This window comes from Ipomoea nil, unplaced genomic scaffold (genome assembly GCF_001879475.1).
Source record: "Ipomoea nil cultivar Tokyo-kokei standard unplaced genomic scaffold, Asagao_1.1 scaffold3170, whole genome shotgun sequence".
Lineage (NCBI taxonomy): Eukaryota > Viridiplantae > Streptophyta > Magnoliopsida > Solanales > Convolvulaceae > Ipomoea > Ipomoea nil.
In genome coordinates this window covers 1,304,521-1,376,609 of record NW_017619598.1, presented here as the reverse complement: position 1 = coordinate 1,376,609, position 72,089 = coordinate 1,304,521, and the positions used below count along the sequence as shown (strand labels likewise).

At 38.3% G+C, this 72,089-nt stretch overlaps 2 protein-coding genes and 2 long non-coding RNA genes across 4 annotated transcripts; 3 read left to right on the top strand and 1 right to left on the bottom strand.

Annotated features, from left to right (window-relative positions):
- Positions 1 to 14,479: 14,479 nt before the first annotated feature.
- LOC109167851 lies at positions 14,480 to 15,115 on the top strand. Its single transcript, XM_019316922.1, has one exon. The coding sequence runs from the start codon at positions 14,480 to 14,482 to the stop codon at positions 15,113 to 15,115; it is 636 nt and encodes a 211-aa protein (XP_019172467.1).
- A 7,501-nt stretch (positions 15,116 to 22,616) lies between these two features.
- On the bottom strand, positions 22,617 to 26,328 carry LOC109167850. The gene is made up of 6 exons (XM_019316921.1): positions 26,085 to 26,328; positions 25,675 to 25,953; positions 25,098 to 25,606; positions 24,542 to 25,003; positions 23,254 to 24,313; positions 22,617 to 23,020 (listed from the first exon to the last, which is right to left on the bottom strand). Exons 1-6 carry the CDS (start codon positions 26,326 to 26,328, stop codon positions 22,617 to 22,619), a joined length of 2,958 nt encoding a protein of 985 aa, XP_019172466.1.
- Positions 26,329 to 35,573: 9,245 nt separating this feature from the next.
- Positions 35,574 to 39,675, top strand: LOC109167826. The gene is made up of 3 exons (XR_002051922.1): positions 35,574 to 35,584; positions 37,460 to 37,465; positions 39,434 to 39,675. It is a non-coding gene; the product is annotated as an uncharacterized LOC109167826 (long non-coding RNA).
- Positions 39,676 to 53,371: 13,696 nt separating this feature from the next.
- Positions 53,372 to 54,055, top strand: LOC109167901. Its single transcript, XR_002051932.1, has 2 exons — positions 53,372 to 53,451; positions 53,537 to 54,055. It is a non-coding gene; the product is annotated as an uncharacterized LOC109167901 (long non-coding RNA).
- The last annotated feature ends 18,034 nt before the right edge of the window (positions 54,056 to 72,089 follow it).

Genomic DNA, 72,089 nt, shown 5'->3' with positions numbered 1-72,089 from the left:
CCATATCTTCCGACCATAGCGCCTTATATCTTGATGTGAAAGGCAGAACGCAGCATAGAGTTGGACGTAAATTTAAATTCGAATCTGCTTGGTTACTGTTAACTGTAAGCAAGTGGTGGAGAGTCTTGGTGGCAGTCGTAGGCTCTAGGCTTTCAGCAGAGGATACAATTTTATGGTAATGATTTGTGGAAATGGGGTGGGGACGATTTTCGAAAGTTTGGTCGCAATGTTAAGAAACTGAGAGATTGGCTAGATTTTCTACGTAGCAGCTGTGACCCAAATGATATGGTTTACTACAGTAGAGTGGCAGAGGAATTAAGATTGATTTTGGCTCAGGAGGAATTATATTGGCGTCAAAGATCAAAACAACTTTGGCTCATAGAAGGCGATCTTAACACCAAGTTTTTTCACCATTTTGTGAGTTTCAGAAGGAAGACGAATGCATTGCATCGTCTTCGTAATCAAACGAGTGAACGGGTTAAAGGGGAGGCCAAACATGCAGAAATCTGTAATTACTTTAATGCCATCTTCCAATCTTCTACCGTTAATTCATCTGTTTTGGATATCATCCCACGTCGTATCACAGACGAGTTGAATGAATAGCTTCTGCGCCCTATCAATTCGGAGGAATTAAAAATAGTGATATTCTTCATGGCTCCAGACAAGGCGCCGGGCTTGGATGGTATGACGCCATCATTTTATCAGTCATTTTTGTCTGTTGTGGGGAGCGATCTTACTCATTTTGTTATTGAGTCTTTGTGAACTGGTCTCTACCCGCAGGTTTAAATGCCACAAATATTGTTTTGATCCCAAAAAAGAAGAATCCTAAAAGAGTTATGGACTTACGACAGATAACACTTTGTAATGTAGCTTATAAGGTGTTTGCTAAGGTTATTGCGAATTGTATGAAAGCTGCACTGGATATTGTTATTCCCCCCTCGTAAAGTGCATTCATGCCTAACTGGTTGATCTCGGATAATATTATAGTGGCAGGGGAAGTTGGTCAATATCTTCGCAGTACATGCTCGGGGGCTATAGGCTGGGCAGCACTTAAACTGGACATGGCCAAGGCCTACGACTGAATGGAGTGGGCTTTTTTGAAAGGGATGTTGACAGCTTTGGGATTTGCCCGTGGGTGGGTCAATCTCATAATGTTGTGTGTTACTTCTGTCAACTATGATGTATTGGTTAACGGAGGGTGTGTGGGTACAGTGGTTTTGTCTAGAGTATTCGACATGGGGATCCTTTGCCGCCATGCCTTTTTATTGTGTGCGCTAAAGGTTTATCTATGTTACTTCGGAGACGGGAGACCATGGGTGATATTCATGGGGTGAAGATTGCTAGAGGAGCACCCTCCGTTTCACATTTATTTTTTGCAGACGACAGTCTATTATTCTTCTGAGCAAATGATAACGAGGCTCAAGCGATGAAACAATGTTTGACACATTATTGCGATACATCCAGTGTAACACCCCGTGTTACGGCCTTCAATCCCGGGTTAATTATTTAATTAATCCCGTTAATAATAATTAAATATGATTTAATTATGTTAGGTTTACCTTTAATTAATTAGTAAGGTCCACCCTGAACCGTGGACCCTTGCCCGAATAAGAGTCTTAAGCCTGTTAGGAATAAAGGAAGTAGGCCTTTTACTATTCAGATTATGATTAGGATCCTCTTTAATTAATATGGCCCACTATGGACCATGGACCCTTATCCCTAAAGTAAGCCCTAGCCCTATAAGGAATAGAATTAGTAAACCCATACCATTCAGGCCCTAACTAGGAGTCTTAAATATATAAATAGGGAACTTAGGAGGCACCCAGAATCCCCACCACAATAATCTCTCACCACCCAAAGAGTTCCAAGAATCCCCTTAGGAGAAATCAAGAAATCAAGAAAGCTTAAAGAAAGATCCTTCATAGCCAAGGAATTAATTAAGGCTAAGAGGTAACCCATGTCTCAACAAAACCTATTTTCATAGCTATGATTTCCCCTTAGGGTTTCCCCCATATTACTGTGAATGGCGAGATCTGATGATTATTATTGATGCTTGATGTGATGATCCCATGAGGGATCTTGATAATCTTGATATTGGGAGATTCTTGATAATTATGGTGTTCTTGATGATTATATGGAATTCTTGATGATTAGGTATTGTTCTTGATAATTGTGTGATGCTCTTGATGTTTATGTGTTATTCTTACCGAATCTTGCAATTAGAAGACGAATCGTATCCTTGTTGATATAAAAGTGATTAGAACCCTAGGTTGTATTGTATGATCTTATTCTTGGATTATCGGGTGGGGAAACCGCATGTTTGGGTGTTGATTATATTTAGAAAAGCATGATAGGTTATGTGCCGTTCGTTTCTTGTATTTGATTCGTTAATTGTCTACGTGTTGTCGTTAATTGCGTTGTAAAGTGTCTAACCATGGTTTCGGGTTCCACAACGGTTCCCGGGGCGTAAAGTGTGTGAAAAGAGTCAGTGGGGGGTAGGTGGGGGGTAGGGGACCCGCCACCTACCCACAGCCGTGAAACACCGCCCGGCAGCGGGTGGCCGGCGGGCGGGCAGCTGCCCGCCGGCGACCCGCTGCCTGGAATAGTAAAGTCCGGCGGGCAGCCGGCGGGTGGCCCCCACCCACCGGCTACCCGCGGGAAATTATCCCACCTTGGGATCCTGGCTTCCCCGTTTGATGTTCCCCCGTTCCCCGTGGTGTCCCAACGGACTCCGTTCATCGTGCCTATGTCTAGTTTGATGTTTCGGGTGCCGTTCGTAGGTTTATGAGTCGATTATATTGCATGCTAGTTGGATTGGTATCCCGTTGACCTAGGTGGAAGGAGTATGAACCCCTTAGGTCTATACTTAGTATGTGATGGATCACGCATAGGTTTTGTTATGCGCTTTCTCCCCCTTCCCAACGTGTAATATGGGTTGCATGTGCTTGCTATGTGTTATGTGTGTGTGTTACCCCAATTCGGTTGCGATCGGATTGGTTATCCTGAGCTGCGATTCAGAAGCTGGCTGCGGTCAGATTGATACTCTTGGGCTGCGGTCCACCGTTTGGTTGCGATCAAACGTTTCTATACGAGCTGCGGTTCGTCCTTTTTCCTGGCTGCGGTCAGATGACATTCTCTTGGGCTGCGGTCCACTGTTTGGTTGCGATCAAACACTATGATGAGCTGCGGTTCATCGGTCGGTTGCGATCGACCCCTCCGTGTTGCGATACGGGGCAGGGTGCTACGGGGCCGTGTCAGAGCTATATGCGCTGACCCTCATGTATGGGCATGCGATTGGTCCTGTGGCGCCAACAAAGTGTGCTATGTGTTGTGATATGGATGAGTCGTGATTATGAGTGTCTTGGGGGATGTGACTGTGGGGTTTATGTTGGGGATCGTTTATGTTGGGATCATGATGATTGTTTATGCCTTGCCTTATCTGCCTTGCCTGTTATGAACTATGTATGCTTGTTATAACTATTGCTTGTGTCTAGCCTTATCTGTCGAGTCATCCCCGGTTTTAAAGCAAGAGTTCGTAGGATATATCTTCATGCTCAAAATGGTTTTCGTATACCTATATATATCTCTATATGTATTGTATTTCAACGCGTTGGAGTGGGTTACCAGCATCTCTCGCTGAACAGATATATTTGGCTTTCAGGCACAGAAGATTAAGTCACTGGAGCGCGCTAGAACTTGGAGTGTAGAAGTAGATAGTTTCCCTTTCGGCCTGCGTGCCACGTTTATGAAATCACACTTTGAGGATATTAGTTAGTTAGCCTGTGCACTTGGGTTCTCTAGCCCAGGTGTGGCATAGCACCCCGAACGCTTGTATTATATCTTGGGATTTAATAAGATTCTACCTTTATTATAAGTTTTAAAAAGTCTTGAAAATCTGGGGTGTTACAGTTGGTATCAGAGCCTAAGTTTGACCCTAGGATAAGACTCTTAAGACCGGACTTTAGGACACTAGGCTTGAACTCTAGGTACTTAGGAACATAGGATTCAGGAATCTTAGGACGCGCAGTGAGATTGTGAAACCTACACATAACGTCCCCTCACTTCATCCCTCTCTAACTTAAAGGAACCTCCCCCTTCGCTTACCACACCAGGTAAGGGTGTGAATAGATAAGTTTACTTCCACAACTGGGTAACATACACTTACCCGATAAATCGCCTCGTCCTAACTCCCGTCAAAAGACTTGACAAGGACCATGACCAAAGAAAAGGAAGATTTGGAAGAGGCGGTGAAAAGACGTTGCATCAAGACGTCAGGACTGCTAAAAGGAACGGACTGCAATACTCACCAACCCAGGGTTAACCACGATAACCCCCGATTCAGACAAATGGCATGCACCTTCCGACAAGTTGCTTTATCTCGGCAAACCCGGGTTGCGGCTACAACAAACAGGAAGGAGAACTAGGACACCGATTAAAGTAGTGAATGAACGACACCATTAGTCGAATCCTTGGGCGCAAGGTAAGTATATCGCGACACCTTGCGACCCCACCACCCCAGTTTAAAATATCATCCGCCCTGAAATCCCAGCATCTTGATACCCCTATTTGTTGAAAACTCCCACCCCGAATCCTTAATTACCTTAAGAGCAAATTCACAACCATCATGACCTTGCTCACCCTTTGTTGCGCCTAACCCAAACCCTCGGAAACCCTAAATTGTTATGAGCTTTGGAATCATCGCCCTTACTCTAAGTTCATATCCCCACTCCGTTTGGAAACCCTATTAAAAACCGTAGAGCAGCATAAAGCCCTTACCCTGCCCAGGGGCTTGAAGAACCAACATTCATCGATTTAATATTAAAATAAGTTGTTAGATAGGAATCGGCGAAGTAGGTGGAAGTTACGAATACGTATCATCCCACCCTTGCACGAAAACCGTGAAGGCTTTACGAGAAACCATAGCCGGTACGTACGCCACCGAAGAACGCCATGCGTTGACAAGAGCGGGCAAACAAATACGTTCAATGTGTCAGGGACCCTCGCTACAGAAAACATCGTCAAATAGGTGCAACAGGCCGAACCTCAAGGAGGACATAAAGCCTTACTAAGAATTTCATCCACCAAGGAAGGGATGAAACCCAATAGAACAAGAAAGACTAACCCAAAACCCCCCTTGACCCTTAAGAACCCTCGGCAAGGATTAGGAGTCAAGACCTAGGGATTTGACCCACTAACCGACTGGGTCCAGACTTCTGGACCTCCGAGGGGAACGTGCACGGAAACCATCACGAGAATTCCCCTGGAAGCCATAGAGACGAAGGGGACTTCGACACGGGAAGAGAAGATCAAATGAAAATCTTAGAATCAAACGAAACCAAGGAAAAGGGATCACCAGTTCGACTGTACGCCACAACCAAGCCCCAAACAAGCATAATCACTCGAAACCAAGAGTCCTTAGCCTCTTTCCCTCCCCTTGCCAATCAAGTACCATTTCGTTAAAGAATCCATCCTATCACTCCAAACCTCGCTCTTGATCCCTCATTACAAACAAACCCGTACAAGGTAGCAACCTCCCTTCCTGTATTACGACCTTGGAGACATCGACCCTATCCGCCCCTCGACTTTGAAACATAGCCCTTGCACTTCTTACACCCCTTTAACCCAGACCAAGAACACATAGATACATATATATATATATATATATATATATATATATATATATATATATATATATATATATATATATATGTATATCTACCTCTAGAACTCGTGCTTAAGGATCAATGAACATTGTACGATGAGTCATCCTATGTATCCAAGTCCCTTTTATTGTGCACAAGGGCATGGGACTTGTCAGGACATGAATCTGTGCATTTTTGGGGTCTTTCCCGAAGGAATTGACTCTTCCTAGTCACTTTCCCGCGGGTCCCCAACGGGTCCTTGACGGGACCTTGGCGGGTCCTTGGCAGGAGCTTGGCAGGCGGACGACCGCCCACCTCGCGCCCACTGGTACAATGTGCTAATTTCTTAACCCCTCATTTTATTGATTTGTGGCGCACTTGTGTGCCTTGATTGATGAATGTGAGTCTTGGGTAAGGAACCATGGACCACCCAAACATAGTGTCCTACGTAAAAGACCTTGACGCACGAGACACCATCGGGAAATCACAATCAATTACATTGCACGAGTAATTGAAGTTGGATCCTACGATACAACCGACTAGGCGTAAAGGATTGCGCAAACCAAGGAGGTGAGTTGGGAACTCGTGCTAAGAACCCACGAAAACCTTGAAAGTCAAAATGCTAAGGATGGACCGGGACTCCTCCAAACCATGGACATCGTTCGAGCAAATCAAAGGACTCCTTACAAGTTGTATGGAATCAAGAACTACGTAGTCCATGGTGCTAAGAAAAAGGGTGAAGAGCACATTCGCGCCAAGATTTCAAGGGTCATTAAGGACCCACAAGGAAATGAGGTGACTCGTAAAGTCGCCGAGTCATCCCACAACGAGATTTGGTAACCGACTGCGCTTTAAGAAGAAAAAGGGCACGCAAGGACACCTTCATCATTAAAAATAACACAAAAAGGGCACAACAATGCCGAACCTCGGGTAAGACATGAAGTCTTACTAAGAATTTCATCCACTAAAGAGGAGATGAAATTCAATAAGAAGAGAAATTCAACCCAAAGTCCATCGACTCCCAAGAGACCTTGGGAAGAATTTGGGAAGTGCGCCCTAAGAGATTGGCTTGGTTGACCCAACTTGGTCAAGACCTTGGGCGCATTAAAGAAGTAATTGTTGAATCACCACGGGAAATTCCCTCGAGAAAGAAGAGAAGGATGAAACCTTAGCCTAGGAAGCAAGGTCTAACAAGGATCTTAAAGTCAAGCAAGTACCAACACCAAGGAAGGAGGATCATCAGCTCGTCGACGCATCGTGATCAAAGCATCTAACCAGATTATTCACTTGGGATCGAGAAACCTTAACCCATCCTAGCCGAATTCCTTTCCCTCCCTCGGAAAATCGGCCCCCTCCTTATTGCAAAACCCTTCTACCCTTCAGACCCCATTCTTAATCCCATGTTTTAACGATTCCATACGAGTGGCAACCTCACAACCTAAGTTGCAACCTTGAAAACTTGATCCTAATTCCTGAATTCACCGTGTCCTCAAGTTTGAAACCCACTCTCTTAGCCCTGTAAACCTAATCGTTCCCAAAAACCCAACACGCATAGGCATACAAGTATACAATTTCCCCGTGGAATACCTTCTCTATAGGACCACGGATCTACTCTTGACTCGTTAACCCTGCAATGATTTCCAAGCTTCGGGGACGAAGCTTCTCGTAAGGGGGAGAGAGTGTAACACCCCGTGTTACGACCTTCAATCCCGGGTTAATTATTTAATTAATCCCGTTAATAATAATTAAATATGATTTAATTATGTTAGGTTTACCTTTAATTAATTAGTAAGGTCCACCCTGAACCGTGGACCCTTGCCCGAATAAGAGTCTTAAGCCTGTTAGGAATAAAGGAAGTAGGCCTTTTACTATTCAGATTATGATTAGGATCCTCTTTAATTAATATGGCCCACTATGGACCATGGACCCTTATCCCTAAAGTAAGCCCTAGCCCTATAAGGAATAGAATTAGTAAACCCATACCATTCAGGCCCTAACTAGGAGTCTTAAATATATAAATAGGGAACTTAGGAGGCACCCAGAATCCCCACCACAATAATCTCTCACCACCCAAAGAGTTCCAAGAATCCCCTTAGGAGAAATCAAGAAATCAAGAAAGCTTAAAGAAAGATCCTTCATAGCCAAGGAATTAATTAAGGCTAAGAGGTAACCCATGTCTCAACAAAACCTATTTTCATAGCTATGATTTCCCCTTAGGGTTTCCCCCATATTACTGTGAATGGCGAGATCTGATGATTATTATTGATGCTTGATGTGATGATCCCATGAGGGATCTTGATAATCTTGATATTGGGAGATTCTTGATAATTATGGTGTTCTTGATGATTATATGGAATTCTTGATGACTAGGTATTGTTCTTGATAATTGTGTGATGCTCTTGATGTTTATGTGTTATTCTTACCGAATCTTGCAATTAGAAGACGAATCGTATCCTTGTTGATATAAAAGTGATTAGAACCCTAGGTTGTATTGTATGATCTTATTCTTGGATTATCGGGTGGGGAAACCGCATGTTTGGGTGTTGATTATATTTAGAAAAGCATGATAGGTTATGTGCCGTTCGTTTCTTGTATTTGATTCGTTAATTGTCTACGTGTTGTCGTTAATTGCGTTGTAAAGTGTCTAAGCATGGTTTCGGGTTCCACAACGGTTCCCGGGGCGTAAAGTGTGTGAAAAGAGTAGGGGACCCGCCACCTACCCACAGCCGTGAAACACCGCCCGGCAGCGGGTGGCCGGCGGGCGGGCAGCTGCCCGCCGGCGACCCGCTGCCCGGAATAGTAAAGTCCGGCGGGTGGCCCCCACCCACCGGCTACCCGCTGGAAATTATCCCACCTTGGGATCCCGGCTTCCTCGTTTGATGTTCCCCCGTTCCCCGTGGTGTCCCAACGGACTCCGTTCATCGTGCCTATGTCTAGTTTGATGTTTCGGGTACCGTTCGTAGGTTTATGAGTCTATTCAGACTATTCAGACTAAGTCTCTAAGAATATTTGAGCACTTGCACTTTTAAATTTTCGTGTGTATTGCACTTCTATCTCGTGTCTATCTTGTACACCTCTGCTTCTGTCTTCAAGTCTTCATGGCTTTTTATAGGCAATCAAATATATCCGTTGGAGTGGGATAATTTGATATTTGAAATTTTAATCTTCATAGCCTGATATTGTTGACAATAGTAGGTCTTTAATTTTTGATTTGATTGTCAACTTGCCTGACAAATAATATTTTATCACAACTTGATTTTCTAGTTGTTTCTTAAAATATTATTTTTCTTGTCTTTTTGAATATCCAACATATCTTTGAAATAAATTCATCTGTTAGAATTTATTTCTAGGATAAGTTTTTATATTCATGTCTTCATAAATATTTTTCCGTTCTGATCAAATGTCTTTCAGGAAATTTTGGATTCTTGTGGCATGTGGGTAGACTTAGAATAAATTCCTTCGAATTTATCCAATTTCTGATCATCTTGCTTCTTTGCCACATTGTGCTCCTTTGACTTGAGCATCGTGCTCCTTGACTTGAACATTGTGCTTTTCTGATTTGGTCACATTGTGCTCCTTTGGACACATCGTGCTTGTTCACATTGTGCTCCTTTTGATACATTGTGCTCCTTAGCACACATTGTGCTCTTTTGGTAGCATTGTGCTCCTTGGTAACATTGTGCTTGTCCGAAAACTTGACTTGTAAAAATTAAGTCCTTGGGGGGGAATCAATCTCGGGTGTGATCGTTTTGAGTAAGGACTTTTACCATTTCGCCGTTAGGCTCATCCAGTTATTCTTTGCAACGCCATTCCTTTATGCTTCTTTCTTGGATGAATACTCGTAGGACCAAAATTAATTTCTAAAATTAATTTTGTTCTTCCTATGGTAGAATTCTGATTTATGATGCTTGTACTCAAAGACCTAAAAACTAAGGGGATCTAAAGTACATTTGGCTTCATCAAAACTTACAAAAAATATTCCTATCAGGCCTATAGCCGAGCCACACTAGTGGGAACGATGTGCACAACCCAACCGAAATCCACCTTATACCGCTAAGGCCCTATACAGAAAGTAAGTGAGAGGTTTGGTATGGACCGCTCACCAACCTTAAGCCAAAGTCTAGTCCCCTCCGGCACAGAGCTCTGTGTTTTTACCCGGGAAGACTTTTCATGGTCCCAACTTAAGTGTTGGTTCTCACCTGCCTCCACCCTTATGCCAAGGATCGATTCCCCGCGACATAGATCTCTATGTTTTAACCAGTGGCAACCTTTTGTGATCCCGACAAAAGCAATGGCTCCCTCTTTTCACTCATATATTTTTCATTATTTTTTTCTTTGGGCAGCCATTCTTGGTCTTTGCCTTTTTCTCTTGTAATCCCCTTCTTCATTCACATCATTCTCACCCAAGAGATCATTCACACTATGCGGCATAAGAAAGGGGGTAAGGGTCTCATGGCCATCAAATTAGACCTTCACAAAGCCTATAATAGCATTGATTTGGACTTCCTGGAGACTACTCTTGAGGACTTTAGGTTCCCTCACCAGCTTATCAGGCTTATTATGTTTTCGATCAAGGAAAACGCAATTTCCTTGCTTTGGAACGGAGAAAAGCTTACCCCCTTCAGCCCGGTGCGGGCCTTCGCCAGGGGATCCTCTTGCTCCCTATCTCATTATTCTTGTCATGGAAAAGTTGTCTTGGGAAATTCAAGAAGAGGTTCGGAGTAAAACTTGGAAATCGATTGATCACAGACACGCTTACAACTTACGATTCTCTCTATAGAAGCGACGTCAAAAGATTAAGATGTGCATAGGTCGTGTATGGAAAGATAGGTAAAGTTAAAACAGGGAGTGAGAACCACCCCGAGTGTCATACTCAAGGAATTACAACTTGGAAGTTGAGTAAAGGATTGGGTGAGATTGTTTCAACTTTGAGAAGCTCGATTCAAGAGGAAGTATGTAACTGATTGGTTGAGTAGGAAAATGAAATAGTAACAAGCTTGGAAAAGTAGAAAGAATAAGAAAGGGAAAAGTGGATTAGGATCTTGTTACAATTTCATTATGTGATGGGTCTTTCCCGCAATTGAGAGGTTGTGGTGAGTTGGATGACTTGTTACGAATCAAGAGGGATTTTGCTAATGCGTCGCCAATTTCGGTCTAAACGCATCCCGTAGTGAATTACGGCACCCAGGTGCCCGTAGTTCCTATGGGAAAAACTTACAAACACCTTGCCTACATTCTTTCTCGGACCACCATCCTATCGGTTTTAGGGCGGGGAATGTAGAGGATTAAGAGGCCTACCTCGGCTTAGCAATCTCTTACCTAAACTGAGAGATCCAAACCCTCCAAGGAGTCGGGCCCTACTCCAAAGAAGTCACAAAACCATCCTCCAACAACAATATCCAAGCAACAAACATAAAAAAACCACCACATTCATACAATCAAATCAACACAAACATCACAATAGCAATTTACACCACAATCATAATCCCTAGAAATTTAGCCAAGCATCATTAAAGGAAAGATCAAACAATTGCAAAATAGGTGAATCACAAGATATAAGCAATAAAAGAGTAGGGAATAGATTTCACCCAAAATCCAAGCTAGATCCCTTTAATGGTGATTAGGAAATGAAGATCCAAGTGCAAGAACCTCCAAATCTCCAAAATCCTTATACAATTCAAGCAAGATTGGCTAAGATCTAGCGAAGGGAAGATAGATCTAGGCTAGATCTAAATTCTCTCTCTAAAAAAGATGTAGAACCCTAATCTAAAATTGTCTCTCTCTAACAAATTGTGTTCTCTCTCTAAAAATGGTTTTTTACTTCTAAAAATGGTCTCCCACAACTCCACAAGAAAACTGGTGTCTCTTTCTCAGCTATGCTCTTTTTACTGCTCTTTACCACTTTTTCATCCAAAAATACCTAAAAACACGTAAGATATAATTAGGAATGTATTTTCGTACTGAACTATGCTTTTGGGGTATTTCACTATAGAAACAAAGACTTTTCAACTAAAATGAGCACAAAACTCCTGTCACGGGCTCCTAGAAACTAGCATATTTTGAGGCTTATCACCGGTCGTGGTCTCTTGGGGAGGTACGGGTGTTTCTCGTCTTTTCTTCACGAATGATCTTATGCTTTTTGCTGAGGCCTTGGGAATTTCTCTAAGAGACCGGGTTTAAATATTAATACCAATAAGTCGAGTATTTTTTGTAGTACAAACACTTGTGCATGTTTTAAGAGGAATCTAAAAAGGATTACGGGAATTCCGGTCTCGGACAATTTGGAGAACCACCTTGGTGTCCCAATTCTCTAGCAAAGAGTTTCTAAAAAGACTTTCAGGTACATCCTGGAGGGTATGAAAAGAAAATTGGCCAACTGGAAGGCGGATGCTCTAAATCTTGCCGGGCGCAAGGTGCTAATCAATCGGTATTCTCTATCATGGCGGTGTATTCCATGCAGGTGTTCAGGCTCCCGGTGGGGGTTTGTAACGAGGTTGATAAAATTTGTAAGGGTTTCCTTTGAGGTGACACCGAGAATAAGATGAAAATTCATCTTGTGGGCTGGAATGATATTTGCAAATTGAAGAATTCAGGTGGTTTGGGCCTCAAGCGGTGCATGAATTTTAATGATGCCCTTCTGCATGAATTTTAATGATGCCCTTCTGGCTAAGTTAGCCTAGCAAATGAATACTTGCCATGAGAAAATTTGGGTTCTATTAGTGTTTTGGTTAGATAGGTAAACCCCAACTTTGCAATTGGCTTTATTATTATGGCAAACTAGTTAGGCCGTGTCAGAATTTGTCTGCTGTGTTGAAGGTGAAGACCTGATTGATCAGGGAATGCATCAGAAACTTATGTGAAGACTAGAAGCTGACAAGAAGATTGGTTGTCTAAAGGATGTATGCGCTGGCAGAAGGCAGTCATGCCTTGAGGTGTTTTTACAAGAATGACCTTGGTCCTCTTCTCACCTCAAAGGGGTATCTACGTAATCTTGCTACGAAGTTGTTTGGTGTAACAGATTACAGATACCTCCCTGAACCAGAGACTAAATATTCAAAAGTGCTGATTCATTGAGAGGCTAATGAATCCATCCGATACACTCTAGAATCAAGAAAAAAAAAAGCACTTGAGTATTACGTTCTCTCTCTGGTTCGAAAGATTTTTTCTCAAAACTAGTTATTTATGGTGATTTGAGTTTATGAATTCGAGAAGAACATTTTGAGCTTAAACCAGTAGACACAAGATCACGCAGCTGTTGGATGCAGTGTAGGATCCCGTCACGAAGCGGACTGCACCAGAGATTGATCTCCATGGAAGGGACTTTCGTGGACCTCTAAGTGCATAGATCTCCGACTTCACAATCCACTAAGTTCAAGGTAGATTGGGTACTTACATACCTTGTATTGTAACTCGGGTGAGATTGAACGTCTCCACCTTTGTACTTTGAAGTTGGGTTAGTGGATTGGACGGATCAGTGATCGTCCCCCAGATGTAGATACACATTGTATCGAACTAGGTAACCAAATCTTGTGTTGCATGTTTACCTTTCCGCACTTTTCTTTGTCTGTTAATATCTCTGATTGTCTATCTGTTTGATTATCTGTGTTATAGTTGCACGTCTTTTGTTGGACAAGAAAAGTTGGTGAAATCAGTTAGTTCACCATTTCACACAAAATTACATGTGGTATCAGAGCTTTTATGTCTAAACAATGACTTGATCCAAATGAGAAAGCTTTTTTGTTGTGTTTTGGTAATTCATCTTTGTGTTTTTCATCTATCTATTTGTGTTTCTCGCTGCTTGTGCTTTGGTTGGTCGTCTGAGTGTATCAGGATGGAGGCAAACACAAAACCCCCAGAATTGGATGGACACAACTATTCCTTCTGGAAAGCTCGCATGGAGATCTATCTCTAGGCTCAAGGAACAAGTATTTATCGAACCATCTTCACTGGATGGAAACCCCCTACTGTTAGAATGTTGATGGAACCACATCCGCAAAACCCATTGAGGAATGGACTGAGGCTGAAATAACTGCATCAGACCTCAACAACAAAGACCTGAATTCGATTGTTGGATCTTTGCATGAATCTGTCTTCACTCAAGTTACTGGCGTGAAAGAGGCAAAGAAAGCTTGGGAAATTCTTGAAGCCCGTTATGAGGGTACCAGCGATGTAAAGCAGTCTAAGCTTCAGATGGTTTTGTCAGAATTTGAGGCACTGAGGATGGATGAAGATGATAATATCTCTAACTTCCACAGTAGAATTCAGAGTCTGATGAATAGAGTTGCTGTTCTTGGTGAACCGTTTCAAGAAGATCGTGTTGTCAAGAAGATTCTAAGATCTCTACCCAAAAGATTCCGAATGAAAGTGACTACGATCCAAGAGAATGCTGAATGGGAAAAGAAAAGCGTAGGAGAATTGATGGGTAGTCTTCATACGTATGAACTTGAGGGTCTGGCAAATGACAATCCGAGTTCTAACAAGTGTGGAAAGTCAATGGCATTCATCATCAAAACTGAGCAAGAATCTGACTCTAAAGAAGTTGAAAATGAATCCTTAGCCCTTCTGACAAAGAACTTCAAGAAAATCTTAAAGGGATCCAAGCGTAGAAATCAGGGGCAGTTTAACCGAAATCAATCCAAGGGTGAAAGCTCAGCAAATCAGAAATCCGGTTCAACTTCCTCTTCGTAAAAAACTGATCAAAACCCTCGTCCAGAACAGACTAAGAACACGTCAAATTCTACAGGCAAAAACCTAAATAGGTCTGTTCAGTGCCGGGAATGTGAAGGTTTTGGGCACATACAATCAGATGTGCAACATACTTAAAGCGTAAGAAGTCGATGTCAGTTGCAACTCTGAGTAATGATGAAGAAGAAGATGCAGATCAAGTGTATGATGAAAATACTAGAAACTTTGTTGCCTTCTTCACTGCGACAGAGATCCAGCTAGATGATGCATTATGGGCCCTAAGGACCGCATTCAAGACTCCTATTGGTGTTTCCCCGTTTAAACTTGTGTTTGGGAAGTCATGTCATTTGCCGGTTGAGTATGAACACAAGGCATATTGGGCAGTTTCAAGGTTGAATTTGGAAGAGGACTCGGCAAGAGAGAAGAGGTTGTTACACTTGAATGAGCTTGAGGAGTTCCGGATGGATGCCTATGAGAATGCAAGGATCTACAAGGAAAGGACCAAGTATTTTCATGATAAGAGAATTTTGAGGAGGAACTTTGAACCGGGTGACCAAGTGTTACTATATAATTCAAGACTCAAGTTGTTTCCCGGTAAACTCAAGTCGAGGTGGTCGGGCCCTTTCCGAGTAGTGGAACATTACCCATCGGGCGCCGTTTCAATTGTGGCTAAGTCGGGAGATCCTTTTATGGTGAATGGACAAAGGTTGAAGCTCTTCAATGAGCCGGAATTCAAAGAAAAGGAGGCTAATGTGGTTTGGGATCTCTTCTATCCCTCATACACTTGAATACCAAAGGTCAAGTCGAGCTAGCGACGTTAAACGTAGCGCTTCATGGGAGGCACCCCATGTTATCTTTCATTTTATTGCACTTTACTTTCTTCTTTATTTTTCTTTACACTTTTATTTTTGATATATCATGCTCTCACTTGTGCTTATTGTGCTACCATTTCTCCCTTGTGCTTTATTTTCTTTTACATCGAGGACGATGTAATTTCTAAGTGTGGGGGGTGGACAAAATATTGGAAAATTTTGAAATTTTGAAACTTTTTGAAACCTTGCTTGGATGAGTCATTGTGCATAATGTTGGGTAAATTTCTCATCTTTGTTTGAAGTTGTGATCACTCCCTCTTTGTTGGTTTGTGGTTTGATTTGGTGGTGCTTGTTGCGATGCAATTTGTGATTGATGATTTGAGGTATAACACATGATTGATCTATTCTCTTGCCAATTGCCTTGTTAACCACTTAATAAATGAATAAATTTTTGATCTTGTGTGTTATGCTTTGCTAGTGAAGGCTTATGTGAGATTCCGGTCATGGTTGTTTTGCTAGAACTTGCCTCATTACTCTCCAAGTGAAGTCTAAAATTTGCATGTTTAGAAATGATTTAGGCCATTTTTGTTTAGCCCGAGCCTTTCAAGCCTACCCTTTACACATGTGTTTACCACTAGTTGTCCCCGTTGAGCCTTTTGTGTTTTTTTAATAAGTGCTAAGCACTTGTCCCTTCATTGTGATTGTTTTTCCTTGTGTTAACCCTCATCATTTAACCCTTAACCCCTAGCCAAAATATTTCCCTCCACCCTTGAGAGAATAGAGCATTTATTCTTTTTCTTTGAAGAGATCTTTATTGGAGCTTGTTTTGTTAACAATCCTCTTGATAATTTTGTCTAAGTGTGGGGGCATTGGTTCATGGAATAAGTTTGTTTATTGTTTTGGAAAAAAAATGAAAAAAATGATGTTGAGAAAATTGAGAAAAAAAAAAGTCATGAAAAAAGAGATGAAATGAGAAAAATGAAAAGAAAAGGAAGAAGAATAAAAGCTTGAAGCTTGATTCTAGTTTGTGTTGAAAGTTGTACTCAACCCCCACTACTTTAGAGTGTTGCTTTATGTTCCATTAAATTGCTCCTTAGTTTATAAATGTCATATCTCTTCTAGCCTCAACTGTGAATAAATGTGAAGTTCTCTCCTTTGTTTATTTCCATACCCCTTCTTTGTTAGCCATTTACCCTTAGCCCCATTACAAGCCAAATAAAGACCTATTTGATCTTAGCATGCAATCTTGGAGTTGAACTAGTGAGAGTATGAAGGGCAAGCCTATGGAATCTCATTCAAAACCAAGTTTTGCATAATCTCAACTTAGCATTTGTGCACACTTGATCATCACACACTTTAATAATTTTGGTGCATGGTTATTGGCTTGAGAATTGAACTTGTGTGGAAGGCTAAAATGATTCTTGAAACAAGTTGTCTTGTAGCAAGTTGGATTGTGGTTTGATAGGTTGTGCAAAGTGGGAGTGTGATCAATTTCATTGCTAGGATGGTGATTTATTTCTTGTTTTTGCTTGAGGACAAGCAAAGGTTTAAGTGTGGGGGAGTTGATAAGTGCTTATTTGTCTATATTTTTGCTCCTTTCACTAAGCCATTTTGTTTATAGATCATTCCAAATTTCATTAGATTAGGACTAATTTGTGTTATTTTGCAAGGAATTTGGTTTGAAAAGCTTTGGAAGCAAAAATGAATATTTTCATGCATTTTGAAGGACATTGGAGTCAAGTGGAGCATTTTGGATGCATTGGAGTCAATGGGAGTCAAGGGAAAGCTATGGAGATGGGCAAAACACTTCCAAGAAAGCCTAAGGGTGGTGCTTGCAATGGTCTTGGTCATTTGGGCAAACCAAAGCAAAAGAGAAGCAAAAGATCATGCAATTGCAATTCCCGACCTGCACGTCGACGTCATGGTTTTTGGACCATATCTCAAGCTAAAAACATCCAAATTACATGATTCTTGTCCCATTGCAAAGAAGACTCAAAGGGCTACAACTCATATTCAAACATCAAAGCCTAAAAAGGAAGCTACAATGGTCAAAATCATCCTTGAAGTTGAAGTTCCGAACTTACAGATTTCACCCGAAACTGACCACTGTTTGGTAATTTGATCATATCTCGGCCTAGGATTGTCCAAATTAAGTGATTCTTGCGCCATTTGAAAGAAGACTCGAAGATCTACAACTTTCATGAAGACACCGAAGCCTAATTCTGAAGAAAAAATGGTCAAAATTAGCCTGAAAGTCGAAGTTCTGTTGCAGATCAGCACTCGACGCGTCGAGAATTACTCTCGACGCGTTGAATCTTGGCAGAATGTCGCGATTTACATTCTGTAATTTCTCGACGCGTCAAGCAGCCCATCTCTGTTTCTTTTGACTGCGTTATAACTCATTTTTTGGAGAAAAAAGTCATGTTAGAACCCTAGATAGCAAGAACTCGTTTTCCTTTCATTTCCTTATCTTAGATTAGTCTAGTATTTCATCTCTAACTCTTCTACAAAGCTTGTAATCATGGATTGGAGTGAGATTCAACCACAAAATCTTCATCTTCAATAGAGAAGCTTCTTACTCTTCTTCTTAAGCTTTTGTGCAATGTTTATGATATTTTCTTGTGCTTTGTTGTTATTTATGCTTATGAAGTGTGAGTAGTTCGTTTTTGGGCTTGGATTAGGGTGATATTGCTAACCTAGATGCTAAATAGGTGATTATTGCATAAGGGGGAAGAACCCTAACCTAGGGTTCATTTGTTTGAGTGGGTTTTATGTTTAATCTTGCTAATATTTGGTACGTAACTCTTATTAGCTTGCTTTTGGATAGTTTTTCTCCACAATGAAAGTTGGGGGAAGAATTTAAGCCTCTCCTTTCTCTAAACCCATTTTCTTTCTATGAAAATAGGGAAGAATTGGGGGCCTAAATGCTTATGTGCTTTAAGAGCTAGGAATTGATACACCATGAAAGTGGGGCAATCCTTGCTCTAATCCTTGTTCTTTAGCTTATGAAAATGGCTTTAAGCTAGGATTTTTATGTGCTTTGCCCTTATGTTCCCTTGGTTAATGTTCTCCCCTAATCCCTAAGTTGTTAAAGCATCTAGAAGGCAACATCCCCTAATTTTAGCCCATCTTTTATCATTGTGATTACTTGTGTTTAAATTGCATTGTCTTAACTAGATTTTTAGCCTTTAATTGTTGACATTACCCAACCATGAATTTGAATTTGCTTGGATTCTTGTGGGTTCCAATACTTTGGTGCCTAGAACTTTAGTTGTCACTCAAGTACGTGCCATAGTCCCAATCCTTTGCGGAACGACAATTTACACCCGTATACTCACCACCTCTTTCCCGTACATCACCTTCTATAGAGATCAAAGATTAGAAAACTTCCAAGATAAGTTCATTGCTCATTTCAAGAGACAAATCTGGGTCAGAAAGTCAGATGTCCTGTGTTATCCTACAATTGTTCTATCAGCTGCAATGACGGAAACCATATGGTATTTTGATAGTGGTTGTTCGAGGCACATGACTGGAAATTCAAAATATCTAACAGCCATTCAATCAAATAATGGATCAGTAACATTTGGCGATGGTCAAAGAGGCAAGATAATTGGCAAAGGCATTCTGAATGTTCCAGGTTTGCTACATTTGGAGGATGTTCTACTTGTAACTGGGTTGCGTCCGAATCTCATCAGCATAAGTCAGCTGTGTGATCAAAACTGGAATGTCTGTTTCAATCGAGACTGTTGCAGTGTTCGCGACAAGTCAGATCAAGTCGTCATGGAAGGTACTCGTTCTTCTGATAACTGTTACATTTTAACAAATGATACTACTTGTTTTAGGTCAAAGTTAGAAGAGTTCAAACTGTGGCATCGACGATTGGGTCACATGAACTATCGTGACATGGATAAGCTGATCAAACTTGATGAGGTACGAGGAGTACCAAAGCTAAGTATAAATCACAAAGGAGTATGTAGTGCATGTGCTATGGGGAAGCAAACCAGAGCTCCTCACAAAGTAGTAAAGATCATTGCAACTGACAAATGTTTGGAACTGGTTCATATTGATCTAATGGGACCGACACAAACAGAAAGTATTGGTGGTAAGAAGTATATATATTTGTTTGTGTTGATGATTTTTCACGTTTCTGTTGGATATCCTTTCTAAGAGAAAAATCAGAGGCATTTGGAGCATTCAAAACTTTATATGTAAGATTGCAAAAAAGAGAAAGATGAGCCAATAGTCAAAATCCTACGTCTCAGAAGTGATCATGGGAAGGAATTTGAAAACTCATCTTACTCAGACTACTACTCATAAAATGGCATAGTACATGAGTTCTCTGCCCCAAGAATGGCTCAACAGAACAGAATTGTTGAAAGGAAGAATCAAACGTTAGAAGGAATGTCTAGGGTCATGCTGAACACATCACGTCCGCCACAGCGCTTCTGGGCTGAAGCAATGCACACTGCATGTCACACAATTAATCGAATTTATCTAAAGTCTGGTACAACTATGACTCCATACGAAATATGGAAAGGTAAAAAACCTAATTTGAAATATTTCCATATTTTTGGTACTAAATGTTTCATTCTGATTCACCGAGAACAAAGAGGAAAGTTTGAACCTAAGAGCGACGAGGGAGTATTCCTTGGATACTCACCAAACAGTTGAGCTTATAGGGTGTACAACAGGAGAACTCAAACAATCATGGAGTCAGTAAATGTTATTGTAGATGATGAAACAGATGAACCTGATGCCATAACAATGATAGACATATTTTTATGCCATAACAGTGGGGACAATGTTGATAATAAGTGTGGGGGAGGGTATTTAGTTTTATTATTTGTTTGCTTATGTCAAAATATATGTTGGCGTCGTTACCAGGAAAGTTTTTCTTGTTTATTTTGTGTTTATTTATTTATTTGTTTTTTTTTCTCATTAATTTGTCCCAAACAAAAAAAAAAAATCTTTTGTTTCATTACCATTACATAATTACTGCAATACCTTTCGTAGTTTATGCTTATAACTCGATCTGCTAATCAAGAAATCTTACCGTACGATTCAGAAATTGAAAGAACTATACACAGGTAGAGGAAACAAGCTTTGAGGAAAGTGGAGAATAGTGATCTGGCTACCGATCCCCAATCTTCCACCAATTCTGATTTAGAAGATGAACCCATGGCTTAAAATCGGACCTTAAAAGAGCTTGGAGCTCCAAATTTAGATCAGCAACCTTTATGCATCACTTTTCCTGCTCTAGATGCTAATGTGCAATTCGAATTAAAATCTGGATTAATTCATCTTTTGCCTTCTTTTCATGGACTTGCAGGTGAAGATCCGCACAAGCACTTAATGGAATTCCATGTAGTGTGTTCAAGTATGAAACCCACAGGGGTTACTGAAGAACAAATCAAGTTGAGAGTCTTCCCCTTTTCTTTAAAAGATTCAGCGAAGGATTGGCTATACTATCTACCTTCAGGGAGCATCACCACATGGAATAACTTGAAGACAGTGTTCCTTGAAAAATATTTCCCAGCTTCAAGGGCGGCCAAAATTAGAAAGGAAATATGTGGTATAAGGCAAAACAATAGAGAGTCATTGTATGTATATTGGGAGCGATTCAAAAAGCTTTGTGCAAGTTGCCCACACCATCAAATCAGTGATCAATTACTCATTCAGTACTTTTATGAAGGACTTTTTCCAATGGATAGAAGCATGATTGATGCCGCGAGCAGTGGTGCTTTAGTTGACAAGACACCAGACGCTGCAAGAACTCTAATTGCAAACATGGCTGCAAATTCTCAACAGTTTGGCAATAGACTTTTCCAACCGTCTAAGCAAGTGAATGAGGTAAATATTTCTGCTCTTGAAGAACAAATTTCTGGTTTAACTACTCTTGTTCGTCAATTAGCAGTAGGCAATATGCAAACTGTAAAAGCATGTGGAATCTGTTCAGTAGTTGGCCCAACTCTTCAAAAAGAACATGTTGAACAAGTCAACATGGCTGGAGGTTTTCCTGGACAACCTCAAGGTAAGTATGATCCGTTTTCCAATACATATAATCCTGGATGGAGGGATCACCCGAACCTTAGCTATGGGAACTCACAAGGGAACCAGTTTGTTCAGAATCGTTTCAATTTTCAACAGTATAGACAACCGTTTCCTTCAAGACAACAATCAGTCCAAAGCTCTAGCTCAGGTATGAATCTCAAAGATATTGTTAAATCTCTTGCTACTAACACTTTGCAGTTTCAACAAGAGACTCAACAATTCCAACAAGAGACAAGATCAAGTATTCAAGAAACAAGGGCTAGTATTCAAAACTTGGAAAGACAAATGGGCCTACTAGCAACTACGGTAAGTCGGTTGGCAGCACAGAGTTCTGGCAAATTACCCTCTCAAACGATTGTTAATCCTAAAGAGAATGTAAGTGCAATTACTGTGAGAAGTATATCGCAGGAAAAGAATGTTGATTTAAACAAGGAAATAAGTGCAGGTAACATTGCCAACAATAAAGAGAAGTCCCATGGTAAGCTTTCTTCTTTTTCTGATTATGAACCAGTACCCCCATTTCCACAAGCTCTTTTAGAACCAATAAGAGGAAACTGAAATAATGATTTGTATGAGACATTTCGTGAATGTGAGGCTAATAAACCATTGTTAGACTCTATGAAAAATGTAACACCCCTAAAATTTAAAACTTTGAATACTTATGAAATAAAGGCAATACTATCATTAATCCCAAAACAGAGCGTTACTAAACATAAGTGTTTGGGGTGTTATGCCACATCTGAGCTGGAGAACTCAGATGCACAGGCTACACTAACTAAATATCCTCAAAACAGTGTCATTACATCATCATGGCACGTAGGCCGATAATGAAACTAACTATCTAAGCCTCGGGTCCTCTAGCGCGCTCAAGAGCTACTCATCTGTGCCTGAAAGCCAAATATATCTGTTCAGCGAATAATGCTGGTAACCCACTCCAACGCGTTAAAATACAATATAGGTATGTATGTATATATATATATATATATATATATATATATATATATATATATATATATATATATATATATATATATATATATATATATATATATATATATATATATATATATATATATATATATATATATATATATATATTGAAAAATATATGGTGCTTCATTAAAAATAGGCCGAAATAATGTCAGGCGGGAGAAGATCCCAATACATAGCAGCAGATTGCTGGTAAGCCGTAGTAGCTAAAGCATGAGCTAAATAATTGTCTAATCTAGGAATAAAATGAAACGAACAAGATTGAAATAAAGATGCGATAAGCCTGCAGCTGTCAATGGCATAGCCTAGGTAAGTGCGCAGCACAACGGTTGGTGTAGTAAGATAACGGTGTAGTGTCAAACAATCTGTATATATCTCAACATTCTGTTCTCCCCGATCCTTCAACCATGATAGAGCCTCCTTACATGCCAACGCCTCAGCCATAAGTGGCGAGGAGCAATTCAGGAGTGGTCCGCCATAAGCCGAAACGTATCCCCCATTCGTGTCGAGTAAAACTGCCCCAACCGCGGCTTGGCCTGTTTCTTGCATAAAACCCGCATCGACTCGACAGATCCTCCTTGGCGGCCCATGTGATGGTTCGACAGTGTGCAGTTCGGTACCGTGCAGCTCGGCCTCCTCTTGGTATTAAAGGTGATTCGGTTGGCAGCGGAGTGGCTCGGGCAGCAGGTGCAGGATGCGCCCGTGTCCACGCAAGCTTGGCAGCGGCGGCGGTGTTGAGCACGGTCACCGGGCGTGGCAGTGTTGCTTCCCAAACCGCCCCATTCCTTGCTCTCCAAATATTGTATAGAATCGATGTTGCATATAACATCCCATCAGAGTCTAGAACATTTAGGAGTTCACCAAACCAAACATGAAAAATATTTGTGGCTATATTGGGAATTGTAAGGTTGGATTGTTCCCAAATGTTTTTTGCAAACTCACACAACACTAAGGCATGCATTGTGTCTTCTTGAGATATTCCACACATGGCACAACGTGGATCCACATCCACCCTCTTTATAAGTAAATTAGTAGTGGTAGGCAATATATCACTAATGGCTCTCTAGAGAAACATTCTCCATTCTGGGGGATCTTGAGCTTCCATAGGGCTAACCATTTTGCAAATGTCCCATTATCCCCCTGATAATTCCCAACTATTAGCCTGTATCCACTTTTAACAGAATACACACCTCTTGGGTCTCCATGCCAATACCAGGTATCATCGTAATCCGGGGAAACAGGTATTCTCATAATATTCACCACATCAGTAGGTTGAAATAAATCTGTTAGGATTGAAGGATCCCATGTACCAGTTTGTTGATCAATCAATCCTGCCACTCTGGCTTCCTGCAGCTGTGTTGGCATTTCTGTTTGTATCATAGGGTCTTGATCATCCTGTAACCAGGGGTGAGTCCATATGAGTGTAGACTCCCCGTTACCAATTCTGCGCCTTACCCCACTACAAACTATACTCTTTGCTGCCATAATACTTCGCCAGTAGAAACTGGGATTGTTTCCTACCTGTGCATCAAAAAAAGATCCTTTGGGAAAATAACGGGCCTTATACACACGAGTCACTAGGGATTCGGGTTTAGTCAGCCTCCGCCATGCCTGTTTCCCCAGCATTGCTAGATTAAAAGCACGCAAATCTTTAAAACCCAACCCTCCATACTTCTTGGGGATACACAATTTATCACATGCCTTCCAATGTATTCGCCTGTCAGTCCCAGAGTCCCACCAATATCGATTCATAGTTCTCTCTATTGCCGTACACACTGATATAGGTAGCAAAAAAACACTCATTGAAAACGTAGGCATAGATTGTGCTACAGTTTTCAACAGAATCTCCTTACCCGCCTGCGACAGCAGTCTTTTATTCCATGATCCAATCCTTTGGCGGATTTTATCCTCGATATATGCAAAAGCTGCTTTCTTGTGTCTTCCAACAAAAGAGGGGAGTCCCAAATACTTGCCAAAATTCGGGGCCTGCGTCACTCCCAAAACCTGAGCCACATTTTCCCTATCAACATTACTTGTATTTCTACTATAGCATATGCTTGACTTGTGATAGTTAACTGCCTGCCCAGACAGATCCTCATACACTGATAGGCACCTTTTAATTTCATTTGCTTCCTACATATTAGCCTTAAAAAATAAAAGGATGTCATCTGCAAAAAATAAATGAGAGATTGGGGGAGCACCTCTCGCTACCCTGCATCCATGTATTGACCCCACACTATGTGTCTGCTGTAGTAATAGGGACAGACCCTCTGCACAAATAATAAATAGATATGGGGACAACGGATCCCCTTGCCTTAAACCACGTGTGGGTACAATAGGATCACATCTTGAGCCATTCACCAGAACATTGTAGGAAACTGAGGTTACACACTTCATAATCAATTCCACCCATCCACCATGAAACCCCAAAGCCAGCATCATTTTACGAAGGAAAGACCATTCCGTACGATCATATGCATTCGCCATGTCCAGTTTGAGAGCACTCCATCCCCCCATTCTACACTGTTTCCTGTTCAAAAAATGTCCCACTTCCGCGGCTAATAAGATATTATCCATTATCAGTCTATCCGGGATAAAAGCACTTTGTGACTCCGATATTATTTCCTCCATTAATGGCTTCATTCTGTTAGATAACATTTTTGCCATAATTCTATAAACCACATTACTAAGAGCTATAGGGCGCAAGTCAGTCACAAATTCAGGGGTGTTTTTCTTAGGGATCAAAACAACACCAGTATCAGTCAAACCAGGCGGGAAATCACAGGATTCAATACAATTTATTATGAAGCTCGCCACATCCCCCTACCACATCCCAAAAATGTTGATAGAAGGCCGGATTCATTCCATCCGAGCCCGGTGCCTTATCCGGAAACATTGCAAACAGTGCACTCTTAACCTCCTCCAAATCAAAGGGTCGCAGCAATGACTCATTCTGTGCCTGAGTGACTCGCAGAATAATCCCCTCAAAAAACCCCTCCCCAGTTCCCGGAGTTCCAGAACAGAAAATACGATTGTAATATTGCAAAATAAAATTTTTCATAGGCTCCCCCTCCACCCAATCCTCATTATCATTCATTAATCTAGAAATAGTATTCTTCTTTTTTCGGTGAGAGGCATACCTGTGAAAAAACTTTGTCGCATCAGCCTCCTTAAGCCAGTGTTGCTTGGCTCTCTGCCTCCAGTAGGCATCCTCCTGAGCTTCGGTGCAGCTTAGCAGCTGTTCTAAGCGCTGGAACTCTGCAAGCGAGGCCGGGTCGGTACGCCCCCTCAGTCGCTGTTGTTCTCTTGTCAATTCATTAATCTGTTTTCCGTACCTGTGATACCTGTCTCCACCCCATCGTGTTAACCGGTTCCCGCAGTACTGAATACAGTTCTGTAAACCCTGCCCCCTTCCTCCTGCCAGGACTGCTCAACCACATTCATGCACCCCTCATCATGCAACCATGTCATCTCAAAACGGTAACCCCTCCTACCAGGCCCACTCCTCCCAAAGGACTCATGGATTCCCAGAAAGAGAGCCGAATGATCAGATTTTCGGGTCCTCAGATTCATAACCGTGGCCCCTGTTACCATGCTCCGCCGCTCATTTTTTACCAGAACCTTATCAAGCCTCTCCTCCATCCAGTTTACTGTCCCCTTCCCTTTCTCCCAAGTGTACGGATATCCATTCATAGGCATCTGAGCAAGCCCACAGTCCTCAATAGCTTCCCCAAAACCGCGTAGGAGGCTATTCGGATGCAAATTCCCCCTCTCTTCTCATATTGATATAGCAAATCATTAAAATCCCCTATAACAACCCATGGGAGGTTCGACTTGCCCGATAATGTTCTCAAGAGATCCCATGATTCAGCGCGCCTTGTTCGTTCGGGAAAACCATAATAACCCGTCATTCGCCACCCTGGAAAGCCAGTAATAGTTACCTCAACATCAACATAGTTCGTTGAGTAACTTAGCAGCCGCGCCGTACTATTCTTTTTCCACAATAGTGCTAAACCACCACTTAATCCATCGCTATCAACATAAAATAGCCCCTCATAACCGATTTTGACACGAATCCGCTCTGCGTGATCGCGTCCTACCTTAGTCTCCATCAGAAATACAAAGTCAGGTTGCTTACGGGACACCATGTCCACAATCTCACGAACTGTCCGTGGATTACTCAAGCCACGGCAGTTCCAACTGAGGGTACTCATTGATCCGGGCGGGTCTGGGAACCAGATCCCGCCTGCTGCAAGTTTTTTGAAAGCTCGGCCATAACAATATCCCCTCCTTCATATGTCCGTCCCCCATCACTCACCTCCTCCCGGCGCCGCTTGGCAACCGCAACCAATTCCGCCTCTACGGCATCATTAGCCCGACTCCCAACAACCGGAGACCGCCCCACGGCCACGTGGTCGACCTGCAACTTCCACGCCGCTGCGTGCCGTCCCGAAGGCAACAGCCAACTATCGCCCACCGGCCTAGGACCATGACTCCCCCCCGCACGCAATTCCAGGCCATACAAATACTCCTCCACCGGCATCCTCGAATCCCTCGCACCACGGAAAAATTGATACGAATGTCCCAGCATCCCACAAAAATAACAATATGTATGTAGTCGTTCATACTTGAACGTGACCCATCAACTTGTCTTATCCCGCTTAATAAAATTCATTCGTCTTTTCAAGGGCTTATCAACAGACAACGAAACCCTAATCCGGTGAAACATCTTCCATGGGACATTGTCGAAACGATCATCACTCTTAACAAAACTCCCCAAGAAATTTCCAATCTGTTCCAATATCCGACTGGACGAATATCCCTTCGGCAGTCCATGCAGTTGGACCCATAAATCCACCGAATCCAATACCACATCCACCGGCTTCACTCCGTCAAGGACTTGCTTACACACCAGAGTGCTATTATCAAAGGACCAGGGCTCCTCATTCAGAACACGTTCCATGTCTGTTACATGATGGAAAACAAACAGGAATCGGCCCGGTTCTACCTCCGTAGCCTCAACACCACTCACCGGTTGTCATACCGATGCCAAGACCTGACTCATAAACTCCAACCTGACTAGCTTCCGTGTCAAGAATCTCCCCACAATGCCCTACCTCTCCTCCACGACGCCGCCTGCCGCGTCGCCCTCCGTCCCCTCATCCGGCATAAATGCCGCTGCCTCCTCCTCCAAAACAATATCTGCCCATCTGGCTGTAAGACCCTCGACCTCCGGTTCCACAGTCGACGAGGCCATCTCGCATGCACGCCTGAAGTCGTACGCTGTATGCTGTAAATCGATAATCGGATAAAACCGCAGGTAATCATCGATGAACCGACACGATGACCTAGAGAAACCCTAGGTAGAGATATATATATATATATATATATATATATATATATATATATATATATATATATATATATATATATATGAAAATCATTTTGAAGCCGGAAGATATATATACTTAGGAGACTCTAATTTAAAACCGAGAATAGACTCAACAAGTAAGGATAAGCACATTTGACAGTCATGATCATGCATATAAAGATACTAGCATACACCCTAAGGCCACACATCAACATATCAGTATTCAATCATTATCTCAACACATAAGCACACTTTGGTGGTGCCGCAGGACCAATCACATGCCCATACATGAGGGTCAGCGCATATAGCGCTAACATGGCCCCGAAGCACCCTGCCTCGTACCGCAGCACGAAGGGGTTGATCGCAACCAACCAATGAACTGCAGCTCATCATAACGTTTGATCGCAACCAAACGGTGGACCGCAGCCCAAATAGTGTGTATTTCTGATCGCAACCAGATTATGAACCGCAACTCATTTATAACGTTTGATCGACCCCAAACGGTGGACCGCAGCCCTATATATATTTATATACCTGACCGATCGCAACCGGCCTGGTTAACAGCCGATGGTTCTCAACCTATCCAACTGCCCGTATAGCCAATTGATCGCAACCAATTGGGGTATCATGCACACATAACACATAACAAGCACATGCAACCCACATTAGCACATAAGGAATGGGGAAAACATATAAATAAAACTTATGCATGGTCAACCACATACTATGAATAGTCCTAAGGGGTTCGTACATCTTTCACCTAGGCCAACGGGTTACCAATTCAACTAGCATGCAATACACGAGACTCTTTTATCCTACGAACGGTACCCGAAACATCAAACTAGACTCAGGCACGACAAACGGGGTCAGATTGGACACCACGGGGCACGGGGAAACATCAAACGGGAAAAACCACCAATCCACACTGGGATTTCCAGCGGGTGGCCGGCGGATGGAGGACCACCCGCCGGCGGCGCCACAATGGGCAGCGGGTGCCCGGCGTGCAGTCTCCTGCCCGCTTCCGGCGGCCCTATTTGGGGCAGCGGGTAGGTGGCAGGTTCCCCTACCCCCCACTGACTCTTTTGTAATATTTTAGTCCCGGGATCTTTCGTGGAACCCGAAACCATGTCCAGACACATTTAAACATAAACGACAACACCACGTAATCAAGCAATGGATTAAAACCAAGAATCATGTTAAATACATCCTAACATGATTTCTAAACATAAACAAGACTCAATACCCGAACATACAAAATCCCACCCAAATATACCAAGAATATCACAATACGAAATCCATGATTTAACCTAGGGCTCTAATTATATTTAAATCACAATATCATAACTTTATCTTTAAAATCAAGAACATCAAGAATATCAAGATCAACACACAATTATCAAGATTCCCTCATAATCATCAAGATTATCAAGATCAACACATAAGATCATCTCATAAACGTCAAGATTATATCATAATCATCATAAAAGCTTTATCAAGACACAAACATAGAATTGCATATCAATGGAGCCAAAGAAGAAGATTATAGCAAGGAAAATAGGTTTTGTTGAGCCATGGGTTACCTCTTAGCCTTAATTAGAATCCTTGGCTACTAAGGTTCTTTCTCTAAGATCTCCTCTTCTTGATTTCTCCTACGTTTGGTGATAGGGGAATTCTTGGGAATTCTTGTGTGGTGGAATCTATTGGGGTGTGAATTCTAGGTGCCTCCTATGTCCTTATATATATCTAAGAGTCCTAATTAGGGTCTGAATGGTAGGGATTTACTAATTCTATTCCTTATAGGACTTAAGGGTTTGGTTTAGGGATAAGGGTCCATGGTCTATGGTGGACCCTTCCTAATTAATTAAGGGGATTTAATTCTCTTTTTAGGGTAAGTAATTAAATAATTAGTTTGGGTTAGAGGCTGTAACACGGGGTGTTACAAAAAAAATTACCTCGCTATGCGAATTTTCTAAAAGAGTTATGCACTTTGAAAAAGAAACAAAATAAAGAAAGAGTTGAGGAAGTGAAAGTGCAAGAGAATGTCTCTATGGCTAGTCAAAGCAATCTTCCTAAGAAGTGCAAAGACCCAGGTATGTTTACTATTCCATGCATGATAAGTGGGGTGAAAGTTGAAAATGCTATGTTAAATTTAGGAGTTTCTATTAATGTCATGCCATATTCTGTTTATAATTCTTTAAATCTTGGACCTCTGAATAAAACTAGTGTTGTAATTCAACTGGCTAATGGATCTACTACATTTCCTAGGGGTGTGATTGAGGATTTGCTTGTTGAAGTTAATAACTTGGTTTTTCCTGCTGAATTTTATGTGCTTGATATGGAAAATAATAATAAAATTTCTCATATTTTGTTAGGAAGACCATTTTTAAAAACTGCAAAAATTAAAATTGATATTCATAGTGGCATGCTTACTATGGAGTTTAATGGTAAATTTGTGATTTTTAATATTTATGATACCCTAAAATCTCCTAGTTATGATAATTTTGCAATTTTTGTTGATTCTTTGAAGTTTGTTAAATTTGATGAAATTGCTTCTAATGAAAATAAAGAAGAAAAAAATAATAAATCATCTTTGAGTACTAATTTGCAAGATGAGACTATTTCTTTGATTAATCGTAATCATCGAAGGTACTCAAAAAGACGATGGAAATTTTAAGCAATATCATAAGTCGAGCCAACGACGATAAACAAAGGCACTGTTTGGGAGGCAACCTAAGGTGTGTTTGTTCCATTTTTTTTAGGAAATTTCAATTTTGGTCATACGACTATAGGGGTCTTGTTAATTTCAGTCCTTGACTTTTAAAAGTGTCAATTTAGTACCTTAACTATGTAATTTTTGTCAATTGTGGTCACTCCGGCCAAATTGCCGGCCAAATTTCGCAGGAAAATTTTAATTGTTAAAATAATAATGAGGGTATTTTGATCATTTCACGTCTCTTTTCTTCTTCCCATGCGAGTCCATCACTTCCTCTCCCGTTTCCAGTGAATGCAATGACATAAGATGATGGGGAAAGGAGGCTTATGATATTAAAGATGGTTTAGAGGGAGAAAGAACACCGGAAACGGGAGAGAAAGAGATGGACTCGCCGGAGAAGAAGAAAAGAGGCTTGAAACGACCAAAATACCCTCATTATTTTAACTATTAAAATTTTTCGGCAAAATTTGACCAGCAATTTGGCCGGAGTGACTAAAATTGACAAAAATTGCATAGTTAAGGTACTAAATTGACATTTTTAAAGTCAGGGACTGAAATTAACAAGACCCCTATTGTCATATGACCAAAATTGAAATTTCTTCCATTCTTTTTCTTTTATTCACTATTCATATTTAATTTCCTCTTCTTTTATTCAACATTGGGGACAATGTTGATAATAAGTGTGGGGGGAGGGGATTTAGTTTTATTATTTGTTTGATTATGTCAAAATTTAAAAAAAAAAATTAAAAATAGTATTTTACTAGTATTTTATGCAAAAGAAGTATTATTTTGAAAAGTTATTATATTTTTCCTTTCTTGGAATTCATAACATGATTGAATAAATAGTTTGGCAAGTTGTGAATAGTTTGTTAGCATTTCCTATTTGATATGTAGTGGCTATATTAAGTAAGCAATAAACCTGTGAGTGTTTTGAGCCATGGACTGACACTTCGGTCTTATTTTCTTTCTATTGTGTGATTTCTTCCATAATTTTGTTTCTCTAGAACTTGCCTTGATTCTCTTTTAAAACTAATTAGACCATGCATGATTCAAGTGTGATTAAGGCCATTATTTGATTTTGAGCCTCACTAGCCAAATAACCGGTTTTCCCTATGATTTATTTTCCTTTGTTAACCCACTTTGAGCTTTATGGCCATTCTTTTCTTTATTTTGCACCACATTACAAACATTTTATATCTAAAAATAATGCCTTGACCCAACTGAATAACTAGTGGAGCAAATTTTGAATTATTCTTGTAATCTGCGTGGGGTTGTGAAGAATAAGTGTGGGGGAGATCACGTACTTTTGTTAATTTGATTGAGAGTGAGGCGAGTTGTATCTTCATTACCAATTTGTCGTTGGTCTTTTATGAAAAAGAAAATGAAGACAGTTCATGATCCAAAAAAAAAAGTATGAAGGATTGAAAAAATTAAGAAATGAGAGAGACGATGAATGTATGTTGAAAAAGAAAAAAAAATGCTGCTGAAAATTTATATGAAAAATGAGAAAGAATCAGCAATTAGTTTTGAGTTGAAGTTACCTCTAAATAAATGAAGCAAGGGGAAGTTCTAGTCATATTGAGGAAGAATTCTATATTTTTAAGAATGATAGTCATGTTGAAGCCTCAATAGATTGTGTTTTTGAATGGAAATTGAGGGTGTTGGATTATTTGTATTTATTTGCTCCTCTAGTTTGAAGCTTTTGCTTAAGCTACTTTCCTAAATATTCCCTACCTTGACCCTAACCCCATCACAACCTGTGAAAAGTCCTTATGATTTGTGTCATGCATGACTCTTGTAGTGGTGATTGAGAAGATATGCAAGCCTATGGTAGAGCAGTTTTATATGAATTAACTTGAGTGAAATTTATACCCATCAAACACTTGAGTGATGAGTGATATTCCTGTGAGAGCTTACTTATTTAGTTCTCTCAGTTTTCAGACAGGGGTGCTAACTTATTAATTGCAGGGTGCTTCAGATTGTTGTTCATGATGTGTTTTAGGAATTTCATAATTTTAATTTACTTCGCAAATAATATTTTTGCTTGGGGACAAGCAAACGTTTTAGTGTGGGGGAAACAACATCTGAGTCGATGACTGAGTCACCATCAGTCATACAGCAGAAACCAGCAGATGAATCGAAGGAAGCAGACGAGTCACCTGTCTTTGATGATCCACCAAATGAAGATGACGATTCTGAGGCATACCAGCCTCTATTTGATCGTGACAAAAGGGATAAGTCAACCAGAATTCAAAAGAGTTATCCATCAGTCAACATCATTGGAGATCCGACAGTTGGAATTCGCACAAGGAGCAAAGTAAGGAATAATCTGATCGAGTTGGTTGGATACTCATGCTACACTTCGAAGATTGAACCCAAGAATGTTAAAGAAGCCCTTCAAGATGAAAATTGAGTTAAGGCTATGTAAAAGGAGCTTCATCAGTTTGAAAGGAATCATGTTTGGGACTTGGTTCCTAAGCCAGTTGATGTGAATATAATAGGAACAAAATGGATTTTCAAGAATAAGACAGATGAAGCGGGAAATGTTGCAGGGAATAAGGCAAGACTTATAGCTCAAGGTTATACTCAGACAGAGGGAATTGATTATGATGAAACATTTGCACCAGTGGCAAGACTGGAATCAATCAGGATTCTCTTAGCAATTGCATGCATACTGGGGTTCACACTGTTCTAGATGGGCGTTAAGACAGTCTTCCTTAATAGCTACCTAAATGAAGACATCTATGTGGCTCAACCTAAAGGGTTCGAAGACTTGAAGTATCCAGATCATGTATAGAAGTTGAGAAAAGCTCTATATGGACTGAAACAGACTCCAAAAGCATGGTATGAACGCCTGACACAGTCCACAGTATCTTCTACAACAGGGGTATGATCGAGGAAATGTACAATAGCGCAACAATCATATATATATATATATATATATATATATATATATATATATATATATATATATATATATATATATATATATATATATATATATATATATAGGATTATATTCAAATACAAACAGTCCTTAAAATAAAAACGTGTGGACTAATTAACACCGTTTGATTTCAGATTTGGATGGTTAGGATTGTGTTTTGTTTTTTTCGCTTGTTTTAATTAATCTTCAGTTTTTATTCTAAGCGTGGGGGTAGTTTAGTGATTTCATTGGTGTGTAAACTAGGCTGATCCGATTTTCACTCCACACACGCCTAGTGTTATTCTTGGTCGTCCGTAGAGCTCCCTCTCCATCCGCGCACTTTGCCGTTCGATCTTCGCATCTGGTGGTCTTCATTCTCCATCGTCGTCGTATACTAATCAATGACTATCGGTGGGGACCGCAATAGAGGCAAGCGCCGGGAACCACCTAATCCGGGTGTCGGGCGAGGTAAAAATTTTCCCCCCTTTTGGCGTTTTCCGTTTTCTTGTTTTTTTTTTTTTTTTTTTTTTTTTTTGTCTGTGTTGTCGTTTTCTTTGGTGGTATGCATGCTCCTCATAGTCGAATTTCTGGGTTAGGGGTTGATGGGTGGCCGGATTTAGCCGGATTTTGTATCGCTAGGTTTTTGTTTTTTTGGGGGTTTTCAAAAAATGACGTTTAGGTGTTTCAGTAGGGGTATATTTTTGTTGATTTTTCTTGAAAAATTTTAGATTAATTTCGGTCTTGAGGGCGGTTGTTTGCCATTTTCGGATGATAGTATATGTGCCTGTGTGTATACGATATATTTATTTTAATCCTCAAAGGATGTTTTCTCCCTTCTACATGCTGACGATTTCCCCTAATCTTCAATATCAATGTTCCTTTAGAAGTGCAGTACGGCATAGTACTGGTATATATTTGCTGTCTTTTTTGGTCCATGCTATATATTTGTTGTGCTTTCTTGTCCATGATTTAACAATATAATGAATGAGTTTTTTTTTTTTCAATGATATATATGTATGTATTATGTGTTTGATGTATATGTATGTATTATCTTAGGACATGGTTTTGTGTTCTTGTTGTTTTTGTTTCTAAATCGCCAGTCCTATATGTAATATACCATCATATCGGGGGTTGGGGGGTGTTGCATGTTTCCTCACTCGTTTTATTTGCTGTTTTCTGTCCGTTTCGGCGGCTACCTGCAGCTCAACTTTGTGGTGGTGGCTGGGTTGTTATTATTATTATTATTATTATTATTATTATTATTATTATTATTATTATTATTATTATTATTATTATTATTATTATTATTATTATTATTATTATTATTATTATTATTTTCTGGAGTTAATCGTCGGGGTTGAGGGATGGTACAACTGGATTGTGCATTAATTGGGTATTCTAGGCAGTTTAGTGGGTTGGTGTTTGCTTAGCATGGTACCTCGGTCGTCGCTTCTTCGTGAAAAGTATGAACTACACATCTATGACAAATAATCACTTATAGTATTAGTGGTGGCATCTTGGCATGACAGGTGTGAAAGATAGCATATTTGTGTCCTTTATTTTGGTTGTTTAGCTGATTTGTGAGTGGCAGTTTACATACTCCAGACATTTGAATTTTCATAGTAAATCCTAATATAAGTATAGGGCAGACAAACCATGGGGGTATTCTTCTCATTGATTAGTACGGAGTACTACATTAATGCATAATTGTACACCCTCTTCCCCCAAGCTCAAAATCCTAATACCACATTGCTCTATAAATTAAAACTATTCCATATGCACACATACACAAGCAATCAAAATAGTACGTATAGTTTTCTAGAAAATCATCAATCAATGAGCAGATCAAGAAAACTCTTAATCATTAATTTCTTTTTATGATGGGTGTTTTGTGTTCGTGTTTTGGGTGGTTGCAATGTGCATTCGTGTGTGGTGGTCTGTGTTTGGGAGGAATGGGGTATGGCTTTGGATAGGGGAGGCTAGTAGTGTGCATTCGTGTATGGTAATGAGTGCACTGGTGTCCTACTTTGTCTTGGTTCTTTTCTGGTGAACGTCTTGTTGCCTTGTTTGCTGTGTGTGTGCATTGCAGTTGTTTTTTCTGTGTAGTCTAGTGCATTGATTTGTATTCATTGATTCAGGGCTTGTGTGGTTTATTGTTGGTGTTTATTCCTACTTTTTCTGTCTTTATTGTCGTTGTAGTGTGTGTTGGGTGTTGCCAAGTTTTGTTTTGTGATTTATTTTAGTGATGGTTGCTCTTTGCAACCTTTATTTCATATGTGTGCACAACTACGTAATACGTCGATTAGTTGTGTACACGGCTTGGTGGATATTGTGCATTATTGTCCGATGCTGTGGTTTGGGGGGGTGGGTTGTTTTCTTTTCGGTTGTCCATTTGTTGCAGGTAAGAAGTCCAAGGTGTGTGAACCAGATGGAGGGTTGCATTCTGATGGTGATGATGATTTTGTTTCCCCACCTTTGGCGTTTCTAGCAGGGCTGCAACAAGACCCGTTGGTGAATGCCCATGACTATGAGCTTACTTCAAAAGAGGATGGGAAGTTTCCTAAGGTGAAGACTAGGGTGCCGTCTTCTGTCTTGGATGAGGCGCTTACTAAGTTCATGTTCGTTGCATAGAACCATAATGTTTTTTTTTTTTTTCAATTGTGTTTGTGTTGAATTTGCATGAATGTTCTGAGACCATTATGGGACTACAATATCATAGAGTTGTGCCAATAGCCCAACAGTTCACAAATCACATGCGTGCACTTTTACGGAGCAGAAATGTCTATACAGCGCATAGGGGTTTTTGTGCACCTCAGAAGAAATATATGTGCACCTACACCACCCCATGACAACATTTGTAAATGCCAAATAACCGTGCTTGAATTTTGTTTTTGAAAATGTGTGTGCACCCATGTGGAAGGAAGGGTGCACCCATTATTTGTAAATGCCAAAGTAAACAACATCAAAAAACGAATAGTGCTGCTCCCACTTTCGTGTTTAAGTACTGAGAGCATATATGTATGCACTCATTAACAAATAAGTGTGCACATTATGTTACCCATAAATGTATGCAATCATGGTCCCTGTATCATGCTTTAATATGTGTGATTAACAAACACATTGGATTCATGATGTGATTAACAATTGCATCTAATTCTAATAATAAAGAGATAACGATCCAATTAGAGAGTGATCCAGTGCACACACTCTAAAGTCCGCATGCACACAAACACCATAAAATTTCAAACCCGAAAATATGATTAAAAGTACGGAATCTTACCAATAAAACGAAAACTTCTACATCCCCAAACCTTGGTGAATCCTACCAACTAAATAACACCAAGTCGCCACAAACACTATCCAAAACCCACACACACAAAAAAACGAAAAACAAAAAAAAAAAAAAAAAACAAAAAAAAAAAACAAAAAACAAAAAAAAAAAAACAAAACAAAAGAACAAAAAAAAACAAAAAAAAAATTAAAAAAATCACCTAAATACTACAACATCACATGTCAATAATAACGGGTAGGGAGTGGTGTGCTAATAAATTGATAGGCTCGAGAAATCAATTCCTTATTCTATTGTCTCAAAGTGCTACCCTGCAAATGATTTTATTTTGTAATCGCATAGTAATGTCCAATACTTTGTAACGTCCGGAGAAATGTCCATAACACATTCCTAGAGGCCACCTCCATTTTTCTTTTCTCCTGTCAACCAAAACAACACACACATTCATAGTTCTACCCATAATGCATGCAACTAGGTGAGCTTCCAAGTGTTTCATTTAACGTCTGCACACAAGTATGCCTACGTATGCACGCATGTTCATCAGTTCTAGAACCCTGGACGTGGTTCCCCATTATAGAAAAACAATGCACAAATTTCTGTATGATAATGCACATGGAATAGTGGGATAGTAGATGTGTGCATGTATGGTAGTAAATGGGTGCACAAACACTTTATATACAACGCTTGTTTCCACTTCCCATAGCAAAAGTTTGAATGGAGTAGCATCTTACCCTGATTATTTCCTTTTTAGAGGTGCACACAAGTTGTTTTCTCACAGGACCTCGACCACACCCACCAATGTTTTTTTTTTTCCTTCCCCAGGTCCCCGCCCTCCCCATTTTAACTATACGGTAAACCTTTACACTCTATGCATGCAAAAAAAAAAAAATGCTACAACAACCAAACGCAATTCGAAATGCTTACCAGCAGATTCCACCTCTTTCATTGCTTTTCTCAATCTTGTTGATCGTTTGCTGTAGTCTATTGTTAATTTCCTTCAAGAAGAGTCCAATTGTATTTTAAATACAATCCCTATAATCATGCTTTAAATCCATTTTAAATATTATCTATAGTTAGACTTCTGTTGAATTATCAATATTACCCTTGTTTGTAATCTTATCCTTAATTATTCACAATCAGCCGTGTAAATCTAACCCATCCATTGTCTCTGATCCAAGGGTTGTAATTTGTCCACACATTTGTATTTTAAGGGAGTTTACATGTGAATGCAACCCTATATATATATATATATATATATATATATATATATATATATATAAGAAACCATATTGCTTTTATTGAATAAAAGAAGAGGTAAATGCAAATTATATTGTGCACCGCGGTGCATAATCGATTATGCAACGAGTTTCAAAACGATGTCGTTTTATTTAATGAAAAGAAACAGCACCCTTTTTGCACCGTTCTGTAAAAAGTAACTCTGTTATTCAGTTTCATTTTGTATACACTACAGTTTCAGTTCAACACAGCTATAGTTTCACTTCGATATAACTACAGTTTCATTCGATATTTATACACTCAAATATGTGAAAATGTTATTTAATTTTATTTTATATACACTATAGTTTCATTAAAACACAACTACATGATCATATCGATATAACTACAGCTTCATTGCACAATATACACTCAAATATGTGAAATGTTATTCAGTTTCATTTTTATATGCACTGCAGTTTCATTTCACCACAATTACAGTATCATTTTAATATAACTGCAGTTTAATTTGATAATATATAAAATAATACGTGAGGCAGTGTCAATTTAGATACACTGTAATTTCAGTTGGTAATTAACACACAAAAAAATACGTGTTCTGTTAACAGTAACAATGCGCCATTTTTTTATTTAAAGAAACGATGTTATTTTGACCGCGGTGTACGTCCATCGCGGTCCACAGTATAATGACCCAGAGGTAAAAAGCCTTACGAAGCTAAGGCCCAAAAGTAACTTAGCAAGAGATAAGGGGGCAAAGCCCTACACATCAAAAGGGCCCAAAAGAGCCCGGCTACAAGCACAAGGGGCCAAAGCCCTATCAAATCAAAGGCCCAACAAAGCCTAGCTACAAACACAAGGGGCCAACGCCCTAACAAAATAAAGGCCCAACAATTGGCCTATTAACCAAAATAAAGAGACAAAGTCTTGATGCCAAACAAAGAGACCATTCGGCCGGCAAATTAGTGTGTGGCAAATTATATGGTCCACACAATGTTACGTGGACCATAACAAAAAGTACATTTTTAATATGCTAAATTTACATTATTTTTGTAGTAAATGTATATTATATAATATAATATACACTCAGTACAAAAATAATGTACATCCCCTGAATACAATGTACATTATTTTTATATTGAATGTAAATTATTTTTGTATAGAATGTACATTATTTTACAGTATACCAAATATGGTCCACACTGGTCCACACAATAATGATTGTTATTGTGGACCATAATAAAAGTACATTTTAATATACTAAATTTACATTATTTATGTATTGAATATACATTATATACAAATAATGTACTTTCAGTACTCAAATAATGTACTTTCCCTGAATATAATGTACATTATTAATATACTAAAATTACATTATTTTTGTATTAAATGTACATTATTTTATAACATACAAAATATAATTCACAAAACTTGTGTGGACCATGGTCCACACAATAATGATTGCATTCGACCTTCATATAATGTAGCCTTCACGCCATTCTAAAATCACCAAGAGGTCCACATTGTCTTCTCGTAATCATTATGCTGACACGTTTCTGTGTTCATAATTACTGAATTATATGTTAATAATTATAAAGTTATATATTCATAATTGATGTTAACATAAGAACTAAATAAGGTTGTTATATATATATATATATATATATATATATATATATATATATATATATATATGTTCTTATGATAAAACCTAGCAGCAAATTATTCCCTACAACTCCCCATATTTATTTGAAATATTATTTATTTATTTGACATCAATGAATAGTTAAAGAGAAATATCCAAACCCATGTCTTATTATTTTCAATAATCCATAATTGTAGCAATGAAATACTATTCTTCCTCCCCCAAGTGATAAATGATAGATCACAAATCTTTATAAGATTTTCTCTACAAAGGCCCAGAAATACTTTGTTTATGTATCATTGGAAAGTGCATTAACATAAATACGGCAGTAAGAAGTGGCAATACAAAAGTGCGTAAACTATAAAAACGAGTCAAAGTAGATTGTCCCACACTAGCGTTCCCGCGCAATAATTCTACCAAAGGTGATCCTATTACAGGAATAGCTTCGGGTATACCTGTTACAATTTTCACTGCCCAATAACCAATTTGGTCCCGAGGTAAGGAATAACCAGTTACGCCAAAAGATGCGGTCAATACAGCCAGAACCACACTTGTAACCCAAGTCAATTCACGAGGTTTTTTAAATCCGCCGGTGAGATACACACGAAATACATGCAGGATCATCATTAGGACCATCATACTTGCCGACCATCGATGAACTGATCGGATTAACCAGCCAAAGTTAACTATATATATATATATATATATATATATATATATATATATATATATATATATATATATATATATATATATATATATATATATATATATATATATATATATATATATATATATATATAGAGGCGGGTTCAGGTGCGGCAGTGTCTTACGGTGCGGTTATTTCTTACGGTGCGGCAACACCAATAGTTCACCAAATATGCACCATCAACGTTAGGAAATACACCACACAAAACAGAGTAAACAGAGCCCTGGATCACCAAACACACACCATTAGGTGTGAGTAAAAACACCATACACTGTTCGGAAATACACCATTGGGGGTGGTGAGTTATATGGTGTGTTTTTTTGAGTCTGTGGTGTATTTTGTGATGTTTTATTACATTTCATTGGGGTGTGTTTTTATTACACTGTTGGTGCATATTGTTAACACTGTTGGTGTATTCTGGAATTTGACCGCACCGCCGCACTATAAGACCCTGCCGCATATGAGCGCTCTTCTATATATATATATATATATATATATATATATATATATATATATATATATATATATATATATATATATATATTATTGTATGGACTATAACAAAAGTTACATTTTTAATATACTAAAAGTACATTATTCGTGTATTGAATATACATTATACAAAATAATGTGCTTTTAGCAATTTGATAATGTATTTTTTCTGAATATAATGTATATTTTTAATATACTAAATGTACATTATTTGATAGTATAGTTAACAAAGATGTGTTGACCAATAATGATTGAAAACTAGCCAATTGGGTCATAAGGTGCGAAGGGTATATTGTACCCTTAAAAAAAAAGGGTATATTGTAAGATGATTTATTTATCAATCATTATACCGTGCACCAAGGCGCACATAGTAATGTGCGTCCCGTGCTTTTTAAAATGACGTTGTTTTGTATTCTGTTATAAAATTCTGTGTTTTCAGGTATAAAATTTTGTATATTCGAAACAGGGGATTTTATCCTTTTAAAAAAAATTCTGTGTTTTCAGGTATAAAATTCGGTGTTTTCTATAATATAATTCTGTACATTCGAAACATGGGAATTTTCAGTTATAAAATTCTGTGTTTTCTATTATATAATTATGTACATTCGAAACATGGGATTTTCAGTTATAAAAGTTCTGTGTTTTCAGGCATAAAATTCTGTGTTTTCTATTATACAATTTTGTACATTCGAAACATGATTTTTTTAATCGATTAACAGCAGACACGCGAAAATGGTACAAAACGACGTCAAATAATAGAAAACTAATATATACATCTAATTATACATGTTTAAAACTTGGAACAACAATTAATATAGAACAAAGACTCAAGCTGTCTAACCTTTGCATCATTTCTTTCAAGTTACAAATTTGTTTTTCTTTTTTTTTTTTTTTTTTTTTTTTTTTTTTTTTTTAACGAGTAATGATTGTTGGAGAGATTGAAATTGAGATTTCAATATATGGTTTTTTTTTTGTTTTTTTTTTTAACAATTGACATGTTATTTTCTTTTACTAAAATCACTACTTAATCGCCGACCCATTAGTTATTTGTAAATTGATGAACCTCATTATTATAAGCTAATAAAGATTCATGTAACAGTTAAATCTAAAAAAAAAAAAAAAAACATATCAATAAATAAATATTATTAGGGCATTTCCATTAGGGGGTTCATACCCAAATTTTAGAACAGTAAAATTTACTTGCTTTGCTTTTTAACTAATGAGAAGCCAAAAATTATGCTGCATTTTTCTCCTGTAATGCAAACAAATTGTCAGAATTTTTAAAAAATAATAATAATAACAAATGAAGGTGAGACGCTCAGGTGCGTCTCACCCTTCTGCTTGGCGGGCGCGTGCCGTCAAGGCGTTTCAGAGTGGCAGCCACTCTGAAATTAATTGTTTCTGGCCGTTGCCTATTTTTCCGGCCGTTGCCAATATTTGTGGCTGTGCCGTTGCAATTTGCAACGGCACAAATTATTATTATTATTTTATTATTTTTTTTGTTAATAATTATCATTTTATTTGCTATAAATAACACATCTTTCTTAATTTTTAACACTTTTCATCCTACTCTCAATTTTTATATTTCTCTCAATTCATTCAACACTCTCAATTTGCATACAAAAATGGAAGGAAACAATTCAAATAACCAAAATGGAACAACAACGGAAATTAATTTAACCGCTTTGTATTTTTATTTTTTATGCGTTTGAATTTATTTTTAACCGCTTTTTAGTTTAATTTTTAAGCAATTAGTTATTTAATTTTCATTTTATAACTATCGTATTAATTAATTAGGCTTACTATGTTTATTTTAATTATAAATTTGGAAATGAAAGCTTGCAATTTTTACGTATGCTAATTTACGTATTATATAGGGCGTTTGGTTGGAGGGGGGGAATTATGTGGGAAAGGAATTGTAATTCCATGGGAGTTGAATTACTGGAAATAAAGTGGGAATTTAAATTCCAGTGTTTGGTTGACAGGAATAGAATTACTGGGAATTTCAATTCCAATGTTTGGTATACATGGGAATTGAAAGGGAATAAGTAGTATAAAGTCAAAAATGTCCATTATTGTTGTTAGACATTTATTTTAGGTTAAAAAAGGAAGGGGTAATTTTGACTCATCACTATCTTTTTTTCCCAGGAATTAAAATACCAGGGGGGGGGGGGGGGGGGGGACATGGGATTTTAATTCCATGAAAATGGGGGAATTACAATTCCATGGAATTGCAATTCCCTCCAACCAAACTACGGAATTTAATGGCCTTTGAAATTGGGTGGGAATTAAGTGGGAAGGGAATTTAAAATCCCTCCAACCAAACGCCCATGTTTACCTCTAAAATTATAAATTTTTAAATCAAATAATAAAGAAATAATTAAAATATGGAGATAAATGGTAGGTCCACAAAAAGTTGGGAAAAAATTTAAAACTAATGGAAAGAAGAGATTTTGTGACTGAGTGAGATAGTGAATGATGATGTGAATGTTGGGGCCTACAAAAATTAGGGGTAAACTTCCCAACTATTGAGAATGTCCTTAGTGAATGATAATTGTATGTGAATGTACAACATGATTTGACTTTTTGAGTTTTACATCCCCCTTACGTTAATGAGTTGAAAAAAATTATTTTCAAATCATTAAAATTCAAGATTGACATGTGATACATAAAGCTATTTATTTAAAATTGAACAATCAAGATATAATGAGAGCAAAGTTGTACCAAACCAACATAGGATATTTCAAAATATTTTTAAAAAAATTTTAAGTTGAACTCTTTGAATTCCTAAGTAGAATATCTGTGAAGTACAAGTACAATATAATGTACTGTTTGGTCACCTCTTGTTAGGAAGTCCAAATCCATATGTCATATTCCTCACCTTGATGAAGACATGCACAATCTTATATAGTTTCGAAACCTTAATTCACACCACCAAACAGTCAAGTATATAATTAAGTATATACTAAGAATATGCTCGCATGCAGGGACGGAGCCAGGAATTCTGTTGAGGGAGGGCAAAGAAGCACAGACGAATCCAGAAATTTTTTTCAGTGAAGGCGAAACGTTAAAATAAAAGAGATAATTTGAAAAAAAAATATCTAAGAAATATAGGTATAAATATTGTTGGATATGAGTAAAAAATAAAACCCATCGAAATTTAATAAAATAATTTAAATAAAAAAACACATTATAAATTACACATCTCATTATTAATATAAAAGAATGTTATATATGTGGGTGTGTGTGTGTATTAAATATTAAAAAAAAACTATTAAAAACATGATTGTGTTGAAGCAAAAAAAAAAAAAAAAAAAAAAAAAAAAAAAAAAAAAAAAACTGTGAAAATATGTCCATACCAAGATTTGAACCCATGACCTTCATTATACCTAAACACATGCTTTGCTAACTAATCTAACTCACTTTTTGTTATTATTCATCTGTTTTTTATACTAATACTAAAACTTGTACTATATATATACATATATACATACAAATGTTATATATGGGGTGGGGGTGGGGGTGGGGTGAGGGGGGAAGCTGCCCCCCTTGCCCCCCTTTGGCTCCATCCTTGCTCGCATGGACTTAGCTCATTGATTCAGTAAATATGTCGTATTTAGGAGAAGAGACCAAGGTTCGAACCTCGACAGGACCCTTGTGTGCACCGGTATTTGACCCTATCTGTTGAGCCGAGCCATTGAGTCCATGATTTACATCCTCCCAAATACTATGTCGGGTCATTGGGGGTTGGGGATTCAACATTTTTTAAAAAAGTATACTAAGAATATGGAACAATTCTTGTTGGTGCTGTCTATTGACATTCTTGATTTGAAGTAATTCTTTGTAACTGCAATTTTTTATGGGACTAAAAATTCTTTGCAACTGCAAGTATACTAAAAATATGCTTGATTCATGGGTTAAGTCATCATGTTAGAAATATGAATTTATAACCTATTAACTATATTAAATTTGATTTATTTCTTAAAGAGATTTTAATAAATAAAAGTATTTAAAAATATATATATATATATATATATATATATATATATATATATATATATATATATATATATATATATATATTTTGTTTATGATGGTTTAATAATTTATTTAAAAAAAAAATTATGTTGTTAAATATGAACAGATATTACATTATAATAGAGTTAGTAGTATTAAAAAAAAAAAATTATGTTGTTAAATATGTTAAATTGTTTATTAGGAATTGCAAAAATACTAAATGATATTTTTTAAAAATAATAATAATAATAATAATAATAATAATAATAATAATAATAATAATAATAATAATAATAATAATAATAATAATAATAATAATAATAATGTTACAGTAAGTGGGAAGTGGACCGGCCCAAGGCCCATCACTGTTGGCCTATCCGGCTAAATTATTACTATTATAAATCTGCAGTATAGAAATTATGAATCTATTGTATTTAAATTATGAATCTGCGGTTTAGAAATTATAAATCTACAGTATAGATTCTATGAATTTACAGTATAGATTTTATGAATCTACAGTATAGAAATTATGAATCTACAGTATAAAAATTATGGAGGATAACGGTGCTATTAACAACACTATTACTTAACAACATGAAAATGGCGTCGTTTGAAACTGTGCAAACCTTGCAAGGTAGGTACGGCTCCACAGCATAACGATTAGTTAGAAACGGCCCAGCTTATATTGGTAACAATTGGGCCTGATAGGCTACCCGTGATGGGCCTTGGGCTGGTCTTCCCACTTATTGTAAGATACTAGTCTTCCCACTTATTGTAGGCAAATTATATTATGCACCGCGTGTCTTTTTTTTAAATGAAAATAAACAGTGTCAGTTTCCGCCGTTTCGCACCCTTCTGCAAAAAGTAACTCTGTTATTCAGTGTTATTTTGTATACACTGCAGTTTCAGTTCAACACAACTACAGTTTCATTTCGATATAACTATAGTTTCATTTGATATTTATAGACTCAAATATGTGAAAATGTTATTTAATTTTATTTTATATACACTATAGTTTCATTAAAACACAACTACATGATCATTTTGATATAATTACAGCTTCATTGTACAATATACACTCAAATATGTGAAATGTTATTTAGTTTCATTTTATATACACTGCAGTTTCATTTCACTATAACTACAGTATCATTTTGATATAACTGCAGTGTCGGTTTAGATATACTATAGTGCCAGTTGGTGTTTAATACACCAAACAAGCGGACTCCGTTAACTCTAACGGCGGGCCGTTCCTTTACTTAAAGAAACGGCGCCGTTTTTGACCATGCACCGCGGTCTATAATATAACGACTGCTTATTGTAAGATCTTTTATTATTATTATTATTATTATCATTATCATTATCATTATCATTAAAAAAAAAACATCATTTAGAATTTTTGCTATTCCCAATTAACAATTTAACATATTTAACAACATAAATTTAAGTTTTTTTATGTATACTTTTTATAAATTATTAAACCACTATAAACAATTTATATTTTTTAAAATTATTTATTACAATCTGTTTAAGAAATAAATCAAATTTAATATAGTTAATAGGTTATAAATTCATTTTTCTAACATGATAACTTAACCCATGAATTAAGCATATTTTTTTTGAAAACCAACCAATAAACGATTGTATTAATGAATCAAAGCTGCAATCGAGTCAGGAGAGAAGGCTAAAGAAGCTAAAACATGTGTATGTGAATTAACATGCCTAGTAACATAACTTAATGAGCAATAAGTAAAAGAAGCCATTAAAGACCTACATTCGTCCACTACGACCCCCTAACATACGACATTATAATCGTTGACTCCAGGCGTATAGCATTTCGAAGTTGTGTGCAACCCGTGAGTAGATCCACCGCCGTTGTATTTCTCTCCAGCAGCCAGGATAGAGCCTCTTTACAAGCTAGGGCCTCCGCCATAAATGGTGAGAAACAAGCCGGTAGCCTTCCATTTCGTGCCGCCAAAAAGGATCCGTCCGGCGAGAGCAGTACTATACCGAAGGTGGCCTCTCCCGTAGCCTGCCAGTAGCCGACATCTACAAAACATCTTGGCCTGCCATGTCTGCCAATCTCCGGTGCATTCGGTACAGGAAGTGGGTGTCGGTGGTTGGCTTGCCGGAATGAGCTCAAGGCCGTGGTTGCTTTCCTCCATGTGCCGGCGGGGTGAGGGAGTGCTCCTTCCCATACGGCTGAGTTGCGGCTCTACCATATTTGGTATAGCAATGCTACCAAGACTCCACTCTGCTCCTCTGTCAATATTGCAAGTGCAGCCGTTAGCCATGCAGGGAAAGAGTTAGTAATAATATTTGTGACTGGTAGCCTTGAAATATTCCAAACAAGTTTTGAATAATCACAAACAACTAATGCATGCATAACATCCTCATGTGCTAACCCACACATCTGGCATGCAGGATCCACTTCCACTCTCTTTATAATTAAATGAGCAGTCGTAGGAAGGATATCACAAATTACCCTCCACAAAAATGTCTTCCATTTTGGGGGTACCCTCATCTTCCACATAATAGTCCATTTATCAAACTCCCCTGGTGTATGCTCATAAACACCCATAATATTTTTGTAGGCATTCTTTACCGTATAATTTCCATTAGGGTCCCCGAGCCAATACCATGAGTCCTCGTATCCAGGGCTTATGGGGATTTTCACTATACGATTGACATCCTCAGAATCAGATAAAATATGGGGATCCCAATTATTAGTCTGCTCATCAATTAAACTTACGACTCTGACGTTTCTCAATTCCTCAGGCATGTCTGTTTGGACCAGAGGGCTGGGATCATCTGGTAACCACGGGTATCCCCAGATTAATGTTGTTTTACCATCACCAATCCTTCTTCGTACTCCTGCAACAATCATATCATGTGCTGCCATAATACTTCTCCAGGAATAACTCGGGCAACTACCTACCTTAGTATCAATAAAGGAGGTACTAGGAAAATATCGTGCCTTATAAATTCTTGCAACCAGGGAGCTGGGGTTTGTGAGGAAACGCCATGCTTGTTTTCCAAACATAGCCAAATTAAAGCCTCTGAGATCCTTAAAGCCCAAACTACCAAACTTTTTAGGGATACATAACTTATCACATGCTTTCCAGTGAATTCCACTTTCCACACCATTACCCCACCAATATCTGTTCATAGTTCTTTGGATTGATAAGCAAACTGTGTCAGGAAGTAAGAAAACACTAATTGAAAATGTAGGCATTGATTGTGCTACACTTTTCAACAAAACTTCCTTACCTGCTTGTGAAAGTAATTTCTTGTTCCACGAACCAATCATTTGTTTGATTTTATCCTCAATATAAGAAAATAGCGCTCTCTTATTTCTTCCAATAAAAGAGGGTAGCCCCAGGTATTTCCCAAAGTTGGGCGCCTGGTCCACTTGCAAACACGCTGCCACCATTTCCCTGTCCTCCTCCCTGGTGTTCTTACTAAACCAGATATTAGATTTATGATAATTCACCTTCTGTCTGGACAACTCTTCATAACGCCCCAAACATTGCTTTATCACGCTTGCCTCCTGATTATTCGCTTTAAAGAACAACATGCTATCATCTGCAAAAAAATAGGTGTGATATCGGGGGGCCCCTCTAGCCACCCTACAACCATGTATAGAGCTAGTCATCTGAGCCCTCTGCAATAGCATAGACAACCCCTCTGCACAAATAATGAATAAATATGGGGAGAGTGGATCTCCTTGTCTGAGACCCCGGGTCGGTATTAACATGCCACTATTAACACCATTTACCAAAATATTATACTGAAATGTAGTAACACAATGCATTATCATATTAATCCAACGATCATCAAACCCCATAACTTCCAGCATTCTTCGCAGGAATTTCCACTCCATTCGATCATAAGCCTTTGCCATATCTAATTTCAAAGCCCCCCACCCTGTTAGACCACACTGTTTCCTATTTAAATAATGGTCCACCTCCGTAGCTATAAGAATATTATCAGTAATAAGCCTTCCAGGAATAAAAGCACTCTGGGATTCCGAGATTAGGTCCCCCATAAGAGGTTTCATTCTATTGGCTATTACTTTAGCCATAATTCTATATAACACATTACTTAGAGCAATTGGCCTCATATCAGCTACCGTCTCAGGTACATTCTTCTTAGGAATTAAAATCACATTAGTATCATTTAAACCCTCAGGGAATGTACCAGAATTCAAGCAATCCATAATTAAATCAGACACATCGCCCCCAACTATATCCCAAAACTGTTGGTAGAAGCCCGGGTTCATACGATCCGGTCCTGGTGCCTTGTCATGAAACATTGCAAATAAAGCACTCTTGACCTCTTCTGAAACAAAGGGTCGTAACAAAGCAATATTTTGATAATGAGTCACACGGGGAGTAAAATCATCAAACATGGGATCCTCACACACAGAGTCAGAAGAGGTAAAAATAGCTGCATAGTAATCCAAAATAACCCTCTTCATATTTTCCCCCTCCACCCAATCACCAACTTCATTCTTTAATCTAGGAATATAATTCTTTCGTTTAGGCATACCTGTGATAAAATTTTGTGTTGGCGTCTGCACCACGGAGCCAGTGCTGCTTAGTTCGCTGCCTCCAAAACACATCCTCCAGAACCTCCACCTAGCCAAGCATCTCCTCCAGCCGCCAAAACTCAGCTAATGCAGCTGAATCCCGCCAGTGTCGTAGCGCATCCTATTCCTTTCTCAATTGTTTCATACAGTCACCAAATTTATACCAGTGCTCCCCGCCCCATCGCATGAGCCTACCACCACAATATTGCTGACAATTCAGCAATCCCCTGTCCCTACCATCCTGCCAGGCAGTCTCCACCACCTCCCTGCAACCATCATCATGGACCTAGGCCATTTCGAAACGGAAACCCCTCGGCCCCCATTGTCTGTGCACCGTCGTTATATTAGTGTTTAGAAAGAGAGCCGAATGATCTGAGTTACGAGTTTGGATATTCTCAACCCAAGCCCCACCGTGCATATCAGTCCATCGCGCCGTTACCAGCACCTTATCCAATCTCTCCTCTATCCACCCATCCGTACCTTCCCCTCTCTCCCATGTAAACTGATGCCCTCTCATCGGTAGTTGGATTAAGCCACAGTTATCAACCGTTTCCCCAAAACCTCTTAGTAGGCCATCCGGATGTGGATTTCCCCCATTCTTTTCCTGCTGATACAGAAGATCATTGAAGCCTCCCAATACAACCCATGGTAGTGTAAACCTATCCTTCAATCCACTCAACAATTGTCAGGCCTCCCTCCGCCTACTCCTCTGTGGGTACCCATAAAAACACGTCATATGCCATATCTCCTCCCTTATAGCAACCTCCACATCCACATGTTTTTTTTTTTTGAAAAACTCAATAGCCTAGCAGTATTATTCCTCCTCCATAATAGTGCCAAGCCACCCCCCACACCTACACTGTCCACATAGAACAAGCCTTCAAATCCAATCTTAACACGTAGTCTCTCTGCATGTATTCGTCCTACTTTTGTTTCCATTAAGTAGACGAAATCGGGCTTCTTTCGGGACACCAGGTCCACTATTTCTCGAACTGTCCGTGGATTGCCCAAGCCACGACAGTTCCAGCTTATCGTACTCATGATGAAGGGCGGGCCTGAACAACAGGACCCGCTGTAAACCCATTTTTTGGCACCTCTGTCATTATCACATCACCCATATCCACCCCCGAATGTCCAACCTCCCCATCCGCCTCCCTCCTCCTCTTCGAAACTGCCACCGCCGCCGCCCCCTCACCATCCCTCCCTCTTCCCGGCTGCACTGCCTCCCCCCTCCTAGAACCCGTCACCGCCACCTTCCCGTCCAAACCCACTGCACCCCTCCCCTTCCCCTCCAAAGGAATTAACCACGGCTCCCTAACTTGTCGCGGTCCCCGACTACCTCCCCCAGCCTTTAAGTTAGCCGTGTAAGGGAATTGACCCGGCGTTAACCCTGACTTTCTTGCTAGCTTACAAAACTTATATGAATGCCCCAATAAACCACAATAGAAACAGAAGCTATGTAGTCGCTCGTACCGAAAACTTACCTAGCAGCTTGTCTTATCTCTTTTAATAAGTTTCATCCTTCGTTTTAGGGTTTGTAAACCGGGATCGAAACTCAGACTCGGTGAAACGTTTTCCATGATGCCCCAGCATAGCGATCATCCACTTTAACAAACGAACCAATAAAATTGGCCGCCTGCTCAAGAACCACATTCGAAGTATAACCCAACGGTAAATCATACAATTGTACCCACATGTCCACAGAGGTGAGCTCAACCTCCGCCAGCCGAATCCCCGCCTTAACCTGCCAGCACACCAGAGTGTTATTATCAAACGACCACGGCCCTTCATCGAGTACCCTCTGCATACCAGTTTCATCGAAGAAGATAAACATGAACACGCCCCGCCGAACAAGAAGAATTAAGCATATTTTTAGTATACTTTGATTTATAGAAAAATTTACAGTTACAAAGAATTACTTCAAACCAAGAATATCAATAGACAGCTCCAACAAGAATTGCCCCATATTCTTAGTATACTTAATTATATGCTTGACTGTTTGGTGGTGTGAATTAAGGTTTCAAAACTATATAAGATTGTGCATGCCTTCATCAAGGTGACAAATATGACATATGGATTTGGACTTCCTAACAAGAGGTGACCAAACAGTACATTGGAATTGTACTTTTTATTTTCTAGACTACACTATAAGATCACAGATATTCTACTTAGGATTTCAAAGAGTTCAATTTAAAAATTTTTAAAAAAATATTTTGAAATATCCTATGTTGGTTTGGTACAACTTTGCTCTCATTATATATTGATTGTTCAATTTTAAATACATAGCTTTATGTATCACATGTCAATCTTGAATTTTAATGATTTGAAAATAATTTTTTCAACTCATTAAACGTAAGGGGGATGTAAAACTCAAAAAGTCAAATCATGTTGTACATTCACATACAACTATCAGTCTATCATTCATTAATAATATTTATTTATTGATATGTTTGTTTTGTTTTTTTTGTTTTTTTTGTTTTTTTTGTTTTTTTTTTCTTTTTTAAATTTAACTGTTACACCAATCTTTATTTTTCTCAAAAATGATTGAATCCTCAATCCCGACTTGACAGAGCATTTGAAAGGATGTAAATCACGGTGACATAATCTCCATAACCGAGGTTCAAACTTTGGTCCCTTCTCCCAAATATTGCCTACTGAACTTTTGAGCTAAGTAAATCTTTAACTTGTAATGAGGTTGATCAGTTTACAAATAACTAATTAATTAGAATAAAGAGTTTTTTTTTCTTTTCAAAACTTATAAAAACAATAACACGTAGCCTACCCATTCAAGGACCTTGTGGTCCAATGATACCAAGTTGAACTCCTACATGAGAGGTGGCGGCCGTGGCGCTATGCACTATTTGTGCATTATAATAGAGTTAATAGCATTAAATAAAATAACACATAGCGTTGGCGGCCATTAAGTAGTGATTTTAGAAAAAGAAAATAACATGTCAATGGTTTTTTTTTTTTTTTTTTTTTTTATATTTTAAAAAAACTTATATTGAAATCTCATTTTCAATCGCTCCAATAATCATCACTCATTGAAATAAATGATGCAAATGTTAGACAGCTTGTGTCTTTGTTCTATATTGTTGTTCCAAGTTTTAAATTTGTATTTTATTTTTTTTGTCAAGCCATGAGATGTTCTTTAAACATGTATAATTAGATGTATATATTAGTTCATATTTATCATATTAAACAATAAATAAATCATCTTACAATATACCCTTTAAACACACATACATTGAACGCACGTTATGACCCAATTGGCTAGTTTTATCATAAATAAATAAATAAATAAATAAATAAATAAATATATATATATATATATATATATATATATATATATATATATATATATATATATATATATATATATATATATATATATATATATATATATATATATATATATATATATATATATATATATATATATATATATCACACACAACAACCTTATTCAGTTCCTATGTTAACATCAAATATATATGGTGGTTATAGTATATGCAATCCTACAATTCTTTATTTGTTAATCGAGAACTAAAAATCAAATATGTTGGCTTCAAATATTTTTATATTTATTTGTTTTGGGTGGATATATAATAATAATAATAATAATAATAATAATAATAATAATAATAATAATAATAATAATAATGTTGTGTACTTTTATATATACATTTTTGTACTTAAAAATCACAAAGAATATACACTGCTGGAAATTTCGCTATTTCCGTCCAATAAAACATTACTTGTCTTTGCTAATTTAGAGTTTTGATGATTATAGAAACATTATAGATGAGATCCACTAGAGGATAATACTGTACGCCGTATCTTTGAGAAAAGAGGTGCAAAACTCCTTATAGACCATCTGACAGTGGTTCGTGTGGGCTTGACAGCAAACAAAATCAAACCATAGTGGATTCCTAATGATGTGCTAGATGACTTGGTCCGCATTTGGGAGAGTGATGATTTCAAAAAGCTCTCGGAGAAAAACAAGATTAATAGAAATTTAAATTTTGAAGGACTAGGTGCATCACTTCACAGTTGTGGTTCTATTTCTATGATTGAACATCGCCGAAGATTGGTAAGTTTGAAGAATTTTTTTTTTTTTTAAATAGCTTATCTTATAAAATTATACTAAATATGTTGTATTATTCTTGAATAGAAAGAAAAATTTGGAAAAGATCCAAGTATTGTAGACTTGTATCAACACACTCATAAACGGAAGAATGGAGATGGAGCATATGTTTGTCCAAAAGCTCAAAAAGTTGTGGTAAGAATCTTTGTAATATAACCTCTATTAAAAGTGTCATATTGAATTATTTTAGTAGATAAAAATACTTTGTTTTACTTTATAGGATACAATGAATGAACTGCGATAGACTCAAACTGACGCATCAGATGTAGAGCTGTGGTTGGAGGCCACCGGTGGTGTAAAGAAGGGAGGGAACGTATATGGCTTTGGCTCAGATACGGAATACTATTTTCCTGAAGCTTCAAAGAAATCAAAATCTCAGGCTGGAGCATCATCTTCAAATGCAACTTTGATGGCAGAAATTCAATAAATGAGGGAAGAAAACAAAATGTTTCGGGAAGAAAACAAGATTATCAGAGAAGAACTTGAAAAGATGGGTACTATATTTGCACAATTCAGTGCAAATCCTGAGTTGTTAAGTTCTTTAAACTTGAACAACTCCAGCTCACTAAATGATGAAACACAAGCTGCTTCTGATGAAGATTAAGTACTTGATGTTTTTATGACTTTTTTTTTTTTTGGGTGTGTATGGCAATAGTGCACTGCTTAAATATTTATGCACATGATACTATCTTTTGGTTGTAAATAATTTTGATATTTAAGTATTTTCATTTTGAATTTAGATAGTGTGTACATTACTTTGTTTATGATATAGAATGTATTGACAACATGTAAAAAAAATTATAGCAAGATCAAAATAAAAAAAAATAATTTATATAAATTTAGATTTTCCTGTCAAAATCAATGGTTACAAATTCTGGCCAACCTGCTGGTCACAATTTCCGTCCAACGGTTCAAAGTTGGATGGAAATTGTCATTTTAAAATGTGGGTTACCATCCGGATTTTCCGTCCAACGGGTCAAAATTAGTCACAATTGTTGACCAACCTGTTGGTCAGAATTTCTGTCCAACGGGTAAAAGTTGAACGGAAGTTTCCATGCATCCTAAAATAGTGGATTGTCATCCAGAATTTCCGTCCAACGGGTCAAAGTTGGACGGAAATTCTCATCCTAAAAATGGTGGGTTACTATCAAGATTTTCCGTCCAACTTTGACCTGTTGGACGTAACTTCCAACCGACATCTGATGTTGGACGAAATTACTGATATTCATTTTTTTGAGGTCTCATTTTGGACGGAAACCCGTTTTATAACCAATAATCTCCATTTTCCGTCCAATTTTTGTTGGACGGAAATAGCAAAATTTCCAGCAGTGATAACCTCATCAAAGAATAATGGGTTTAAAACTCAAACTCATAGTTGGGATTTATAATATAAGATCTTAATTGGATCCACTCTACCAATAAAGTGGGATGCCAAATTATGTTTGTACTATTGGAGAAATTATTATTCTGCGTCATTGTGAAGCACACATCCACGTTATAGTTCAATCCATTATTACTTATTTATGTACAAAATCACCAATACACTTCTATAGCAATTGAAGTATGGAACCAATCGCATAGCTAGGTTGTTGTTGGATAGAGGTTCAGAGAGACGAGTCTAGACTCCTACCATCAAAAGATAGTGTTGACGTATTGTTACATAAATATAAATAAATAAATTTACGGCTCTGTTTGGCAAACCTAGCTGAAAAGCTATAAGCTAGGAGCTGATAGCTGAAAAGGAGCTGAAATCTGAAAAGCTATAAGCTCGGAGCTGAAAATTGAAGAGCTGTTAAGCTAGCTGTTATGATTGAAAGTGTTTGGTAAAATTAGCTTTTTGATAAGCTGATAAATGTAAAAAGACTAAAAAGGACATCTTTATAAAATTTAAATTAGTTTGTTTACATATTAAAATTTAACATTTCGTCTTCCAAAAAAAGTAAACACTTTTGAAAATAAAACTATTAGCATGATCATGATCTAGCATCCCATAATGAAGTAGCAATATTGTTGCAAATCTCCTTCATCTCCATAGAGGTGTGACTTAAATTTTCGTTGATGAAGTAGCAATATTGTTGTGAATTCTTTCGAATATATTTGATACAAATCTCACAAAAAAAAAAAAAAAAGCATCACGTTCTCGTTTGTCCACTTAAAATTCTCTCCATCCAAGTTGTCATTCGTTGAAGCCATATTGCTAATTTAAAAATAACATTAATAATAATAATAATAATAATAATAATAATAATAATAATAATAAGCTAAAGTTTCAACATAATTGTTTAGCAGGAAACAAGACTAAGGAAGGGATTGATGTGAAAGTTGGGATAGGGGAAGAGAAAGGATTTTAATTCATAAGGTTAAAATATGTCATTATTTAAAATAATAAGGGTAAAGATGGAAAAAAAGTTAGGAAGCTAGTAGCTTATTTTGAAACGCCACCTAAAGTAGCGTTCCAAAATAAGCTCTTATTTTAAGCTAGGAGCTTATTTTGAAAACATTACCAAACAGAGCTTATAGCTTATTAGTAGCTTAAAATAAGCTATAAACTCCTAGCTTAGCGTTGCCAAACAGAGCCTACATGTACATTCACTACTAGTTATAACTTTTGATATAGTAGTAAACGTTTGGTTCTAACAATTAGTATCAAAACGGTTAAAACTCTACAAAGTGGATTGGAAATATAAGCACCCCTCCTAGCACTAGCGCCTCTTACAACTTGCGTGTCCGAGACTCTTTCCCACGTGACCACATCGGTTAGTATATGTGTATTATTGTTGTTATTGGACGAAATCTGTATATGTCAATGCTCAAAGGGAATAAGAAATTCATTTTTTTTTTAAAAGCAAAACTCGAGGAATAATTCAAGATTTCTTCCATATATTGAGTAGAATCCAAGGGATTGTAGATATCTTGTTCCGGCATACAAGTAAACAAATTTGAATCTGATTTACAAGGTGATGATAAGGACATGGGATAATCCCGGATCATTTTATTGAAAAAGTATTGGCCTAAGGGGGGTGTTCATTTTTATTACGAACATGGACACCCCGCTTCCCCAATTATGTGGACCATGGTCCACACAAGTTGTATGGACTATATTTTGTCTATTGTAAAATATTGTACATTCAGTACAAAAATAATGTACATTTACTGGGTGTTTGATTAGAAGGAAAGAATTAAGGGGAAAAAAATTGTAATTCGGTGGGAAAAGAATAAGGTGGGAATAAAGTAGGAATTCAAATTACGTTGTTTGGTGGGAGAAATAGAATTTTGGAGTTGAGAAGGAATGAAGTGGTATAAATACTAAAATACCCTTGTGTAATAATAATAGTAATAACAACTAAGGGTAGTAGTGTCATTTCATTTGTTTTTCCTTTCTCAAATTCATTGAATTGCAATTCATGAGGGTACCTCATGAATTGCAATTCAACAAAAGGAGGGAATTGCAATTCCTTCCAACCAAACAATGTATTTGAGGCATCCATTGAATTGCAATTCAACTACAACGAAATTACAGTGAACCAAACGCCCTGTTAGTATATTAAAAATGTACTTTTTGTTATGGTCCACATAACATTGTGTGGACCATGGTCCACACAATAATTTGCCCCGCTTCCCTATTTCCTAGCATAAAAATAGACACCCTACTTGGGCTAACACTTTCTCAATAAAATGGTCCCTCGGGATCCATGTTCTCATCATGAGGAAAGACCCAAAATGAGAATTCAAGATGTTTTCCATATAGTTCTGGAGACAAAATTGTAAAAATATTGAGTTAATCATAATATTTTCAATAGAGATCATATATATTTGTTTACTCATGGATATTCTTAGCACTTTGGTGGGTAGTAGAATTCAACTATGAAAAAGTCACACTTCTTATTTTTTATAACATGAGTTCACCTAAATAATGGAGTTGCCATAAAGGCATGAAGATTCCTAATGAACGAGGAATTCGTGTCCTCAATTACTTAGTGTTGCATGAGATCAACATCAATATATAATTCAAGTTTTGTAATCTCTTGTATAAACTTCTAATTAAGTCTCGCGTAATAAAATAAAATAAAGTATAGTAGATTGAGTCGTTTCATATCGCTAGTTGTCTTAGTCCCTTTTCGTGCTATTTATATTTGTTATTGTGTGTGAATTTTATGTTCTACTTTAGGTTATTGTGTCCGACGATAGAAACTCTGGATACACCAAAAAAAAAAAATAGTTTATAATATTCGTTAGATGTCTTAGTTTCTTCCTTTAACTACGCGACTATAAGAAAAAAACAAACTACAACTATTGGAAGAAGCATATGAGAACCTTCATCGAATCCTATGATGATGATTAAGGTTGGGTAATGGTTGAACATGGATAGACTTGTTGGAGATTTATATAGTAATGATTGATTAATGATTTAAATGTACTACCATGAATGTTAAATACGGAGTAATATATTTTGAGTATTATGATGTTATAAATATTATATTATTTTAAGTTTGATAAAAATATATATTTCATTTTAATTTGAAACTGTCTTATGAATTATGATTTAATTTTATTAGAAGAGATATTGTATAGGTTTATTAAGGTTATCCAAGGTTTGTTGATGTTATCTTTGAGAAGAGAGAGAAGATTATTAGGTCCACTGATTATTAATAATCTTAGGTCTACTACTACTGTTATTAGAAGGTGAGAGAGAAAATTTAGAAGAGCTAATTGTATGGTCAGCAGAGGTTAGAATATTTATGCCTCTGCAAATCTACCTCCACGTATCTGACATGGAAAGAATGTAAATTGCAAATTCCATGCATCACTTGCATTTCTTGGGTGGCCTGGCGAAGCATTTGATGCGTCATGGTTCTTGTTGCATGTATCCACGTATTAACTTCATTTCTTGGTTGGCAAAACTATTTTTCCATGCTTTTGGTTTTATGTATATAGATTTCGATCCATGATCAATCGCAATTATATATGATGGATTTAATTATCCGGGGTGGACCCGACACTAATCCGATAAAGAACGTATTATGGAAATAGATAAATAGATGAAACGATGTCGCACGGAGACCGTATATTGTATTATAATAATAAGCAGGTTATTACAACGATTCGTTAGGAATTTAAGACAATAGTGGTGGAAAAGTAGTGAACATGTCCTAAAGGGACAAAATGAGGGTATTTATACAAAATAAACTCCTAACCGACCCCCCCTAAATTGGAGGGTGGTTGCATCTCCCGCGTTGACCGTGCCCGAGTCGAGACTGGGTTCGCGGGTCAGTCGTGCCGAGCTCATAGGGCTGAGCTCACATGGCCGAGCTCATATTGCTGAGTTCACCATGGCTGAGCTCATATGGCCGAGGTGCCTTGGGCCGAGCACGGGGCTCAACCTCGGCCCAAGGCACCTCGGCCATATGAGCTCGGCCCTACATGAGCTTGGCCATGTGAGCTCGGCCATGTGAGCTCAGCCTTATGAGCTCGGCCATGGTGAGCTCTGCACGGATGACCCGCGAACCCGGTTTCGGTCCGGGCGGGGTCAACACGGGAGATGTAACCACCCACCGGTTTAGGTGGGGCCGTTAAGGGTTTATTTTGTATAAATATCCCTCATTTTGTCCCTTTAGGACATGTTCACTACTTTTCCACTACTAGTGTCCTAACGAATCGTTGTAATAGCCTGCCTATTATTATAATACAATATACGGTCTCCGAGACCTTACGACATCGTTTCATCTACTTATCTATTTCCATAATACGTTCTTTATCGGGTTTAGTTCTTCGGGTCTTGTAACACCTTGTGTTACGGCCTTCAAACCCGGATTAATTATGGAACTAATCCCGTGGATAAATAATTAAAAGGGACTTAAATTGGTTACGACCCCCTTAATTAATTGATGTGGTCCACGATGGACCGTGGACCCTTGTCCATATTAAAGACTATAAGCCCGATAAGAATAAGGAAAATATACCTTCGGCTACCCAGACTCTGATTAGGATTCATGACCTTATAAATAGGGGATTAGAAAGCAATTAAAACCCTCTCACCTCTCATAACACCGAATACACGAATCGCCCAGGAAACCTAGCCAAAGGGATTCCCCGCCACCAAGCCTAGGGCAATCAACCGGGAGGAAATCTTAGGAAAGAACCTTAATAGCCAAGGAATGAGTAATTAAGGCTAAGAGGTAACCCATGTCTTACAAAACATATTTTCCTTGCTATATCTTGATTATTGGCTCATTTGATAATTGTATGCGTGATTCTGTTATTGAGTCTTGATAGAGCTTTGCCTAGGGTCTATGTTGTGTTTATTTGATAATCTTGATGATCTTGATGTTGTGATTGATTATATGTGTGATCTTGCGTTTGGGCATGTCTAGAGCTTGTTAGGGTTTATTTGATGGAATCTTGGTGTTATTGTGATTCTTGTTGTTCTTGCATGATTAGTAATTGGTTCTTGAATCTTGATATGTTAGGAGCATGTATTTAGGAACCGTTTGTGTTGATTTCTTGGCTTAATTCTTGTGGTTTGAGTCCATATTGTTGTTGTTATGTATTGGGATGTATTCGGACTTGGTTTTGGATGTAATTGAGGAATTCTCGAGTTGGGAAAAGTGCAAAGATACCATCGTACCAGCGGGGGGGTCGATGGGGAGACGAACCCCCACCTGACCACCCGCCAGTACTGCTCGTTGTACCAGCAGGTGGCCGGTGGGCGGTTAACCGCCCGCCGTGTACCCGCTGGTACACAGCCGCCCACCGGCGGGTGGTCCGCTGGAACGGGGCGTGAGTCGTGACGTTTTATCCCGTTTGATGTTTTTGTGTCTCGTTTGATATTCCGAGTACCGTTTTAGGAGTTATAAGTCGTGATTATTGCATGTGGGTTAAGTTAGTATCCCTTTGACCTAGGATGAGATTTGTATGATCCCATGGGTGTCTTGTGGTTGTCTCGTTATCTTGAGAAGTGGAGTTTAGGCTATATCTTGTGGGTTGCATATTTATGTTGATGTCACTCGTTGATGTGGTTGTTGTGCCTTCCCTTTGACTATCCATTGCTATGTGTTGATGTGTATTGATTGTTGTTGTTATTGAGCGGTGGGCACTGTGTTGTGTGTGTGTTGACTGATTGATTGTACCTGACGAGAAAGGGATCTTATTGGTGGAAAAGAATTGTTGGAGTTTGGCCCAACGAGTGCCCGGTTATTGTGCTAAAGGCACAGACCATTCGGTTATCGTGCTGAAGGCACGGACCAACCTTGATTAGTTTGCTAAAGGCATAGATCAAGTTATAAGCACTGTGGTGCCATGTCAGAGCTATATGCGCTGACCCCTTGGTAGTGGTGCTAGAGGCACGGATCATGTGAATGGAACTGCGGTGCTACCACATCAGTGGCATGTTGGAGATATGTCGGATGGGAGCCATGAAGTGCTTCGGAGGGATAAGGGGGTGGCGTTATAAGGGTGGCCTGGAGGTACAGGTTGGAACTGATATAAGGATGGAGAGGAGTAAAGGTTGGAACTTGGTATAAGGCTAGATTGTGTTGCTATTGTTATTATGGCATTTGCTTGCCGTTGTGATTTGTTGATTTTTATTGTTTGTTATTGCTGAGCTTTGTGGTTATCTTATCTTTTGAGTTAGGATGCATGCTAGTATCTTTATGATGATTCGTAATGTTAAACCTGTTGTATGCCTTGAGTCTTGATCTTGGTTTTAAAGCTAGAGTTTGTTTAGGATTATATATGTATTCCAGTCTCAAAATGGTTTCCTTAAATCTACCTATATTGTACTTAACGCGTGAGAGTGGGTTACCAGCATTATTCGTTGACGGTTGTTACACCGCATGTTTTTCAGGTGCAGATCTGTAGCTTCAGAGTGCGCTAGATGGATACGAGGATCTAGCTTAGATAGTTAGCATTTGTTGGTTGGCCTGCGTGCCTTGATTGGTACTCAATTATGAACTTGTGGATTTATGCTTTGGTTAGTAGTTTAGCCTACGCGTCTAGGTTCTCAAACCTAGACGTGGCATAGCACCCGGACATTTATGCTGTTAGTTCCACTTTGTTTGGATGGATAATGATAGATTTGCCTTTATTTCATAGGCTTAAAATGTTTTAAAAATTAGGGGTGTTACAGGTCCACCCCAGATAATTAAATCAATATATATATATATATATATATATATATATATATATATATATATATATATATATATATATATATATATATATATATATATATAGCTTCCCATGTGGTTGTGCGGTTGGACGCACATTAAGCATTAAACTGACGCATTTTAAGTACACAACACACGCACATTAAGCACACAAACAAAACATCTTAAGAACACAAAATCACGCACCTTAAGCAAATAACAAAGCACCTTAAGAACACAAATCATGCACCTAAGGTTTTAAAAATGGTTCATTTTAAGTTTTACATAACTAACGCACCTTAAGCATATACAAATCATGCACCTTATGCATACAAATCACGCAACTTAAGATGAAAACAACGCACATTAAGAAGGAAACTCACGCACCCAAGTTTCAGCAACTATTCATATTAAGCATAAACCCATGCACCTTAAGCACAAAACTCATGCACCTTAAGCACAAAACCCACGCACCTTAAGTTTCAACAACTAGTACCATTAAGTACACAACCCCACGCACCTTAAGCACAAATCTCACGCACCTTATGCACAAATTCACGCACCTTATATACAAAACTCACGCACCTTACTCACAAAAATCATGCACCTTACATTTGACATAAATGTAAAAAATTACCAAAATGCCACCACGTTTTTTATTTAATTCTGGTAATCTAAACGTTGATTTAAGCAAAATCAATGGTTCTCCTCTCACCGCACAACCGCACCTGGCACCCTCAACCGCATAAGAACCCCTTTCTATATATATATATATATATATATATACATATATATATATATATATATATATATATACATACATATATATATATATATATATATATATATATATATATATATATATATATATATATATATATATATATATATATATATATATATGCATTTAGGTGCGAACTGCCCGCCCATGAGAGAAGTGAGAACCATTCAGCGTCGTCCACATGTCCAGATCTAAAGGATGAGAAACACTGATGTTTTTTTTTTAAAAAAAAAATGCGGTGGCATTTTCGTAAATAATTGAACATCGACGTGCAAGTAAAATGTATTACAAGTGCAAGTAGCAATTTCATATAGTGCACCTCAGTGCAGGTAAAATGTATTACAAGTGCAAATAAAATTTACACTGAGCATCAAAACTAAGAGCACCTAACGTTATAACTAGGTGCACATATAGTTATAAGTAGTTGCATCAAGGTGCACGAATGTTAACAAGATAAAATTACATGCACTTGTTGTTGGAAAAAATAGCTTAAAATGGCATATTAACTGACTATTTTGTGGTACAATTATCAGCGAGGTCCACTTCGGATTTGAGTCGGGTTAAATTTGTTTAGGATTCTTCGTAATAAGACGAAGAGATTGATAAAAATAGGAATAAACTTTCCGGCCAACTAAAACGCTGCGTTTAGAACATTATTAGGCGCACTAAAGAGTCTTTTCGGTTTGATCAAGAAATCAAAAGGGCAACTGATTTGAAACTCTACAAAATATGAAGAGGCAACACATTTAATAATTACATAGGTATTGGCAAGCCAACTGTTAGTAAGAATATTTTCTCAACCACCAATATTAAATTATTATCTATATAAAATTACGAATGCTATAAATCAAAGACATCAAATCTATCTTCAGATTTTGCAGAGCTTTAGATGTATAAATGAATGGTGTGTCGCGGCTACCAAACTCAAGGACGATGGAAGGGAGCCAAACATTCCGACAAAATGTTTGACTTTGTTGAACCCGTCTGAGTTTTCACTATTGGAATCCAACACCAGCGAGACGGCGGCGAGCGGTAGAAGGACGACACGGAGAGAACGACAACTGAGGCGAGCTGATATGCTAGAAAGAGGGAGCAAGTGGAGACGTTGACGGTCGCCGTGGGAAGCGGAGTGGTGCTCGGCGGTGGCACTTCTAGCCGTCAAGGTGAGAGTCAGAGGCAAGAAGGTGAGAGGCTGAGAGGCTGAGAGTGAGAGAGGCGAAAGGATGAAAGGTTGAGAGTGAGAGAGGCGAGAGGGTGAGAGTCTCCTCTGACTTTCTATTTGCATTCTTTTCCTGATTTTTGTGATATGTTGTTCTAAACTTCTGATTCAGTTAGTCAAAACCCAAATTCATTTGTTTCTTCTAGAAAATTTTAGTTTTAAAATTATTTAGTAAGTTTTCTTCCAGTTTGAGATTAGGGTTTCTGCAACTGTTCAGTAATGGGGAAGGGAACGAGGAGCTTTCGAAAGAGGACAAACAAGAACCACACTCTTTGTGTGAGGTGTGGTCGTCGCAATTTTCATCTCTAAGGAAGAAGGCAGCATCCGCTTCTGCTTAAAGTTATTTGAGGGTCAATCTATGAAGGTTACTTTTGACTTACTACCTACCGAGCTTTCTCTAGAGTATTAGTTGATACTACAATCAATACGTTTGGGTGCTTAGTTCTAATGTTGTAGTATGATTAATTCCTATTAGAGTCTTTGTATGCTACCTCTTCTATGATGCCAGATAAAGACAAAAGGGACGGTACTAAAGCAGCTCCAAGGAAGAAGGCAGCAACAGCTTCTGCTTGAGTTCTTTGAGGGTTAATTGTGAAGGTTACTTTTAATTTTCATTTTGATACTTCAAAGAATTAGAACAAGTGAGATATTGAGGGACCTTATCCTAAGTGTGTGGCCAATCAATTCTTAGATGTGTTTATGTTCAAGTTTGCTTCTGTGGCAGTAATGTTGTTTTGAATGCTCATTTTTTTATGGTGTTATTTTTCTAGCAAAAGATTTAAATCTGCAAGACTGTTTACCTTGAAAGACTGTTTACTTTGATACAGGCCGGGTTAAGTTTTCAAATCTGCAAGTAAGGAGCTTAAATCTTATTAAACCCCCATATATCACACGACCATATTGTCAAATATTTAAATAGTCTGTCAGTTCTTATAAAATAATTTGTAAGAAAATTCATATATATTTAACTATATGATACGGAGTATATTACACATCTAGGAAAACATGCAGTGTTGAGTATTACTTACAAATCCTCTGCTACAATAAAGTAGAAACTTTTTGGAAAATAAAAATAGGAATAAACTTCCCGCCCAACTAAAACGCTGAGTTTAGAATATTATTAGGCGCACAAAAGAGTCATCTCGGTTTGATCAAGAAATCAAAAGGGCAACTAGTTTGAAACTTTACAAACTATGACAAGGCAACACATTTAATAATTACATAGATATTGTCAATGCAACTGTTAGTATTCTAAGAATATTTTCTCCACCACCAATATTAAATTACTATCTATACAAAATTACAAATGCTATAAATCAAAGACATCACATCTATCTTTAGATTTTGCAGAGCTTTAGATGTATAAATGAATGGTACATCACGGTTGCCAAAGTCAAAGACAACGGAAGGGAGTCAAACAATCCGACGAAATGCTTGGCTTTGTTGAACACGTCTAGGTTTTCACTGCTGGAATCCAACGCCAACGAGACGATGACAAGCGTTAGAAGGACGACACGAAGAGAAAGAGAACAAAGTCGAGCTGATATTCTAGAATGAGGGAGCAGGTGGAGACGTTGGTTGTCGCTGTGGGAAACGGAGTGGCGCTCGACGGTGGCACTTCTGGCAATCAAGGTGAGAGCCAGAGGCAAGCGGATGAGAGGGTGAGGCTGAGATTGAGAGAAGCGAAAGGATGAGAGGTTGAGAGTGAGAGGGGCGAGAAAGTGAGAGTCTCCTCTGGCTTTCTATTTGTATTATTTTCCTGATTTTTGGTGATCTGTTGTTCAAAACTTCTTATTCAATTAGTCAAAACCCAAATGCATTTGTTTTTTCCAGAAAATTTTAGTTTTAAAATTATTAAAGGAACTTCTCCTCCAGTTTGAGATTAGGGATTCTGCAACTGTTCAACAATGGGGAAGAGAACGATGAGCTTTGAACAGAGGACAAACAAGACCCACACTCTCTGTGTGAGGTGTGGTCGTCGAAGTTTCCATCTCCAAGGAAGAAGGCAGTATTAGCTTCTGCTTGAAGTTCTTTGAGGGTGAATATATGAAGGTTACTTGTAACTTACCACCTACCGAGCTTTCTCTAGAGTATTAGTTGATACTACAATCAATATGTTTGGGTACTAATTCCTATTAGAGTCTTTGTATGCTACCTCTTCTATGATGCCTGATAAACGCAAGAGGGAAAGTACTAAAGCAGCTCCATGGAAGAAGGCAGCAGCAGCTTCTGCTTGAGTTCTTTGAGGGTTAATTGTGAAGGTTACTTTTAATTTTCATTTTGATACTTCAAAGAATTAGAACAAGTGAGATATTGAGAGACCTTATCCTCAGTGTGTGGCCATTCAATTCTTAGATGTGTTTATGTTCAATTTCGCTTCTGTGGCAGTAATTTTCTTTTGAATGCTCATTTTCTTTATGGTGTTATTTTTCTGGGAAAAGATTTAAATCTGCAAGACTGTTTGACTTGAAAGACTGTTTACTTCGATACAAGGTTAAGTTTTCAAATCTGCAAGTAAGAAGCTTAAATCTTATTAAACCCCCATATATCACACTGCCATATTGTCAAATATTTAAATAGTCTATCAGTTCTTATAAAATAATTTGTAAGGAAATTCATATATATTTAACTATATGATACGGAGTATATTACATATCTAGGAACACATGCAGTGTTGAGTATTACTTACAAATCCTCAACTATAATAAAGCAAAAACTTTTTGGAAAATAAAAATAGGAATAAACTTCCCGCCCAACTAAAACACTGCGCTTAGAACATTATTAGGCGCACTAAAGAGTCTTCTCGGTTTGATCAAGAAATCAAAAGGGCAACAGATTTGAAACTCTACAAAATATGAAGACGCAACACATTTAATAATTACATAGGTATTGTCAATCCAACTATTAGTATTCCAAGAATATTTTATCAGCCACCAATATTAAATTACTATCTATACAAAATTACAAATGCTATAAATCAAAGACATCACATCTATCTTCAGATTTTGCAGAGCTTTAGATGTAGAAGTGAATGGTACGTCGCGGTTGCCAAACTCAAGGACGACAGAAGGGAGCCAAACATTCCGATGAAGTGTTTGGCTTTGTTGATCCCGTCTAGGTTTTCATTGAAAGAATCCAACATTAGCGAGACGGTGGCGAGCGTTAGAAGCACGACGCAGAGAGAAAGAAAACAGAGGCGAGCTGATATGCTAGAACGAGGGTACAAGTCGAGACGTTGGCGGTTGTCGTGGGAAGAAGAGTGGCGCTTGGCGGTGGCACTTCTGGCAGTCAAGGAGAGAGTATGAGAGACAGAGAGGTGAGAGTCAGAGGCAAGAGGCTGAGAGGCTGAGAGTGAGAGAGGCGAAAGGATGAGAGGTTGAGAGTTTGAGAGGCGAGAGGTTGAGAGTATCCTCTGGCTTTCTATTTGTATTTTTTTTCCTAATTTTTTTGATCTGCTGTTCTAAACTTATGATTCAGTTAGTCAAAATCCAAATGCATTTGTTTTTTCCAGAAAATTTTAGTTTTAAAATTATTTAGGAACTTCTCTTCCAGTTTGAGATTAGGGTTTCTGCAACTGTTCAACAATGGGGAAGGGAACAAGGTGCTTTGGAAAGAGGACAAAACAAGAGCCACACTTTCTGTGTGAGGTGTGGTCGTCGTAGTTTCCATCTCCAAGGAAGAAGGCAGCATCGGCTTCTGCTTAAAGTTCTTTGAGGGTGAATCTATGAGGGTTACTTTTAACTTACCACCTACCTAGCTTTCTCTAGAGTATTAGTTGATACTATGATTGGATGTAATTTAGCAGGGTGATGTAGGATGGAAAGTGTAAACGATGATATGAAATCCTCGAGTGTCGAACTCAAGGATGGCAAGTCGGAGTAAATAGAGTGCAAGACAATCACGTGCCACAGTGCATTAACAAGAGAAAACTTGGTGCGAGGAATGATGGTGGGTGCATATGTGCGAGAGTGTACGTGAAGAACATAACAAAGAAAATAGGAAAAGAAATAAAAGAAACTATAAAATAAAAAGCGGAGTGGATTGAAATATCTAGGATTGCAATGTAGAGATATTCGTGAGAATTGAGGCTAAGCGGGGGATTTGATCATTGGCACACGCTTTGCTAATGCTATGTCACTATGTACTTAGCCTCCTAGACCAATATGTCTAAGGCAATTTATCAAACACATTGCCTACGTGTTTGCTTCCGGACTTGGCCTTCTTGGATCGCAAGGCGGGAATTGCAAGTGGAAAGGCTAGAAAGTATCACAATCTCTTGCCAATACACTCTTCTCAAACCTCAAATATGTGGTGCGCAAACTCAAACATAAGTCAAGACAAACACACTACCCGCAAGGCTAGAGTGTATCACAATCTCTTGTCAATACACTCATCCTAAACCTTGCAAGTGGAAAGGCTAGAGTGTATCACAATCTCTTGCCAATACACTCTTCCAAAACCTCATGCAAGAGTGCGCGCAACACACACACAAGTCAATATAAAATCCACTTCTAGCAAGGATCAAACATATAGTCAAATCACATTAATCAATACATCAACAATCAAAAAGAAATATTCAATCCACTCATAGAAATCTAGCTACTCATATTCATGCTCAATAATCTCAACAAATACAAAATAGGCAACATCATCAAATTAAGAAAATAGAAGAATAGATATAAGAGATTACCCACTTCGTAATGTCAAAATTACAAAACAATCAAGTGAAGATGAAGATCCTCCAAGATATACTTGAAAATCCCCCAAGATATACTTGAAAATCCCCTTCTTCTTCTTACTCCACCGTTACTGCGTGACAGCTCGCGCAAATGAGTCTCCCGATGCATTCTTCGCTGATTTCGACTGCTTAGATTTCCGAATTTGTAACACCCCCAATTTTTGACATAATTTAAAACCATTAAAGCTTATGAAATAAGGATAAAGCTATCATTTGGAAGATTATGAGTTCAAGCCTCAGTGGAGGCGTTATTGGTTCTTTGTGTTTCAGTATGTTGAGAAAGTATATGAACAGACACTACAATGTAATAGAGCCAGTTACTTTCAAAAAAAAGGATAAAGCTATCATTAATACCCAAAGCAGAGCGGAAGCTAAACATAAGTGTTGGGGTGCTATGCCACATCTAAAGCTTGAGAACCTAAATGTACAGGCTAAAACTAACTAAACAAGGCATAAACCATAATCATTATCCAAATACAAGCATGGCTCACAATCCGTTTAACTAAATTAGGACTAACTAAGCTAGGAACCGCAGCTCCTTCTAGCGCGCTCTCAGCCAACTAATCAGTACCTGAAAAACATGCGGTATCACAATCGTTAGCGAATAATGCTAAGTCACCCACTCTCACGCGTGGAGTACCATACATATAGATATAAGAAAACCATTTTGAGACTTTGGAATACATAATATAGTCTTAAACGACTCTAGCTTTAAAACCAGGAATCAGACTCAAGGCATATCAATAGACTCGATACGACACGATGCATAAAGACACAACATGCAATTAAGACCACAAAATGAGACAACAACAATAACAAGTAACAACAAGGCCACACAACAAGGCACACCCATGCTCCAACCTTATGCCAAGTTCCAACCTTTACGCCTCTCCATCCTTATAACAGTTCCAACCTGTACCTCCAGGCCACCCTTATAACACCACCCTTATCCCTCCGGAGCACCACATGCTCCCCTCCAACAAAACCTCCAACAATCCACCAACAAATCAGCACTCGCAGTGCCAAACATAACATGATCTGTGCCTATAGCACAATGATCAAGTGGTCTGTGCCTATAGCACAATAACCGGGCATTCGCAATGCCAAACATAACATGATCCGGCCTATAGCACGGTAATCATGCGATCTGTGCCTATAGCACAATGATCAATGCACTCGCAGTGCGTCAAACCACCAACAAATCTTTTCCACCAATAACACATCTTTTCAATACCATGGGCAAAGCACAACAATCAAGACTCAACAACAATTACATCACGGGGTTACCGGGAAAGGGCACAACATGCAATGACAACACGAGATATCAACTATAACATGCAACCTACGGGAAATAACATAAACCATACGATACAAGCTTAGACCACATGCTTAGATACAACTCACAATTTCACGTTACGGTACCTAAAACATCATGCGAGACTCATACACGTCAAACGAGACACAACGGGGCACGAGGTTCGACCCGTGGAGATCGAACGACCCCGCACCGGCTAGTACCCGTGGGGGGTACGGCGAGAGGATAACCTCCCGCCGACGGAACCACGCCGTTCTAACGGGTGGCCGTCCACCCGCCGACGACGGCGTATGTTCCAGCGGGTAGCCGTCCACCCGCCTGTCTCCCCGCTGGAACAATTTCCTTCTCCCGGCGGGTGGTCAGGTGGGGGGACCGAGGTTCATCCCCCCACCGACCCCCCGCTGGAACATGCTTCTTGGCCAATTTTCCCAACCCGGGAATTCATCCAATTCACCCAAAACTAAGTCCAAACACTTCCCGATTTGCAACAACAACAATAGGGATTTGATCATCAAGAATAGGCCAAGAAACAACACAATTAAACCCCAAATACTATAACTAATCATGCCAAGAATCAAGAATAAATACACAATGGTTCAAGAACATCAAGAACCTCAAGAACTCGATCATACCAAGCTTAAACGACAAGCTATAAACCTAGAATAACACCCGAGCATGCATAAACCCACCCAAGAACGCCAAGAACGTATTCAATAACAAGATTCACCGTACAAATGCTAAGGACAAGCTCTAAACACAATTAAATACAAGAACATGCCAATAACCACACAAGGCCACCAAGAACATCAAGAACGACAAGAATTCATATCATAAATCCTAAAGACAAGCTCTAACCGGGTAAACATACAAAATCACACATTCAATCATCCAACGGAGCCAATCAATAAACAATAGCAAGGAAAATAGGTTTTGTAGGACATGGGTTACCTCGTTGCTTTAATTAAACTTCTTATGGCTTCTAGTGTCTTTTCCTCAAGGTGCTCTTCCTATCAGTCTTTCCTAAGCTTGGTGACGGGGAGTTCCTTGGAATAAAAATAGGAATAAATGCTGCTAAAACTTTTTGGAAAATAAAAATAGGAATAAAATTCCCACCCAACTAAAACGCCGCGTTTAGAACATTATTAGGCACACTAAAGAGTCTTCTCGGTTTGATCAAGAAATCAAAAGGGCAACAAATATGAAACTCTACAAAATATGAAGAGGTAACACATTTAATAATTACATAGGTATTGTAAATCCAACTGTTAGTATTCCAAGAATATTTTCTCAACCACCAATATTAATTTACTATCTATACAAAATTACAAATGCTATAAATCAAAGACATCACATCTATCTTCAGATTTTGCAGAGCTTTAGATGTATAAATGAATTTTGCGTCGCGGTTGCTGAACTCAAGGACGACGGAAGTGAGCCAAACAATCCGACGAAATGCTTGGCTTTGTTGAACCCGTCTGGGTTTTCACTTCTGGAATCCAACACCAGCGAGACGATGGCGAGCGTTATAAGGACGACGGGGAGAGAAAGGGAACAGAGGCGAGCTGATATGCTGAAATGCTACAAGCAAATTTTCAAATCTTATCCGTGCATCGCACGGGACAATTACTAGTATAATTAAAAACTTCATACCTTATTAAATAAAATTGAATAAATGATGCATAGTAATCATGACTTCAAACATATTAATGTCAAAAGAAAGGAATGACTGATAAAGTGTTTGTGAAGAAATAAATAAATAGATAAATGCCCATGAAACAATCATAGGATCATCACACACGATCACCATAGTCTTCAAGCTTATATTACAAAAGATCATCATCATCATCATCATTTAACACTGTGTTTGCATTAGGCAAACTAGCACAATGAGATTCATTCTTCAACTGTTGCTTATCATCTTTCTCATTTCTCTTCTGCATTCATTAGTAAGCTTCAACTAAATGGCATGGTGTGCGGCATGTGCAGGACCAGTGCCTTTCACATCCACATCGAAAGCAAACTTACTTCTGGCCAGAGTTATGCTTTGATGAGCTCGGTTGTCTCCGATTAGCTTAATCATTTTCCTTCCTATTTTGGGCTCGAGGCTCAATGTTGTTGCTTTGATTTCTACCATGACCATGACCCCTACCGCGACCTTTTCCACGACCCCTTCCTCGACCTCTCCTAAAGTTGTTCGTTTGGGCAACATTGTGTGCTTCAGGCATTGGTGCAGACCTAGTAGGTCGTGCATTGTGGTTCTTCATTAATAACTGATTATGTTTTTCAGCAACAAGAAGTGCAGAAATCAACTCAGAATGGTTTTCATAATTTGTTACCTTGTACTGTTGCTGGAGCAAGGTTCCTCGCATGAAAAGTAGATAAAGTATTTTCAATCATATCTTTCTCTTCAAGTGTTTGCTTACACAGTTTAAGTTGCAAGACAATTTTGTGTAGAGCTGAATTATAATCAGTTACTTACTTAAAATCCTGAAATCTAAGATTAAGGTAGTCAAACTGCGCTTGAGGAAGGACTATGGAAGATTGTTGGTTAAAACGATCCTTCAGAGACGTCCATA

Excerpts from the sequence above, each read along its gene's own strand:
- LOC109167851 (XM_019316922.1), top strand. The coding sequence starts at position 14,480 with ATGTCAGTTGCAACTCTGAGTAATGATGAAGAAGAAGATGCAGATCAA.
- LOC109167850 (XM_019316921.1), bottom strand. The coding sequence starts at position 26,328 with ATGGTGTCCCGTAAGCAACCTGACTTTGTATTTCTGATGGAGACTAAG. Across the intron at positions 25,954-26,084 it reads TCCAGGGTGGCGAATGACGG|AGAGGGGGAATTTGCATCCG; the intron begins GTTATTATGGTT and ends CAATATGAGAAG. Across the intron at positions 23,021-23,253 it reads GATCCCCCAGAATGGAGAAT|ACTCTGATGGGATGTTATAT; the intron begins GTTTCTCTAGAG and ends TAAATGTTCTAG.